We start from the raw sequence: 72,089 nt of genomic DNA on the forward strand, positions 1-72,089 counted from the left end.
CCAAAATGCCCTCACATCACATCTCTTCTACCCTCTCCCTGCCCTCAGCAACTACTGGGGCCACTTTTTCCACCTCGATGCTAAAATTTCTTCTATTACTTGTCACAATAGTTTTATAGCAGAATATCAGTAAGTCCACTCTAGTTCATATTTTATTTTTCCATTCTGTGGACCCTGGGATGGTGATGTCCTCTCCAACTCTAGATCAAGAGGCAACCTTCATTTTATGCCATTACTTTTTGAACTCTGACTCATTTTGAGGCATTTTCATCAACTTTCTTCCTCATGGTTTCCTTCACAAGATTTGCCTGTGCCTGAAATAGGTCCACATATTTTTAAATGCAGGGGCATCTTTTGGTCTTAGATGAACATGAATAATAACTAGCATGGTGCATAATTATTACAGGGCACACCATCACCAATCTGGAATAGTGATTGCTTAATTATTTCAGAACCAATGTTTTTATTTATGTGTAGGTATGTATAGATATATATTGTGTGTATACATGTATAATGTAAATATGTATTATAAAAAACCCCAAACTACTAAATCTTTTCCCTGAGTCCTGACGTCCAGCTTCTGAGAAGATCAATTAAACTTCTGCAAAGGCAAAGAGTTCTTTCAAAATTGACCCTTGATCTAGCGGTGTAGTGAAGACAGCGAAAAAATTAGGGTAAATTAAATGAAGAGGCTCTCACAGGAGAGCAGAGGCATGCCCTCAAGCTGCTTATAGGATTGGACCCCAAGTGCTGTTCGGATACCAAGCATTTCCTCTTTTTTATTTCATCCAACAAGTAACTACTTTGGGGCCTCTCTCCCTTCTCCTTCCAAGCAGCATAACAGGTGGATATACACACACAAATTGGAGGGCCTTTGCCTTACCATTAAAATTATAGACTCCTAGATTCGCTCCATCAGAGATTTAGATTCAATAGACCTGAGGTTGGTGTAGGAATCTGAATTTGTATCAAGGACTCCGGGCAGTTCTGATTTAGGTGGCTTGTGGACTAAATTGCCCTGCTGGAATCCCAGGTTCCAGATAAAGAATTTCAGGTGCAGGACTCTTTTGTGAAAGCAACTGACCTCCACCATAAAGAGGAAGTTGGAGATCTCCCCTTCACTCCCCCTCTAGGGAGTCGCATGAGTTACTCCATTTCATAAATAAAGCCCCGGTTGTAAGTCAAATATTTATTTCCTATGCAGAATAGTAAAGAGCCTCTTTTCTATCAAGCTTCATGATCACACACGTTGGAATGGTGCCGATGAAAAGTGATTGTGCTCTGGGAGATGTTTATGATGTCATTTTGACTAAACAAAGGAAAGAGAGAAATCCAATTAAATTCCAGGAAGGAATGACAGAGGGTGATTGCAATGGAGCCATATTGTTCCAAGCAGGTTCCCCTGCCAGAACAGGGACCTGGGCAGTGCTAGCTCATCACTAGGCAGCAGGGGCTGGGGCAACGTGGCCCGGAGCCTGGCTGGCAGGAATGGTGGCTGCTCATGGAGGGAGTGACTGAGGTGGGGAAGAGACGGGCAGAGGGTCACCATCTTTCAAGGAACACGTGAGATTCAGAAACTTAATTTTTTAACAAAATTTAATTTAATGAGCACTACAGGGATTCTGCACTTTTATCCTGAAAAGATAAAAAGATAAAAAGAATGGCGAGTACCCAACCATTTAAACTCATTGTAGGTAAAAGCAAGGACTTCCTTGCCAAGTCTTGTGATGCTGGAGCTAGGAGATCCCTGCTCGAGGATCGGTGAAGATAATTTGGGGCCATAGAAATAAGTAAATGAATTAAATATTTGTAGAACACCTGCTGTGTGCCAGACCCTGCTTCAAGGAGCTCATTCTTTGGTGAGACAGATGTATAAAATATGTTTGATCAATCAAATTCTGTTCACACTTCAAGTAAAAGCTCTGCTACTGCTATCAGGACCTCATTCAGTAGTAATGAACTTTTGGGGGGTCTCCAAGAAATAGTGAAGATCAGAGAACTTCCTGGTTTGCAGAATCTCAAGAATCCTTATGCTCCCGCCATCACGGGGTTAAATGGTTTGACTCAAGTCTACCTCCAGAGTCAATTGTTATGAAGCTGTTTATTGATGAGACTGTTTTCACGTCACACCATTATTCACCATCTCCCAAACAAAACAACTATATCCCCTGTGGCAGCTCAGAATGGTTGAAACTGCCCTTTACGTGGTTTGGTTTTTTCCTTCTTGTAGAGTCAGTGAAAGTATGGATGAGAGCTCTCCAGTGAATAAGAATCCTTGCCTGCAACCTGAGTGCTAATTCAGCATTTATCTACAAATTTTTTGAACTCCTATTATGTGCTAAATCCTGAGCTGGCTGAAGCAGATACAATAGCGAACAAGACAGTTCTTTTCTCACAGTATCCGTTACCTAGCAGGACATAAAGGGCTGTCTTTTGGTGTTTTGTAAGCATGGAACAGGCAGATTAAGTTAATCCAGGTGGAGTAAGGATGCCCACGTACTTTAATTCCCTGGGAGGGATTTTCACTAAGGGTTGGGGAGAAGTAGAGAAGTAGATAAGTTCGTTCTAAGATGAAATGAGGGGTCAAAGGAAAAATCCCTGTCCTAGATAGCCAACATCGGCACCTGTGAAAATAAAACTTTTCATTGTGTTAAGTAGAATTTTCATGTCAAAGACTGAGTGATGGTAAACACGGGCAAGTTTGTGTTGGCTGGGGTGTTCTCACGGAGACCTGGAATCTCAGAGGGACATGCATGTTTTGGGACAGTAATGGCTCACCATACACTCTTACAGAGCAACGGGCTCATTTATTACCTTCAGCTCAACAAACAGAAACCAAAAGCCTGGAAAAGGAGTTTATAACAACAATAGAAATATTGGGATGGTGAGATTATAGGGGTCTTCTTTTCCTTTACTTTCCATTGTCTGAAATGTCATTATGGTTCTTGCCACTGAATTATACACTTTAAGGGAGTGAATTTTATGGTATGTAAGTGATATCTCAATACAGCTGTTACAAAAATATTCACTTAAAAATAAACTTGCAAACTGTTCTTGGGATTTAGGAAGATGCTTACATTGCAAAGTAAGAGAAATAACAGCAGAATTCAAGGGGAATCTTCTTTGACATTAAAAGTTAGTCTTTGAATTGCAGAAGCAAAAAAGCATAATTCAGTTTTTTGGGTCATAATAGTTATTACTGTGTAAAAATAAAATGGAAGCCAAGTGGTATTAAAAGTATGAAAGAAATGCACCAAAAGTCATAGCAGTTGCCTTTCAGTTTCAGGAATATGAGTGATTTGTATTTTCCTCATTTTAGTTTTCCGTGTTTTCTAAATTTATACTATGCATATGCATCAATTTAGCATCTGGGAATGTAGAAAATCATTTCTGTAAAGTAAGAAAGTAAGTGCCTGCTGAGTACTGACTCAAAGGAATCTCTGGGTAAGAGTGGGACTTGTGACTTATTGAGGAGAATAATTGATAATGAAGATGATGATGGAGATGATGGAGAAGATGAAGGTGACAATGGCAGCAGTCCATACCTTGGGAGGCGCACTTGGCAATGGATGGAGACTTAATCGGAGGCTCTGGACACTTCTAGGAATAAGGAGGCAGTGACTGGGGTGGATGAGCACTGCTGAGGAGGTCTAGCATTCTAGATGCTTCCAAAGAGAAGAGCAGGATCAGGAGCCACAAAGCATGTGGTGGGTAGTGCCTGTGGGACTCTGGAGAACAAAGGACCTGAGCATATTTGCTCAACTCTGGGAGCCACCGTGTTGTCACCGATGGCTCCACAGCCTGATGGGGTGAGGGAAGACTCAGTCTTGGTGGAAGATATACCTGAATGTACAGGCCTGGGGCCAGCCTTACAGTTCACGTCCTTTATCTCACTTATTTTTGCATTGATAATAAAAAGTACATTAAAAAAAAGATTTCTTTATTTATTTATCCCCCCTTTCCCCTCCTCCCACCCGGCTGTTCTTGCTGTCTGTGTTGTCTTCTCTTCTCATTTTCTCTCCTCTAGGATTCACTGGGATTCAATCCTGGAGACCTCTGACGGGGAGAGAGGTTCCCTGTCAATTGTACCACCTCAGTTCCTGGTTTCTACTGCGCTTCACCTTGACCCTTCCCTTGTCTCTCTTTTGGTGTGTCATCATCTTGCTGTGTGACTCACTTGTGTGGGCACTGGCACACCACACAGGCACTCGCTCAGGCACTGGCTTGCTGAGCGGCATGCTTTCTCTTCTTCTTTTTCACCAGGAGGTCCCAGGGGTCGAACCCAGTTCCTTCCATGTGGTAGGTGAAAGCTCTATCCCTTCAGCCACATCTACTTCCTTAAAAAGCACATTGCATATTGCAAACCAACCTGATGACGCAGAGGATTTCTAATGAAAGGCCATGACTCTTCCCCATTGCTTCTGAATCTTTATTCCCAGAACCAACCATTCCTTTGTGACTGTTTCTCTTGTGACTGCAGCAGTATTTGAAGTTCATAAATACCAGTTGCAGGGCCATTTTTTGTCTGGAGACCTTGGGCCCAACAGGGCATCTATCATAACTTGGATATTCTCCCTGGTAGAGGCAGAGAGAATGGACCTTGGCAAAGCAAGAGCTCTACACTGAAGATGAATTTTTGGTTTCTGAGTGTAACATGATTTTCCTTGACTGTAATGTAATGACATACTCAATAATAATACAAATAACAATAATAGAAGAACAATGAACATTGAATGAGCACTTAGCAAGGACCGGGAGAACCTGGCTATGTGGAGCCACTGAGCACTGCTGGAAGCTATTGTTACCATGGGCTTTAGATGAGGGAGTGGATGTGTGGAGGAATTCAATATATTCCCCTGACCAGTCTGGAAGGTTATAGAATCAAGATTGGAGCTCCACAGTTCTAACTTCTGAACCCATGCTCAGACAGATGGAAAAACAAAAAATCAACGAGGCATGAATTTGGCAGTGTGTGTGCTCTAGAACCATGGCCACCAAATCCTGGGTCCTTTCCAACATGCTATCCCGCCGCCCCCCCCTCCCCCGCCAACCATCCCAATCTCTGAACCACTTCCTTGGGCCCAGATGAACTTTTGGAGAATCCAAGGAAATTAAAGAATGAAGCCTAGGCTTCTAGCCCCTCCCCAGCACTCTTAAGTAAGCTGCAGAGAAGGCCAGGCCATTTATTTTCAGGAACTGCCTAATGATCACCCGGCAAGTCTAGTTATGGATGCGGTCCATCAGGCCACCTGGATATACTGGTGCAGAAAACTCACCGTCCGTCTCTGGCTGATGGATTGCCCAAGTTATTAATACGGAAAAGGAGGGAGATTTACTTTCGGTAGTGGAATTAAGGTGCTTCAGTGCACCCTGGACTAGTTGTTTTAAAATAACAGGGGACCGAGTTTCTCTTGGAAAAGGACTTAATTTTTATTGAAAACCTACCACCTTCAAATGGCCAGGAAGTTGAAGAACTATAAAACTGTCAAACAGCCCCATTATTAAAAGCTTTATTTGACAAATCTTCCACTGCTGGGATAACTTGTGCGTTTTCCCTCCTCTCTCACAAGAAATAAAACCACTCACTTATGCAAACTGCTGACAAGGAATGGAAACAAATGGACTCCTAAACACGCACGGAGACACCCCAGCCCCTTCCTGCATCTTAATGGAAGTCGGAACCATTCATAAATCTCGAGTCGTTCAGACAGAATGGTGGTGCCACAACTTCTGACCTCACCAGCTTCAGAGCCGGGGAGATGGCCTTGCTCCTGGAAGGCTCTGGGTTAGTGGGAGGAATGTAAGAGCACGAAGAAGCACTTTACCCTGTCCTCCTGTATTGGTTATCTCTTGCTGCATAACAAATGACCCCTAATCTAGGGGCTTCAAATGACACCCTGCTTATCTTGTAGTTTCTGTGGGTCAGGAGTCCAGCAGGATTTAGCTGGGTTACTTGCTCAGGATTTCATAAGGCTGTAGTCAAGATGTTGACCAGGGCTGGGTTCGCCTCTGGAGGTTCGCCTGGGAGAGGATCTGCCTCTGATTGCAAGGTCGCTGGCAGCATTCTGTTACTAGTGGTTGTAGCTTAAGTTGGTTTTCTTTCCCTGACTGTTGACTGGAGACGGCTTCCAGCTCCTAAGCCTCCAGTTCCTTGCCACGTGAACTTCTCCAACACGGCCTCTTACTTCATCAAGCCAGCATGGAGAGTTTGCAGAGGGCACCTGGTGGAAGGCGGAGGCTTCTGTGATGCAGTGCACTCACAGAAGGGCCACCGTCACCTTTGCTGTATTTTATTGGTTAGAAGCGCATTGTGGGTCTTGTGCACCTTGACAAAGGTGTGACTAGCAGAGGTGGGAGTCATTGGGGACCCTTTAGAGTCTGTCCACCACATTCCCTAATCTACCTCCATTGCCTGATTAGGCTGAACCTGAGCTGCCGAAAGAGAAAGAGAGAAGGAAGGCAGGAAGAAAAAACAGACCTATTTATGGGTGCTTGGGACAAATAAGAGAGCAGTGGTCCTGTTTTAGAATAATGTTAAAAGCAGAAATGGGGCCCTTTTCTTGGCCAGTTCTACTTTTGATTCTATATAATAATCAACGAGATGGAAGTTTTAGATCTCTAAGCCTGATAAGATTCATTGCATTCAGGGACACTAATGCACACCTTTGAAATAGAGTAATTTTCATTATGATGTCCAACCTGGTTTACAGGTTTTGGAAAAGTCTACCAAACCATGTTTTTTTTTTTTTTTTAAAATTGATTTCCCATTAAACATGCACTTACTTATCAACAATCATTTCCCACATGCCTCTACATATGTTTGATCAAAAAATCTGAAGAGCATGTAGAACATTTTAACTCCTAAATGAATGAGCATGGGCGGATGTTTTTGTTTTTGGATGAAAGGCTGTACAGATGGATTAGAAAGGAGACAAGGAGGGAAGGTGGAGGCAAAGATGGAGGAAGAGCCACCATCCTCACACACAGCTAATAGAATTTAGGGTTTCCCAACCTCAATAATATTGATATTTTGGGCCAGATAATTCTTCGTTTGGGAGGAGGGGCCTGTCCTGTGCCTTGTAGGATGGTTAGCAACATCCCTGGTCTCTACTCACTAGATGCCAGTAGCATCCCCACCCCTCATGCCCAGTCGTGGCAAACAGAAATGGCTCCAGACATTGCAGGGATTTCTCCATTGTCCCCTGGACGGGGGACAAAATTGCACCCAGTTGAGAACTGCTGATATAATTCTAGCACAGAGTAAACAACACCAATCTTTTCAGGTGCCTTGAGTAGATTTATCCAGACCAATACACAATTGCCTGGGCTAGGACACAGGCTGGAATCTTCTCATGGAATGCCCTCATCGGTGGGGAGTCAGTAGAGCCGGGTCCCTGGGGACATGGGCCTTGAGGTCCCCAAGGTGGACAGTCCAGCATTTCAGTCCTGGCTCCGCCGCTGTGCGAACGAGGGCAAATTGAAAATAGAATGCCTCCACTCTGGTTTCGTCACCTGCCAAATGGAGATGAGAACTTGTAGCACTGTTGTGAGTACACACACACTACACTTAAGATGCTTAGCGCAGGGGCCTTGTGCAAACAAGTCCACAATGAGTTAGTTGCTCTACTACATTTAGAGTTTGGGGACATTGCTTTCTTCCCCCCTCTCACTTCTTTGTCTTGTAGGGATGGAGCAATAGGGATGGAATCTTACTTGTGGGCTCACCTGCTTTGCTCCCACAGGCCAAGTTGTTTGGGAGCAAGAGGGGTGTTGGGGCCCAGAACAGGTCAGGTTTGGTGAGGAGGAGGCATGGCTGGGTGAGGGGGTCACCCTCGTTCCAGATGCACCCGATCATTGGGGGTATTTCTCTGTGATTACATTTCTTTTTTTTTTTATTTGAAGATTTATTTTATTTATTTCTCTCCCCTTCCCCTCTACTGTCCATTTGCTATGTGTTCTTCTGTGTCCACTTGCATTATTCAGGAATCTATTTCTCTTTTTGTTGTGTTATGTTGCTGCGTCAGCTCTCCGTGTGTGTGGCACCACTCCTGGGCAGGCTGCGCTTTTTTCACATGGGGCGGCTCTCCTTACAGGGCACATATAGTGGTGCCCCTGCGTGGTACGGTACTCCTTGTGTGCAGCAGTGCTGCACATGAGCCAGCTTACCACATGGGTCAGGATGCCCTGGGGATCGAACCCTGAACCCTCAATATGGTAGATGGACGCTCTATCAGTTGAGCCACTTCCGCTTCCCTGTGATTACATTTCTAAGATCTTGCATTCAACTGGATGAAAACTAATCTTCATGCTCCCATTGATAGGGGATATTTTCAGGCATTACCCTGTAATTGCAGTACTTATATTTTAATAAGGCATTTTGGGAGACCCCGAAGCCTTCCTGGCAAAGGGAATATGTTTGACAGTGGGATTCCAGGCAGTTATAAGAAAGAGACAATTTTAAGAAGTGGGATTTCCCCAGTTTAAAATACTGCCAGTATCCAGAAATGGCCGACCATTCCCGTTTCCTGCCTGCGTCGGATCATTCCCTGTGCTTCAGGACCTGGAAACTCCCTGGGATACTTTCGGCTCATTCATCTTGGTTCTCAAATGATATCCCGCCTACAAAGTCTGGTGAGGAAAGCACGGCCAGCTGCCGTCTCTTTAATATTTAGAAATCTGCCTTAATCAATCCTAGCTCTTCCTGCACGTTGCTGTCTGTACTTGTGGTCTCCAGTTTTCTGGGAATTCAGTGGGATGGTTTCTTATCTGTTAGCTTGTCAGAAACAGGCACGAGGACAATCAAATGTTCATCTATTCACATCTGGTGTTCTGCGGGGAGCAGCGTTTAGACCCCTGCCGTGTTTAACTGTATAAATGGCTTCTATCTGTCATCTAAATCAGAACTGCTTACGTGCAGAGCAAGCTGTATCAGATCGAGACCCGCACAGGGCCGGTGGGGTGATGGGGTGGGGGGAGCAGAACATGCCACCCCCTTTGAACACTAGGGGCTTGTAGAATTCTCATCATGGTTCTTTCTTACTTTTTCTGTTCAGATTCCTAGTTGAAGTGTAGCATTTCGTCACTGCACCGTGTGTGCTTGTGCGTGTGTGCGTGCATGTGTGTGTGCATGTCTTCGAGTCTCTGCATGTCTCCATCTTGTCTCTTTCACCGTGCCTGTCTGTCTTTGTGTCTGCATGTGTTTGTGGCATGCATCATCTCCTGCGTGTGTCTCTGTGTTTCTCTGTGGACATAGTTTTGCATTGTGTTTTGCTGTCTGCATGCCTACCTGTGTTTATTTGCAATGCCGTGTATGTCTTTGTGTCTCTCTGAGCCAGCACAGCTCTGCAAATCTGTTAGCATGGCCCATGATTTCCTATAACAGAGTGTCAATCTTGGTATATGGGTTTAGTGTGTGCATATGTCACGTTACTTGTTACCCTTTCCCAGCTACCCCTTTTTCCTCTGTGGATGGAAACAGATCATCCATTTTCAGCCTTGGGGAGAATCATTGGCCTGGGTTGTTTATGGCCTGGCAAAGGCAGCCTCCTAAGCTTGCAGGGCCTCTTGGGCCTGCTCCTACACTCAGTTCTGTGCAGCCTGTGCTGCACACACTCCAATGGGACACAGTTATCTGTGCTGAAATCACTGCCATCTTTCTTTCTGCTGCTATCAGGGCCTTTACATGGGCGCCTCCCATAGCCGTGTACACTCTTTCCCAAAAAGCAAGGCACTGAGAGGTTGTGGGACTAAAGCAGTCCACTCTTCTGCCAGCTCCAGTGGCACCTTGTCCTGAAATTTCCTTGTTTCTAGGACAAGCAACATGATTGGTTCTGTTGACCAAGTTCCTGTAGCTTCTTGAACTGTATCCTGAGCTCCTAAGTACAGCATAATCATCCCATCTTATGTTCTCAAAAGTTAAGAGCACTGTGGCAGCATTAGTCATCGTCTATATCATCACCATCCTTAGCACTACCATCACCACCATCTTCCTATTCCTCCTCCACATTATCATCACCATCATCATCATCACCACCACCACCACCACTATCATCATCACCACCACCATCGTCATCATCATCACCACCACCACCATCATCATCACCACCAACATCATCATCATCACCACCACCACCGTTACCATCATCATCACCACCATCACCACCATCTTCCTACTCCTCCTCCACATTATCATCACCATCACCATCATCACCATCATCATCATCATCACCACCACCACTATCACCACCACCACCATCGTCATCATCATCATCACCACCACCACCACCATCATCATCATCACCACCACCACCATCATCATCACCACCAACATCATCATCATCACCACCACCATTATCACCACCACCACCGTTACCATCATCATCACCACCATCACCACCATCTTCCTACTCCTCCTCCACATTATCATCACCATCACCATCATCACCATCATCATCATCATCACCACCACCACTATCACCACCACCACCATCGTCATCATCATCATCATCACCACCATCACCACCATCTTCCTACTCCTCCTCCACATTATTATCACCATCACCATCATCATCACCACCACCACTATCATCATCACCACCACCATTGTCATCATCACCACCACCACCATCATCATCATCACCACCACCACCATCATCATCACCACCACCATCACCATCACCACCACCACCACCATCATCATCACCATCATCATCATCGATCCACCATTTTTATTTGAATGGCACTTTATAAAGTCTGAGGTGCTTTTTACATATTACCTCCTTCAATCCAAAAATTAAACCCACTACCCAAGTAAATTAATTTCCATTTTACAGCAGCAGCTGATACTGACTCAGAAATCACAATGAGGCAGGCATGGTGATAAGCCCTTCACAGGAGTTAAGCTACTTAATACTCACCACGGGACTATGAAATAGATATTATTATTATCTGCATTTAACATATGGTGAGATGGGTACCAGGAGAGGTTAAGTAATTGTCTGAGGTCACACAACAGTTAAACGGTAGAGCTGGGAAAAAGCACAGACGTTTTGGATGCAGAGCCATGTTCTCAATGACCGTAGAGTAGGGAAATTGAGATCTGACCATGCCCCTGAGTTCCATGTCTTCTCTTTAACCTCCGTCAGGTTAGTAACCCTGAGGAACGTCTGGTAGCTTTGGACGGAAGGCCAAATGGAGTGTGGTCTGCCGTCCCGCAAGCTGCTGTCCTCCTGGGTGCTTTCTCTTAGTTTTCTAGGGCTGCTGAAAGAAAGCATCACAACCTAGGGGGCTTCAAACAACAGAAGTTTATGACCTCACAGTTCTGGAGGCAAGAAATCCAAAGTCAAGGTGTCTGCAGGGCCACGCCCCCTCTGAAACTCTTACGGGAGACTCTTTCTGGCCTCTTCTGGTGGTTGCCCCAGCCTTGTATTCCTTGGCCTGCAGCTGCGGGAATCCAATCTCTGTCTCTGTTGCCACAGGGCCTTCTCCCCCATGTCTGCCTCGGTTGTTCTCATCTCAACTAAGATCATCTTCAGAGACCCAAATTCCAAATAAGTCACACTCACAGGATTGCGGTCAGAACTTGAATGTGACTTTACAGGGGACATAGTTCACCCCATGGGTATAGGGATTGTTGTCTGTTGGTTATTGCTACATACTCAACACTCAGTAGTCATTTCTTTTATATCTGTTATATGACATATATGTGAAAACACCTGCATACAATATAAAATTGAAAGTGTACAAGAGGAAAAATTTTTTGTCCCATGAGGTAACTGATATTGCCCACTACCTTTTATCCTTGCAGAGATATTCTATACAAGCAAATCTCTCTCTCCCTCCCTCCCTCTCTGTCTCTCTTTTTCTATCTCTCTACCTCTATCTATCTCTATCTCCAGCATCATGTAAAAATTATTTTCAAACTTTCTTTCCTTATTTAATAAGCTACCATGGTAATCCTTTCACATCCGGACATGAAGAATAACTTCAATCTTTTGAATGCCTGCAAATTACATCATTTTATGAGCATGCATAAATTGTTTAACCAGTGCCCTATCAATGGACATTTAGCCAGTTCCCAATCTTTTGCTCTTGCAGACATGACTGCAATGAATAATGCAGAACTTGCATCATTTCTCACAAATGCAAGTATATCTGCAGGATGGATTCCTAGAAGTAGAATCGTGTTGGCTTACATTACAGAAAAAAAATCAATGCTTGGCAACTTCAGCTTCCTTGAGAGGGGTGTTTCATAGCAATGTGATCTGTGCATCATTATGCCAAAATTAAGAATTGACTCATGAGGTAGCTAATGTGGACTGGCAAATTCAGAACTAATCCAGAAGCTCCACCCTCTCTACCTCCCTGCCCCACAATGGATGGGGCCACGGCCAAGGCAATCAGTGGCAGAAAGTTGCATGGGATGATTTTCTGTGAACAGTAGTAAAAGACCTAATTTTCTTTAAAAGAGGCCCTGAGGTCAGGGCTTATCTACTGCACTGTAAACAATTCCAACTTTGACTTTGCCTACTTTTGCCAGAGTTTATTTTTCCTCTTTTGATGTTGTTGGATTTGGGGAGGGTGCAGTTAGTAGGGTTGATTTCTGCAGCAAGAGTCACAAGATAAAGGGGGGAACTCAGCACATAAACCATGCTTGAGCATTGTGTGAAGTTCTGGGCATCATAGTTTCCTCTGCCGTAAAATTGGGACATAATACCTACTCCTCTTGGGGCTATTTTGGGGATTTAATTTATTTATTTAAAAGTATTACTAAACATTGTTCACGTGTGAGCTACTCTAGACACAGGGAATGCAGCCCTGAACAGAATTCACAAAGCACTTGACCTTCTGGAACTATTTGTATATGAAGTTCTTTGCAGAAACAGAGTGACTCAACTGATAGAGCATCTGCCTACCATGTAGGAGGCCCTGGGTTTGACCCAGGGCCTCCTGACCCATGTGGTGAGCTGGCCCTTGCACAGTGCTGCTGCGTCAAGGAGTGCCGTGCCTCGCAGGGGTGTCCCCCGTGTAGGGGTACCCCACGTGCAAGAAGTGCACCCCCTGCAAGGAAAGCCACCCCACATGGAAAGTGCAGCCCACCCAGGAGTGGCACCGCACACACGGAGAGCTGATGCAGCAAGATGACACAACAAAAAGAGACACAGATTCCCGTGCCACCTGATGAGAATGCAAGTGGACACAGAAGAACACACAACAAATGGACACAAGAGAGCAGACAACTGGGGGGGGGGAGGGGAGAGAAATAAAGAAAATAAATCTTAAAAAAAAAAAGTTCTTTGCATTGTACCCAGCACATAGTAGGGACTCTATAAATGGGGAGATTTTGGCATTTATCTTTGTCAGGGTTTGGGAGAGTTGGAGCAAAGGGGAGGTATTTGAGCTGGTCGTGAGTGACGAGGACACGGGTCGGAAGGAAGGAAGGGGGTTGAGTGGGAAGACGGTCCCAGCAGAGGGAACAGTGGAAGTAAAGACATGGGGGTAGAGGGCCATCAGGGTAACAACCACCAACCAGAGAGAAGGAACGGAGACATGCTTGAACTTCCATATCAAGAGTGCATACCATGTACCAAGCTTTGTGCATTTGTTGTAGTTTGCTTCCCTCAAGAATGTAAGCTCTCTGAAGTCGTGGACCTCGCAAAACTGAAGAACCTTGTCCGAATGATTCCCTAACGGGCGAGTCACAGGCTCCATGGCTCTCAGCCTGATTTCTTGTTTCCCAGTGCTCAGTTCTTTCCTTGATCTGAGCTCAGCTGGAGCAGTTCTGTCCCACTGCTCCCCACATCCTGCTGAGGTTTTTTCCACATAACATCACTTGCTTTTCCTCTACCCTTTCACACTCTGTGATCAGGGTATTTCGGCAAAATAACCCACGGTAGGTCAACTTTTGCTCATGTGTGTTCTTTGTCTGTTTCCTTATGGTTTTTAATCATTCTCTTCTGATTTGATAAATGAGTCTTGGCTTCTTGTAACTTTCCTGAAGACCCAGGGTAGAAAACATCCTTTCCGGTAGCTATTGCAGTTGTAAGGGAAAAATGAGCCTCCTCTCTAGTCAATAAATCACTTTGTCACCTTAATCTTTTATTGATCTCAATAAAAGTTGTATTTTGTTTCTTAACAAAAATCCACCAGGGAAGATATCCTGTACAGGTGGGGGCACGATGGAAGTCGTGGTCAAGCTATCATTTCACATCGTTATTTATGGGAGAGCAATAGATTTGAGGGAGCTGGGGGGGGCAGGTGGTCAAGAGACTAAGAAGCCGTTCTTGCAAGTGATGCATCATATTTTAAAAGACACACTTGACGCCAGGTAGCCCACTCACAGATAAGACTCTGAAGCTATATTTTATGCAGACTTTTGTAAACAGGTCATAAACATCCAGCTTCTCCAAGCTAAGAAGGCAAAGGCCCTTTCCTGCTTGCCAGTGATGCATCTACGTGGTCTGTTGAATTTAGGATACGGCAATCACTGAGCTCCACAACGGCTTCCTCTCTAGGGGGGGATTATTAGAGCAGGTTACTCATGGAGGAATGAGTCACATTTCATCAAGGCTTGGAGTCAAGTGTTAGTTAAGGTTTGGAAAAAAGAGATTTCCCCCTCTCTGAAGAGGTAAAGAAATACTAATATTTCCTTAAAGTTAATGTTTTTATCTTGTTCATATCTCCCTACCCCCACCCCCCAGGGTGTGAGTAAAGGGAGGGTTTGGTGTTTGGGGCTCAAAAAGTAAAAAAGAAGCAAATAGAGCCACACACATGTACAATACTTTTCTCTCTTGCCTACTTTTTCTTTAAGCCTCAACTCTGACTATCTCTACCAGGCTGCCTCATTGAGTCTTCCACTTTGATCCTCACCGGGCAGCCTGGGATTCCCTCTGCTCTAGTGCTATTGCATTCTGTGGTATGAATAAGGAAAGGTCACTGAGTTCACGGACCTTACATTCTTGGGCAGAACAAGGCACAACTAAAGCATGAGGCTGGGCACATAGTAGGTGCTCTTAAAATCCAAAGTTCACGTTTGTGTCCGTTTTCTCCAGCAGGTTGATGGTTGCCATGGCACCTGCGGGCTGAAGCTTCTTGTTGTTGTTTTGATATGAACCAGATGACCTCCAAAGAACACCTTAATTCTTGGAATTATAAGAGCTCACAGTAAGTGCTTTCACTGTGCCCAGAACCATGGGATAATAAAAATCATAACAGATGGCATTCATTATGTGCTTACTGTGTTCCAAGCCCTTTGCTCTGTTCTCTTCGTAAGTTCATCTCTGAACCTGCATAACTATTTTAGGATGTAAGTACTATCATTACCCCCATTTTATCAAAGAGGAAATCCTGGCCCAGAGAGGCTAAGAAATACGCTGGGCTGTCCCTGCTGGTGATGGCAGAGCCAGCTTTGGAGCTCAGGTTCAGTAGTCCATGCTCCCCTCCATTTCATGTATCTCCATCCCACTAAGATTCTATGATCCTAATTCTCTTAAAGGTGAAATCCTCACTAGTATTAGTCAAGCACTCACCCATCATCTTAAACACCCAAACCCGGGATGGGATACGCTCTGGCACCAGTGCAGCTAGTCTGGGGCATTAGAGGGGCATGCTACAGACTAAGGTTTGGCTGAATGAACTCGATTCCGTGCACACTGGACACATCCCTTCGACTGGGTTTCAATGTGGATGTCACTGAAGCATATCTGACTATGAAGAGGAAAGATTCTCCAGTAGGATCTGCCCCAACACCTACTAAAGGGAAGAGTCAGCAGCCCCCAAACACATTTCTCTCACTGGAGGGCAGTATCTGCTCTTATCTCCTCACAGCTCTACAGGAAATAGGATGGGAGGGGATGTGTAAATTAGCACATTTAATCTGGGATTGGCCAGAGAATAGAGAAATTAGCCTAAAAGATTTTGGCTGCCTTTTCCCCCCTATCCATATGCAGCAATTTACCCATTTGCAGCTTGCAGAAAGCCCAGGCCGGTGCACATTCAGAGAAATATAAAGCACTATGTAAAACAAAAGGGGCTGTTAGTAAAACAGATGCAGTGTTAATTGCACTTGTGAGAGCAGCATAAATAAAACAATACATGTACTAGAAAATCCTTTTATGACGCTCAGATTTTACAAAGCTGGCTTGTCTGCAAAGGTAAAGGAAAAAAAACAGCAGAATGACTAGAATTAGATTGTTTTCTATTATTCAGATTGATGCTAATAGAGCTGATGGTTTTGAACATCTCATTCGTTCTCTTAATTCAACGAACACTTGCTGAAGAAGGTCTGCTATGCCAGCCCAGGGGTTCGGTGCTTGTCCAAGGGGCTCTAAGTTTAAATGACCAAGCCACTATTTAGGACAGGGAGAAGGGGGCAATTTTGTCACCCAGGTGACTTTAGGCAATGTTTGGAGACATTTTTGGTTGTCAAAACTCGAGAGGCGAGGCTCTTGGTACGTAGAATGCAAGGATGCTGCTGCGCAGCCCATAGTGCACCAGACAGCGCGCCTCCCCTCAAAAAAATTTGACCCGCCATAGTGCCAAAGTTAAGGAACTCAAATTAGAGCACCAGGTAATTAACTCTGTAATAAGAGCACATGGCAGCTCTAAAGCAAACAGGGAGGAACTGAGTCAGCTTCCGGCATTGGGAAAGCTTTTGTGAAGGCTGTGACGTTCGAGCTCAGCCTCGATAGGTGAACCAAAGCTTGCTTGGTGTGGAAGAGGAGGAACGGCCTTCGTGGCGGACGGGCCAGCATGTGCAAAGACCCAGAGGTATGTAAGAGCAAGGTGGGTTCAGGGAGTGACGACAGCCGCAAGAAGCCTGGAGCTTGCCGTGTGTGTGTGTGTGTGTGTGTGTGTGTGTGTGTGTGGTAGGGAGCAGAAGAAGGCCACTGAGATGGCAGCACAAAGGGCCTTTGATGTCATGTCCAGGGCCTGGAGCCTTTGGTTAGATTAGGGGTCAGCGACCCATAGCCCGAGGGCCAGATTGGGTCCCCCATCTGTTTTCCCATGGTTGGTGCAACAAGAACAGTTTTTACACTTTTTAAATGGTTGGAAAAAATCCGAAGAAAAATACTATTTAGTGACCTGGGGACATTATCTGCAATGCAAATTTCAGTGTCCACCAATAAAGTGTCTTGGAACTCAGCCACTCTGATTTATTTATTTGTCTATGGCTGCTTTCAAGCTACGACAGCAGAGTTGAGTAGTGGTGGAGACTGTGTGGCCCCCAGAGCCTAAAATGTTTACTATCTGGCTCTTTTCAGAAAAAGGTTGATGACCTCCGAGTTAGAGAATACAGAATGATGTAGAGAAGTCCCTATCCCTCAACAGTGGCCACCCCAGGAAGCAGCAGAAGAAACAGCAGAAAGAGAAAGATGGCACTGGCCAGATGGGTGGGAAAGAGGAGAAAGAGGGCAGGTCTAGGTGGCACGCTCTTTTCTGCCTTTGGTGGGTGATGGTGACAAACCCAAGAGGAGTGGCTGGGAAATAGGGCAGCAAATTCATTAGGGACGAGTCGGGCTTGGGAGACATTGGAGCTCGGCCTTGATAGGTGAACTAAAGCTTGCTTGGTGTAGAAGAGGAGGAAGGGCACGGAGGCGAGGGTGCCTAGGTAGGCAATGCGGCAGGTAGGTCTGACTCTCAGACAGGGGAGAACCTGGAGATTACCACCAATATAATTCCCTTTCATGGTTTTAGAAAATGATTCTCTTTCTAAATTAGGGGATGAGCTAAGGGAAGCCCTTAGTGCAGGACTTGGCACAGAGGAGGAATCAGGAAAGGTGTTAGGCACTTCTGTTGCCCTTAGCAACCTAGTGGCCTCTTGCAAACAGTAGGAAAAGCCCCTCAACAACTTACCTTGACTAACTTTGGCCATGAGGTCATCTCAGCAAAACTGCTCGGCAGTCACACGTTTTACTTGTGTCCTCCTGATGCGGAGGTGGAGTGTTGAGCACACAGTTTACTAACCTACGTATCCATGCTCAATCCACTATATGTTTGGGTGGGACTGTGATGTTATTAACCTAGAGATGCTTGTGGATAATTTGAATGGTTAGGATTTATATCTTTCCAACAGAGTTAACTGTGAGTCAACCATTTTGTAAGAACTCCGAAGCTTAGGAGATCTGCCAGTGTTCTGCAACCAGGTTGCAGAGACCATTTAGACCTTGAATTGCCCATCAAATTAGGGAGAGAATGCACAGCAGCCCAAACTCTAACACTGCTTGTTTGCCCTAAGAAGGACTGGGCTTCACCTCTGATGGAAATAGCAGTCTTAGTGGAATCTAAATTAAACTGAGCAAAGTTAAAATGGAAGATTTACACACATACACTTCAATATTGGTTGTAACTTTCTAAAACTAGTCAGTTTGGGGGAATGACACCGTCCCTCTCTCCCTCTGTCCTCCCTCCCCCTCCCTCCCTTCCTCTTTCTCCCTCTCTCCCTCCTTCACTTCTTTACTTCAACAAATATTTGAGTTCCCACTGTATTCCAGACACTGTTTTAGGATTTGGGGAAAGAGTGATAAGAGAGACAAACTTTCTGTCCTTACTTTATGGAGTGGGAGATAGTCACCAATAGATACACAAATAAATATGTATGGCAGGAAGCGGATTTGGCTCAATGGATAGAGTGTTCGCCTACCACATGGGAGGTCTGCGGTTCAAACCCAGGACCTCCTGACCTGTGTGGAGCTGTCCCATGCACAGTGTTGATGCTCACAAGGAGTGCCGTGCCACGCAGGGGTGTCCCCCACATAGGGGAGCCCCACGCACAAGGAGTGTGCCCCATAAGGAGAGCCGCGCAGCACGAAAAAAGTGCAGCCTGCCCAGGGTGGCCCCGCACACAGGGAGAGCTGACGCAGCAAGATGATGCAACAAAAATAGACACAGATTCCGGGTGCTGCTGACAAGAATACAATCAGACACAGAAGAACACACAGCGAGTGACACAGAGAGCAGACAACTGGGGTGGAGGGTGGGGAAGGGGAGAGAAATAAAAAGAAAATTGAAACAAAGTCTTAAAACAAAAATATGTACTGCAACGTTAGAGTATGATAAATTCAATGAGGAAAAGAAGCAAAGCAGGACAAAGTGGTCACTGTGACATGGAAAGCGACATGTGTATGTGGGCATTGCCCCATATTGGGAGTTGCTTTAACAGTAACGCTCTCCCTGAGGAGGTATCTCAGGCAGAAGGCTGAAAGGAGAATTTGAGCCATGCTGATATTTGGGGGGGCACGTGCTCCAGTCCAAGGGAAGAAAATGACATTAAAGGCCCTGGGACAGGAAGATACTTGGCAAGTTCAAAGAGTAGTAGGGAGAAGGGTGGAGTCGGAACAGACTGAGCCATAGAATGTGCTGGAACTGAGCTCAGGAAGGATGCCAGGGATCTGCATTTTAGGTGGGCCATTGGGAAGTGATTGTAACATTGAAAGCAGCGAGTGACATAATCTGACTGTCATTTCAAAAGCCTTGCCCGTCTTGGAGGGTATGTTATGGGATGGTAAGGGTGGGAAGAGGGAGGTCAGGTTTGTGGCTGCTGTAGTTGTTCAGGAGAAAGACAAGGGTCACTGTGGAGGAGGTGAGAATTGTACTATTTGAGGATATCTTCTGATGTTAGAGTAAAGAGAATTTGCTGAGTGATTCAGCAAATCTGTCATAGGCGATTCAGCAAGTCTGCTAAGGGGGAGAAGGAGGGGAGACAAATGACACTGTGATTTTTTGACAGAGCACCTGGGTGCTGTCATCTGCTGAAATGAGGGATGCTGGGTGAAGAGCAGGCTTTGCTGGGTTAAGAGCTCTGTAGTCGTCTAGATAAGTGGGGCCAAGGATGCAGGGATGACATATCCCTATGCCACTTGACATTTCGCAAAAGCAATTTCACGTCAGCCTTACGGGCTAGCCAGGACTGATGCTACTTAGTTCCATCTTGCAAATGAAAATAACCAAGGCTCAGAAAGAGTAAACCGAAGGCAGGGTAATAGAAACACAAGACAGAAACCAACTCCAACTAACGTAAGCACAAAAGAAAATGCACTGGCTCCTGTCAAGCCTTGGCTGGGATTGGTGGGGAGAAGTGGCCATCTATCTATCTGCACTGATGCCTCCCAAGCCAAATGCAAGTTCTGAACCCCTAGAAGGTGAACCCAGAAGACGCTGTGCATCTCTTCTTCCAAAATGTTCTCCCTTTCATATAACATCGCGGCTGGGCCCATAAAGATGGAAGATTGAGTGATCAATCGGTTGGCTGACAGGCTTTGGTTTAATTCTGTTCTGGGAGCGGGGAATCCATCGGAACCTTGTCACTTCACTGCCAGAAGAGATCGCCTCCTTCCTGCCCAGGAAAGATAAAGAACTCCCTGCATCCCAGAGAAGCATCCCCCCTGAAGTCAGTCCCTGCCAGACCTTCTGGGACAGAAATTCCCAGGACTTAGCCCCAGCTGGAGCAAGGCTTATCAGGAGGCAACTGCTTGTGTTGGGACTGGAAGGATTTTCAGCCAGATGCCTCAGTCCTTGGAACTCCACCAGTTAAAAGTTCTGCTTTTGGTCTTTAACTGTCACTGTGTCCTCTGCCTGCTCCTTTTGGAACACAGAAATGCCCTAAGCTCATCTTGTCATAATATGTTATATCATTGGGTGGAGACCAATACAATGAGTGGGAAGGTGTACCCCCATCCTGGGGAGGCCTGATCTTCTCAAACAGAGGGAAGGGTGTCTCTCAAGAGAATTGGTGGCTCCCAATGGGGGAGGACAGTCTAGTGTGTCAAGCCCTCAGCATTGTTGAAAGTATCTGTGAATCTGGCCTTTCAAACAGTGAAGCTTGGTTGTCACTGTGGGCCCTGAGGAGAGGGGGAGAGAGGAATAGAATAGATGGAAGCAAGGGTAACTAGGGGGCAATGGAAGTGTTCTACAAGTTCGTGTAATGATGGATATATGCTATGTTATATTTCACCAAAAATTTATGGAAGTGTATAGTCTAAAATGTAAACCATAATGTAACAAAAAATTTGGAAAAGTGTGCAGTCTAAAGAATAAACCATGATGTAAACTAAAGTGGAACCATGTTTGGTAGCTATGTTTCAATATCTGTACATCAGCTGCTACAAATATAACATGAACGTGTAAAAGGATCATTGTTGGGGAAGACAGAAAAGGGTTTGATGTTGGATATATGGAAGTTCCCTATATTGTATATGTGACTTTACTGTGATCTAAAACTTTTTTGAAGACAAAATTAAAAATTAAAAAAAAGAAAGGATGTAGACACTGAGGAAGGAATGAAAGAAATTGCCTTGCCACTGTACACACAGGGCAACACCTATTACAGTGATGAAAGGCAAAATGTCAAAAACAAAGTTTTATGATATTTTTCATTTTTTAATACCCCAATTTATTTTTTACTTTTAGTTTTTCTAAATCAGTATATATTCTATTTCTAATCTCTAAATCTATCATTACTATTTCATTTTCCTACTAATTGAATTTGGCAATATATTAGGCTTAATTTTTGAAGGAACACTGGTGTGGGGTGTTATTGATGGGGGACACATGGTTGGGAGGGATTTCTCCAGGGCATGTATATAGGGTATATAAAAATGTTCAGATATTCATTGGGTATTTTCATAGTAGAGTTACAAATGACAACTGAGGGAGTGCTGAGTTCCTAGCCAGGGGAGCTCTGTCACATTCTGCAATGGAACAGCAACAATCCCCAAGTGCAAGGGCAAAGACCAGTGAAGAAGGATGGCCCAAATGATGAGCCCTTGATACTGATGACTATGCTTATGAATCTGTATGCTTGAAATTTCAACTATGCCTCGAGCTGCAGGGTACCTAAGAGTTACCTCCTGAGAGCCTCCACGTTGTTCAAATATGGCCACTCTCTAAGCCAAACTCAGCATATAAATGCATTACCTTCTCCCCAGCATGGGACATGACTCCTGGGGTGAGCCTCCCTGGTGCTGAGGGATTACTATCAATCACCAGCTGGTGATGCAACTAGAAAAAGACCTTGAATAAAAGGGGGAAATGGTAAAGACAAATGAGTTTATACGGCTAAGAGACTTCAAAATGAGTTGGAGTTCATCAAAGAAGTCACACTTATGCTTGTCTCAGCAGGATTCCAGAGACAGCCAAAGTAGATACAATCCCAGGTACTGGTGCTTCTGAGGGCTATGGAGACACACAGATTCTATGGTCATAGCAGATGGCTCTGGAGTTCAGTGCCTTGTCAGTGGGCCCTACTTTGGAATTTGTGTTCCTGAGTGTGATGGAGTTGGACTCAGATGTGACCTTTCTACATAGGCTTATTCTGTCACTTTTACTGAACTTGCGATTAGTGCTGTATACTCAGGAGACTTGAATTTCTGGACTGGCCATGTGCTGGCTGGGCCCTGAGCTTCAGCAGAGTTGCAGCTCCTACTCTCCAGTTCATTGGACTTACCCAGATCTGCTAATAGGGAGGTGAAGATGGCCAATACCACACCAGGGAAATGTGAGTGCTTACAACTGCAAGCAAGAGAATTGCATTCATCTGCCATGTGGAGTCTAAGCCCCCTCTCAATTTAGAGGTGAAATGGACATCACCATACCAGGGTCCACAGGATTGAGGAATAAAATATGGATTGGAGTGGACATACTGGTATTCTACTATAGAACTATTGTGACTGTAGCAATGGAAGAAATTGTATTACCGATGTGGAGAGAGTGGCCATGGTAGTTGTAAGGGCAGGGAGAGGGAAGAAGAGATGTGATATGGGGGCATTTTCTGCACTTGGAGTTGTCCTTAATGATATTGCAGGGTCAGATGCTGGACATTATATACTCTGCCATTACCCACTGAGTGGACTGGGGGAGAGTGTAAACTACAATGTAAACTATAATCCATGCAGTGCAGAAGTGCTCCAAAATGTATTCATCAAATGCAATGAATGTGCCACAATGATGAAAGAGGTTGTTGATGTGGGAGGAGTGGGGGTGTGGGTGTGGGGTATATGGGAACCTTTATATTTTTTAATGTAACATTTTTTTCATCTATGTATCTTAAAAAAAAAAAGAATTAAAAAACAACAGCAAAGAAACAAACAACAAAAATAAAGCTTCTTGTGCTTTCTTATGTGAAATGTTCTCATATTCCTTCTTAAAATGTGCTCCTCTTTGGGACTCCGTGACACCCTGCTGGTGTCCCTGACCTCACTCACAGCTCCCTCTCAGGCTTCTTGGTTGGACGGAATGTTGAAATTTCTCAGGCATCAGTCAAGTGTCTTTCCACCCTGACTCTTCCCTGGGGCGAGGCTGCTGACTACCTACCTGGTAGTCATCTGCCCTTCTCCTTTGCTAACAAAATCCCTGGTGGTTTACGCTGGGGCAGACATGTGTTCAGGAAAAGTGGGCACGCCCTCCAACCCCAGCAGATGATTTCATGATGGGATCTAAGCCAATTGCCGCAACCTCATACTCTCTGCCAACCACTGGTTTGGGGTGAACAAAGGACCCAGTTTTTCCAAACGGCACCTTAAAGGAAGCTGGGAATTCTGGGGGAGATGTTCTACTCCAGCAGATGGGAGAGTCACCCATGCCCACACTTTTGCAAATTCAGCCATCCTGAACCATTTCGTGTCTCTGGACATTTGAACACATTCTTTCCTATGCCTTGGATGGGTTTCCCATGTACTCTCATGGAGAGAACTTGGACTAAAGATTTGAGAGCCCATGCAAAGTCACCTCTTCTCAGTAGCCCTTTTCATATTGATGCCTGGTTTCCCCCCTCTCCTCCTGCAGTGTTCTCCACCTACCTCTCCGTTGCCTTGTGATTGTGTACCTCTCCTCCTCAACTGTGAGCTCCAGGCCGAAGATGCTGGCTTACTTAGAATTGAAACCATCTCGGTGGATGGCACGCTACCTGATATGCACAAATTGTCCAATTCAAGTGTGATGAATGAAAGGGTGACCTGTTGCAGCAAAAAAGGATTGGTGGCTTTGACAAATCAAGGAAGAGAACTAAGTCAGGGGATTTAGGGGTCATACACAGCCTTCCTTTCCTGTTGTCTGTGGAATGTCCAAATTCCTTACCATAGCATCCAGGGCTTTTCACGCTCTTGTCCCTGATTACCTGCAATTTCTTGCCACAAGCCCATGCTCAGGCTAAAAACATATGTGCTATCTGTTCTTTAGACAGCTGTGCCTTTTCCCTCAGTATCACCTTGCCTGCAACTGCTCCCTATTTTATTCACCTTGCCAAACTCCTATTCATCTTTCAAAATGCTTTTCCAGGTGGTGGACTTGGTCCAGTGGTTAGGGCATCCGTCTACCACATGGGAGGTCTGCAGTTCAAACCCCAGGCCTCTCTGACCCGTGTGCAGCTGGCCCATGTGCAGTGCTGATGCGTGCAAGGAGTGCCCTGCCACGCAGGGGTGTCCCTGCATAGGGGAGCACCATGCGCAAGGAGTGCACACTGTAAGGAGAGCCGCCTAGCGTGAAAGAAAGTGCAGCCTGCCCAGGAATGGCGCTGCACACACGGAGAGCTGACACAACAAGATGATGCAACAGAAAGAAACACAGATTCCCATGCCTCTGACAACAGAAGTGGACAAAGAAGAACACACAGCAGCAAATAGACACAGAGAACAGACAACTCGGGTGGGGGGGAAGGGGAGAGAAATAAATCTTTAAAAAACCAACCAACCAACCAAACAAACAAAAAACACTTTTCCAATACCTCCCTTCTAGGAAAACTCTGTAGACCACTCCTGGGCAGGTTTAGTTACGCCCTTTTCCACGCTACCACTGTACTTTGAACAAGATTTCAAGTTGGCAGTTGGGTTGCAGCATGCAGCTCTTTGAGTGTCTGTGTTTTAGTTTGCCAAAGGGCTGCCAAAGCAAAGTAGCAGAAATGGTTGGCTTTTATAAAGGGGATTTATTTGGGGGTCAAACCTCACAGTTCCAAGGTTGTGAAAAGTCCAACTCAAGGGACCACAAGCGGTGCTTTCTTACCGAAGTCAGCTGCCACATGTGGAAGCAAGTTGGCTGCCACTTTCTGCCAAGGACTCTGCCTTCCCCTCTGGAATCTACAGTCGTCTTTCAGAGCTCAGCTGTGGGCAACCAGGAAGAGGGTGTGTCTCTTACCAGGCTTTCTCTCTCAGTCTCAGCTGCTCCACTTGCTTCCCGAGTTCAGCTGCCAGCTATCCAGCACATGCCTCATCTCTCCCTGGGCCTCAGCTCTTTGAGCCTCTTCTCTCTCTCATATGGTAGGATTAAATATGCAGGGTCCCGTTTTCTGTGTGTGTCTCTCTCTGTCTCCATTTTATCAGACCCGGCAAGAGGGTGGAGATTCAGCCTGAGTCATGCCTCACTGACCTAGTCCAGCTGAAAGGGCCTCACACCTGCAGGAAAGCATTAGCTCACAATTACCTTTCTCTTTTCAGGATCCATAAAATAATTTCATGCCACAGGACCGTAGTCTTTGAATGCAGGAATCGTGCATTCTTCATTTGTGTGTCACCCATACTTAGCACATGGCAGGGCTCAGTAAACCTTTGCCTGGGTGAACTGAACTCCTTGCTTCCTAATTTCATTGGGGCGACTTCTGATATATCAGTTCAGACTCTGTCACTGGATGTTCTGGGTTCAAACCAGATTTAGTTGGCTTTCCAGTGAGCAAATAAAATAAGAGTAGTACTCTAACATTCTGGGTCCTTATTATGTGCCAGCATCATTTTGAAGTTTTGCACCTATTATCTCATTTTACCTGCACATCTACCCCGTGAGACAGAACCTTCACAGGTCAGGAACCAGAGGTGTAAAAAGGTTAAGTTACTTGCCCAGGGTCATTGAGCCAGAGGGGACAGAGCCAGGAGTCAAACTCAAATGGTCTGACTCTGGGCTGGGTTACTTTAGGGAACTGATAGCTCATGTCAACCTGTTGTCAGTACTTCCTGCCACATTTCCAGCAGTCCTGTCCCAAATATTTGCAGCACAGTGTTTAAATTCAGAGACCTCCTAGAACTACTCCTCCCCCTCCAGCGGCCGAGAAGACGGCAATGTACATCACTGAAAGCCTGTGGCACCATCTTCAATCTTTTCCACACTCAGTCACTTCCAACCTTGACCTCAGAGCTGTGAAGATGATCCTTAAGGGGCTGTTATGCAGAGGAAAATTGAAATGGTCCCTGTGGGGAGACTGCAGGATTTTAGTTCCAGCCTTCTAATTTCAGATCTGCCTAGAGAAAAGAACGGTGCTAGCAGCCCGATTCACAAAATTAGGTGAGCTCCGTCCTTTGCCTCTCTTAAGAAATATGGGCACTGCTCTGAAAATCTTTTTTTAATCTCCTCTCTGGTCCATGTAACAGGAAATTGGTCTCTGCCATAGGCCAATAAATCTCCAACTTTTTATTGAATATTAAAGAAAGACTTCCAGTCAAGTTCAAATCTCTTTGCTTAGAGCTTCTTATATAACGCTGCAGCTCTGATACCCCAGGTCACGAAAGCTTTAAAAAGGAGAAAAATGAAGAATCTCTCCAGGTCAGTGGCCCCAAGGGATCATTTCTTCTCCTTGGAAATAATAGCCTATTATTCAAAACAAAACAACCACAAAAAACCCCACAAAACTTAAACAAGGCACTCCCTCTCTGGCTTGCACATTATAATTGAGACAGGAAAATTAATCAACTGGTAATCCTCAGATGGATCCAAAATGAGCATGCGGCAGCTGCTGCTGGAAGCCCAGGTGTTCTGTCCTTGGTCCTGAGAGGCCCAGAGCCTGTGCTGGAGGCTGGGTGGCACTGGCCACCTCCACCTTTTGGGACGGAGGCACTTAATCCGCTACTGCTGAGGGTGTGGGGGGCTGACACCTGTCAACCGAGTTGCTATCCCAGATATGTCTTTGGCCAAAGAAAACTGCATCCCCTGAGGGCACGCCCGTTTCCCAAGAGCAGCCCAAATGTAAAACTGGACCAAGATCCTGGCCCTCTTGCCTCAATTTGTGGCAAATTCGTAGGGCCGCCTCATCTTCCAAGCCCCCCAGGGGGCCGGCTGAGGCCTTAGCTGTGATTGCCTCCAGGTCAGCCCTCCTGCTTCCTTCTTGGACCTGCTTCCTTCTCTCTGCTCCCGGGGTGGATTCTGCCTGCACTCTGTGCACGCATCGTGGAGCTGCGGTCTGTTTCCCAGGGAACCTGCCCAAACGTAGGCTTTTATGCACCAGTGTCTTTGGGAAACTTAGCAACTTTGGTTGGAAAGACCTTTGGAAGAAAATATTTAAAAAACCCAGTTGTGTGTAGATAAATGCATGGGAATAATAAATGCCAGAAGAGTGTTAATCTATTGGGTGGAGCAGTTGAGAGAAGTGAAATGGGGTCTGGCACGGGCACACAGGAGCGTCAGCTTATTGGTAAAGTTTATATATATATGAAAGAAGCTTTAGATTGCATTATTGGTAAAGTTTTATTTTATAGTTGGGTTGTAGGTGCATGGCTAGTTATTTCATTATTATTATTATTATTTAAAGATTTATTTATTTATTTCTCTCCCTCCCCCCACTCTCCACCCCGGTTGTCTGTTTTCTGTGTCTATTTGCTGCGTCTTCTTCTTTATCCGCTTCTGTTGTTGTCAGCGGCACGGGAATCTGTGTTTCTTTTTGTGGCGTCATCTTGTTGTGTCAGCTCTCTGTGTGTGCGATGCCATTCTTGGGCAGGCTGCACTTTCTTTCACACTGGGCGGCTCTCCTTACAGGGCGCACTCCTTGCGTATGGTGCTCCCCTACGCAGGGACACCCCTGCGTGGCAGGGCACTCCTTGCACGCATCAGCACTGCACTCGGGCCAGCTCCACACGGGTCAAGGAGGCCCGGGGTTTGAACCTCAGACCTCCCATGTGGTAGATGGACACCCTAACTACTGGGCCAAGTCCGCTGCCTATTTCATTATTTGTTATGGTTTTCCCAAAGGTCAAAAATGTTTCATAATAAAAAACAAGGCATTTTCAGAGATGTAGATTAGAAATCTGGCTCTGCCACCTATGAGCTGTGTGACTGTAAACAAGTGGCTTCACCTCTCTGAGGCCTTGGCGATGGTTGTCAGGAACAGAAATCCCCTTAAATGACTAACTCTGTAAGAATGCAAAGATCAATTTTTTTTTCTCTCCACATGCCCATCTTTTTCTCCTGGTCCAGCAGACAGTCCTCCTTGGTTTTCTCATTAGCTGGCATATCTGACTCCTCCCTCTCCCCTGACTCTGCATCATGACCCTTCTGCACCAAGTTCCAGGTTGATGCTCTCATCCAAATTCCTAGGAGATGAATCTCTTTGGCCCCACTCTTTAGTGGTAGTCCAATTGGCAATGGGCGGCCATTCTCAAGTGGAGTTCGGCTGTAGGTCGTATTATTGTAAAAATGATCAATGCTCATCCCTACCAGTTCCTTCTCACTGTGTGTGCATGCTCTTCTTTCCACAGCATTGACATCCGCTTAGCTGTGTACCTTGCTTCAGCCAATGACACGTCAGTGAAGTGACACGAGTGACCTCTGAGAAGTTCTAAGAACCATCACCTGGCTCAGCCATCACTCTTTTGCCTCTGCCATGAGATGGCAGTGTTCACACGGGGCTGCTCCCGTAGCTGAGGAAGTGAAACAACCACAGCTGACTCTCAGCCAATGTGTAAAGCGATGGACAAATAAACCTTTGTTATTGTAAGTCACTGAGATTTAAGGATATTTTGTTACCACAGCACAACCTAGCTAGAACTGACTAATACATGTCACAGGAATTTGACAGGCTGTGGATGGGGCCAGATTCTTGGGTCAGAGCGTGAGGGTGGACAGGTACCCTCAACACGGCTCAATACAGATGCATTTCCTTGTAGGGTCTTTGTGCAGTTGAAATCAGATAGTGAGTATCAATCATTTAAAATAAGACTTGGTACTCTGAATATACTCATTCCCTTCCTCACTTCCTCCCTGTCTACTTCACATCTGCGTTACAGAGGTTAACAGTTGCAGCAAAAGCTTGAGAGCCAAACTTCTAGAACTCGATTTTTGGCTCCACCCCTTACTCTCTGGTCAAGTAGCTTACTCTCTTGGTGCTACACGTTCCTCATTTTGTAAAGCCAAGATGATAGTAGCATCTTCCCAGTATGGTTGCTGGGAGAGTGGGATGGTTTGTATAACACACTTTGCCAGTGCTTGGAATAATTAGAGCATTCCTCTGCTGAGCCATAATTTTTACTCTCATCAAAAACTTGTTAATCAGAAGGAACATTTTGGGGTAAAAATTCACATATTGGTGAACTTTGGCTGCTGCAGCCATAGTCCACCAAATCAACCAGGGACACACTTCCTGGAAATGTCTCGCGTGAGCTTCCAACCCTCTAACTCAGTCCAGCGCTCATTTAATGGGTGCCCATGCCAGATAGTGGAGGGCACTCAAGTGGAGGAATACTCTTTCCTATTGTCCAATTCAGAGGCTTACTAGAAAGGCTCAGTGAAAGCAAACTCTCCACTCCTGGCTTGTCTCTAGGCTAGACTCCCCTTTGATTTCCCCCCAGTTTATAAAAACAAGCCTTAAAGCCTGGTTGGGGAAGATTGAATTTACAGTACATAAAGCTCTTAGAACAGTGCCTGGCACATCAAAACTGCTATATGGGTCAGTCTCTAGAGTTATTTTTACTATCCTTACTATTATTATTATCATCTCTTGAGATTTTAAGATCTGTTTTTCCCCCTCTCTTTTTCCCCCTTACTGCTAAAAAAAAGTACCTCCCTGGTGCTTGACCCTGGTTGTTCTCTCGATCCCCTGGATTTCGGCTCACTCTGTCTCGCTAGCATTTCAGCATCAGCTCCTGCTGCCATGCCGCATCGTGGGGTCCTTGCTACCCATTTCTCCCTTTTCCTGTCCCCAGCCCGGGCAGAACCAGCCCCTGCCCTGGCCTTCCAGTCCCTTGAATCAAGCTGTGGCCTCTCCTAGAGAAGGGGGGCGGGAGGAGTGGGAATTTGGACCCTCACAGATGGAAAGTTCAGTTACTTAAAACCTCTCCTTTGTTTCACGGAAGGTTTGCTTCCAAACTATTTCCCCATGGCAGGAGCTCAAAGAGAAGGTTAATTTCCAGGGCTGCTTTCTGAAGACACAGCTTCACCGTCTTCTCTCCACAGTGTAATCTGGAGGAGACATCCCTGCAATTTTAGAGCGACCTATATTTCTGGCAAATTTTCCTACCCCCGTGGGAGCGGGCTTCCGAGCTATGAGACGCTCCCCAACAGATGGTTTTGTTTGATGCTGCCCACTCCCAAAATATAAAGGAACCCCAACCAAGCAGTGCCTTGCCTGATACCACCCGAACTCCAAAGTAATATTTAGTTTACAATCCCTTCCCCTCCCCCCAAAGCGAGCTATTTGCGGGATCCCAAATGGTCTGCAGTTGATGGATGGTGGGTGATTTCTACATCAGCACACGTTGGAGCCCCAGAGCTAACCCTCTGACAGCGTTAGCATAAAAGATTTACATTTATGTTACGAGGGCCACACAAGAATAATAATTTTAAAATACATTGCCTCGGCTGCTGGTGCACCCTGGGAAATCTAGTAGTGGCAGGCGCTCAGCCGCGCTGTAATTACAAAATGGCTGGGCAGGAGATTTTTTTTTTTGGAGACAAGAAGCTTGAGACCAAAGCCATCTGCATGCCTTGGCAGATTGAAATTACAGTAATATATGAAGACATTACCTGAAAAACCCGGCCCTATTTCAATGATTTACTCTTCAGCCCCAGCAAGCTTTAATTTAAGGATAGAGTCATTCAGAAAGCTAATCTGATAGGGGAGGCATTATTTCACACAGTTAAGTTAATTTACAGTAGCTGATTGTTGTGGTTCCTTTTGGTGTTATTATCTTCCTACAAACAGCTGATCTGCCAGACAGAAGCAATATACTGCTTAACACAGTGTCTTAATTCAGCAGGCAAGCCCTCTGTGATAAAGGTTTGTTTATAAGCAATAATAGGGAAGTCATTGTGAGGCCATGCTGATAACACTGATGAGAAATATTTTTTTAAGGGAAAAAATGCACAATTAAATAAATAAATGCCCTGTGCCCATGTGTCTGCCTGTCTAAAATTTCTATCCTGAATGGCCATTTTGCACTGGCGTGACCTCCTTCTCTCCTTCATGAATTTCCTGTCCGTACATGTTGACTCCCGATTTTCCTCATGCATGGCAATAACTTCTTCCCGGTTGCCAAGCTGACTTGCCTGCCAAGCCTTTGAGAAACCACGTTTTGGGAGCCCTGTGTATTCACTACCCAGTCGGTTGCCTACTTTCCAAGGAAAGAACGAGTTTGGAGATTGGTCTTTAGAGATTGGTCTCATCTTTGAGAGACCCAGGGTTTGTTCCCTTATGGATGTCGATGAAGAAAACACCAGGAAATAGGGGGCATTGAAAAGGGAGCTCACAGGTTCAGTGGTGGACAGAAACCAACTTGCTCTTTCTTTCGCAAAGCTGGGAAGGTGTCATGGTGTTTGCTGGTAACTCAGGGTGCTGAGCTGATTCAAGAGCATGCTCAGCCTGAGTGGGAAACATTTTCCTGATGCGTTTGCTGTCATCTGCTAAGGAAAGTTTTCTTTAAAGATGAACACTCTCTAGTCACCTCAAGAGTTTATCTCAATATGGGAGGCATTATTTTTTGCAAACAGGCTGAGGAGATGCTCCCTAAAGGATCAGGAAATCACTTCCCAAAGGTGCAGGGAAGGAGCATCTATCAGAAAGGACCAGAAATTCATGGACCCAGAAAGCCAGAAGGGGCTTGCTCTAGCCTGCTCATAGGTGGCTGTGACTGTGTGAGTTCTTAGAATGGACCCAGTGTTGTGCTAGATGGATATCATTCCATTTCACTCCCAGTTTATAGAGGAATAACCCAGACTCAACAGCACACATAAATTTTATCAGAACAGAGGACAGAAGTCACTTCCTGTGTGTAGTAGGCAGCTTCCAAAGATGGCCCCAACAATCCCAACTCCTGGTGAGCACACCCTTGCTGAGTGTGCTCTGGACCTGGCCACTTGCTTTTAATTAATAGAATACAGAAAACATGAAGGGACGTCGTCTCCATGATGAGGATACAAAACACAGTGAAGTCCTTCTTGCTGGTGTTCTCTTCCTATTGCCTTCTCAGTTTGCAAAATTGGATGAAGCAAGTGGCCCACATGGCAAGGAACTGAGATGGGCTCTGGCCAGCAGTCAGCCAGGAGCTGAGCCCCTCAGTCCAACAACTACAAAGATCTGATTCCTGCCAGCAACTGTGTGAGCTGGGAAGAGGTGCTTTCCCCAGCTGAGCCTTCAGATGAGACCACAACCTTGATTGCAACCTGTGGGAAACTCTGAAGCAGAGGCCTCAGCAAAGTTTCATCAGGAGTCCTGACCTGTAGAAACTGTGAGATGACAAATGTTGTTTGAGGTAATTGCACAGAAATTGATAACCAACACAATGTGTATTTGCAAATATTCAGTGTAGTATGACATGGGATATTAGAAAGACCTGTATTAAAATCCTATTTTCTTAGGCAAAATGCTTTACTTCTCTTGACAAGAGAAGTCTTGTCTGTAAAACAGGATGGTAAAACCTTCATTGCTCGGTTGCTGGAAGAATGAAATTATTCTGTCTATTTCTGCCTCTTAAAGCCTGGCTCATTCAGAATAGCCTCTCAATATGATAACTGTTATTGTTCTGACTCTATATATGACCTGTAACCCTCAACCCCAGTCTCAACTCCCCAGGCCTTTATTATAATCAATCTAGGTTTGTTGCTTGAATCCTAGATGTTTGGCTTCTTCTGGGTCCTTCCTTCTGTCTAGAATTTCTCACCCACCTTTCAGAACTCTACCAATCCTTCAAGGTCTAGCTGAAACCCCACCTCTTCTGGGAAGACCTCTTCTACTGTTATCGTGTTTTGTGAGCTCTCTCTCCTTGGTCAGCATCAGCTAGTGGAATAGTTGGTGGTTTTTGCTTCCTGCATTATGGTTATATGTGTACAGGGGAAGGTGCTGTTTCACCTGTCCCAACTTGAGGAACTGGCCTGGTTAAAAAATAGTTGTTCCATATTATAAACCATGTTGAATTTAAATTGCCCTTTAAAGTCAGGTGGATCATCAGGAGACAGTTCTCCTTCAGCCCCTCCCTATGGAATGACCAGTTCTGCTCCCCACTTTCCACTTGCTCCTGAAATATTAAATCCCTCGCTCTCAGACAGAGTATCTCCTCTCTGCCTTATGAGACCTGGTGCCAGGATGTTGGTACTTGTTTCTAATCTATAGCAGATTTACCAGGCAATGTCAATGAAAACAATGTGAATCTCAGTTCAGAATCTTTGTAGAAATGTTTGACTTCTCTAAATTTGACAAATGTGACCATGTTAGGATCCCAAACATCTCCTTGACTTCTCATGTTTCTTGGATAAATTCCACAATCTTTCCTAAGTACAAGACTTTGCATGATCTGTGCCCCCTTGTTGTTGGTTTTCTCTAGGTTCTTGGCTAAGCTACAAGAAATGAATTTCAAGAGCAAGTCAGGTTAGTTAGGCCAGTAATTTATTAAGGAACAGAAGGAAGAGAAATGGGAGAAAATAACAGATGATGGGTCCCAAGTAGAGAGGAAGGGGCTGAAGAGTGATAAAGTGGACTGATATACAGACTACAAACCCTCATTACAGATTACAAATGCCCAGGTTTTACTTGTGTGTTGATCCATGAAGACCAGGGGCTGGTTCATCCTTTGTGCTTGCCTTTTGAACCATTAATTATTCTGCCCCTCGAGATTGTCAGGTATGTGGTTGAAATTGTGGTGTAGAGAAAACTCATTAGAGAATGTAATATGGAAGGTTGCCTGTCGGGGATACTTAAGGGGGCGGGCATCTGACACAGGGCAAGCTTCTAGGGAGTGTGTGAGTGCTCATTTTGTCATAGTGGATTATATCATTGGGTGGAGACCAATACAATGAGAGTGAAGGTATAGCCACATCCTGGGGAGGGCTGATGTTCTCAAACAGAGGGAATTGTATCTCTTGAGAGAATCGGTGGCTCCCAATGGGTTAGGGCAGTCAAGTATGTCAAGCCCTCAACATTTTTGCAAGTATCTCTGAATATGGTGCCTCAAGTAAAAGAGGATTGATTGTCATGGTAGGCCCTGAGGAAAGGGAGAAAGAGGTGTTGAATACATGGAGTCAGGGTAACTCTGGGGTAATGGAAGTGTTCCACAAGATCATGCCATGATGGATATAGGTCATGTTAAATTACACCAAAAATATATAAAAGTCTATAGGCTAAAATGTAAACCATAATGTAAAACATAAGATAACTAAAAATTTAGAAAATTGTAGTCTAAAATATAGATCATAATGTAAACCCAAATGGAACCATGTTCGAAAACTATTTTTCAATATCTGTATATCAACTGTAGTAAATATAATATGAACATGTAAAAAGATCACTTTTGGGGAAGGGACAAAGGGTTTGATGTTGGATATGTGGGAGTACCATATATTGTATGTGTGAATTACTGTGACCTAAAATGTATGTCAAGAGAAAGTTAATAATCAGGGGAAAGAAAAAGGAGGTAGACACTGAGGAAGAAATGGAAGAAATTGCCTTGCCACTGTACATACAATGCAACACCTGTAGCAATGATGAAAGGAAAAATGTCAAAAACAAAGCTTTTTTGTTTCTTTGATACCCCAATTTATTTTTCCTTTAATTTTTCTAAATTTCTATATATTCTATATCTAACCTTGTAACTCATCATTATATTCCATTTTTCTATCAATGGAAACTGGCAATATATTTGGCTTCCTTTTTGAAGAAGTTTTGGACTATAGAGAGGTTCAACTAAAGCAGGGGAGGAGCACTTGTGTGGAGTGTCATTAGTGGGGAGTACATGGTTGGGAGGGAGTTCTCCAGGGCATGTATACAGGGTACATAGAAAGGTTTGGATGTTTTTATCGTGGTTTCAGTTGGAAACAACCGATGAGAGAGTGCTGAATTCCTGACCAGGGGAGTTCCATCACATTCCCCAATGGAACAACAACAATCCTCTAAGTGCAATGGTAAAGACCAATAAAGATGGATGGTCCAACGATGAGCCTTGATACTGATGGCTCTGATTATGAGCCTGTGTGCCTGAAATATGAACTAGGTCTATAGCTGTGGGGTGCCTAAGAGTTACCTTCTGAGAGCCTCCCTATTGCTCAAATGTGGCCACTCTCTAAGCCAAACTCAGCATGTAGATGCATTGCCTTCCCCCAGCATGGGACATGACTCCTGGGGATGAGCCTTCCTGGCACTGAGGGATTACTACCAAGCACCAGCTGATGATGTAACTACAAGAAGACCATGAACAAAGAGGTCAACTCAAACCAGCAGACTATCTCAGCCTACATGTAATATCAGGTGTTAAAAAACTGCTTTTTTACTTTGGATAAAAAGGGGGAAATGGAAAGGACAAGTATGTTTATATGGCTAAGAGTCTCCAAAAAAGAGTCGGGAGGTCATTAGGCGGTGATACTTATACGTGCCTCGGCAGGGTACTAGAGACAGCCAAGGTAGATGGAAACCCAGGTGCTTGTTCTCCTGAGGGCTGCAGTGATCCACAGGTTCTATGGTCAAGGCAGATGGCTCTGGAGTTCAGGGCCATGTCAGTTGGCCTGACTTTGGAGTTTGTGTTCCTGAGTGTGATGGAGTTGGACTCAGATATAACCTTTCTATACATGCCTCTTCTGTTACTTTTACCAGACCTGTGGTTGGCGTTTGGGTTGGTGTGTACTCAGGAGACCCGGGTCTCTGAACTGTCCATGTGACGGCCAGGCCCTGGGCCTCAGCAGACTTGCAGCTCCTACCATCTGGTTTCTTGGATTTAACCTGGCCAGCTGACAGGGAAGTGAAGAGGGTCAATCACCACACCAGGGAGCCAAGAGTGTCTACAGCTGCAAGCAGGAGAATTGCATCCATTATCCATGTGGAATCTAAACCCCCTCTTGATGTAGAGGGGGACTGGACATAGCTGTCCCAGGTCCACAAGATGGAGGAATAAAGTATGGATTAGAGAGGACTTACTGGTATTCTGCTGGGGAACTATTGTAATTAGTAAGGGAAGAAATTGTAGTAGTGATGTGGAGAGGGTGGCCACGGTGGCTCCTGATGGTCGGGAGAGGGAAGAAGAGATATGGTGTGGGGACATTTTCATATATATATATATATATTTCATATAACCATAATGGAGTTGTCCTAGGTGGTGCTGCACAGATGGATGCTGGATGTTGTGTGTCCTGCCGTGGCCCACTGGGTGGACTGGGGGAGAGTGTGGACTACAACGTGGACCACTGTCCATGTGTGCAGCAATGCTCCAGAATGTATTTGCCAGGTGCAGTGGATGTGCTGCAATGATGGAAGAGGTTGTTGATGTGGAAGGGGTGGGGTAGGGGGGTGGGGAGTATATGGGAACCTCATATTTTTTGAATGTAACATTTAAAAGAAAATAAAGAAGAAAAAAAAAAGTCATGTCTGTGAGATCATGTAATATTTGTCCTTCAGTGATTGACTGACTTCACTCAGTATAAGCTCTTCAAGATTCATCTGTTGTTCCATGTGTTAATACTGCATTCTTTCTTACAGCTGAGTAATATTCCATTGTATGTATATATCAGAATTAGCTTATCCATTCAAATGATACCTTAAAATACTGAATCTTTCAATCTATGAACATGATATATTATCTCCATGTATTTATATTCCTTGTTTTATTTCTCTCTGCAATATTTTATGGTTTCATTGTAGAGGTCTTGCACATCTTATGTTAACTTTATTCTTACATACGTGATTTTTTGATGTTTTTGCAAAATTGTTTTGTTTTATACTTTGCTTCCATTTTTTTATAGTTATATACTCATAAGGCTTTTTTTCATATATGAACCTTGTATTCTTTAATCTTGATAAATTCATAGTAGTTTTAGTGACTTTTTTTTAGGTTTCCAAGATATGCAGCATAAACAATCTTAATATCTTAAAATAAAGAAAATTGTAATTTATTCCTTTTAAAAAAAAAATTATTCTGCCCCTTGCTGTTTTGATTGGTTACCCCACCCATCAATCCCCTCAGAGAGCCCAATGATAAGGCCCTTGGAGAATATCCAGGGCTTCTCCTTGATTCTGGAGGAAATCTCAGTCTGAATGGAAGTTTCTTGCAAGTTCTTCCAGCAGCCATCTTGGGGGTACTGATGTCCATGTGGGCTTCTTGCCGGGTGCCAAATCCATCCATTGATTCCCTATTTTACTAACTTGCCTCACCCTTATCACCTTATCTTGCATCATTCTCCTCTCACACATCACATCAGCTCAACTGAATTTTCTTTTTTAAAAAAATTTATTTATTTATTTAATTCATTTTTCAAAATATTACATTAAAAAATATGAGGTCCCCATGTACCCCCCACCCCCCTCACCCCATACACCCCCCATAGCAACATTCTCCTCCATCATCACGACACATTCATTGCATTTGGTGAATACATCTCTGAGCATCACTGCACCTCATGGTCAATGGTCCACATCATAGCCCACACTCTCCCATGTTCCATCCAGCGGGCCATGGGAGGACCTACAATGCCTGGTAATTGTCCCTGCAGCACCACCCAGGACAACTCCAAGTCCCAAAAACGCCTCCACATCTCATCTCTTCCTCCCATTCCACACCCAGCAGCCACCATGGCCACTTTTTCCACACCAATGCCACATTTTCTTCGATTACTAATCACAATAGTTCATGAACAGAATATCAGTAAGTCCACTTTAATCCATATTCTATTCCTCCATCCTGTGGACCTTCGGTTGATTGTGTCCATTCCACATCTATGTCAAGAGGGGGCTTAGATTCCACATGGATGCTGGATGCAATCCTCCTGCTTTCAGTTTTAGGCTCTCTTGGCTCCATGGTGTGGTGGTTGACATTCTTCACCTCCATGTTAGCTGAGTGGGGTAAGTCCAATAAACCAGAGTGTAGGAGCTGAAGTCTGTTGAGGCTCAGGACCTGGCTATCACATGGTCAGTCCAGAGATTCAGATCCCCTGGGTATATCTTAAACCCCAGCACCAACTACAATTCTGGTAAAGTAACAGGAAAGACTTGTGAAAAGAGATCACACCTGAGTCCAGCTCCATCAGACAGAAACATCAACTCCAAAGAAGGGCCAACTGACATGGCACTGACCTCCATCTGCCATGACCATAGAACCTGTGGGTCTCTGTAGCCCTCAGAAGAACCAATACCTGGGGTTGTATCTACTTTATTTTCAGTTCACTGAACTTGCCCAGATTCTTCCAGTCCTGCCTCAGGGACTTTGCATATGCTGCTTCTCTGCTAGGCACACACTCTCTCTTCTCTTAAACTCACTGACTCACACTCATTATTCCGGTCTCAGGGTAACTACCACTTCTTCAAAGAAACCTTTCATGACTCCTGCAGACTTGTCTAGACAAGTACAGCATCACACCCTGAGCTTTCCCTTCTTAGAGCTTATTACAACTATAGTGAATTAATTGAAATCAATTAATCATTAATAGGCAAGATTATTTGATTTATATTTATCCCCCTCACTGGACTTTAAGTCAATGAGGGTAGGAAAAAAATGCCTGGGTTGCATATCAGTGTATTCCCAGCACCCAGCACATTGCCTAATATGTAATAGACATCAATAAATATTTCTTGCATAAATGATTGAAGGAATAAATAAATGAGTGTGCCTTCTTCACTGCAAGATGGAAATAAGATATCTAACTTGTGGGATTGTTGGAAGGAATCAGTGAATAATTGTATGCTAATGTAACAGAGATGTCAGCGGAAGCTTTTCTGCTCTCCTTCTGTATCCTTGTAAGCAGGACAGACTCCCTCAATTTCCCATTGTGTCTCCCCCAATGAATCTACTTTATAATGTTTAATTAATTAATTAATTAATTAAAGATTTATTTATTTATCCCCCCTCCCTGCCCCGGTTGTCTGTTCTCTGTGTCTATTTGCTGCGTCTTCTTTGTCCGCTTCTGTTGTTGTCACCGGCACGGGAATCTGTGTTTCTTTTTGTTGCGCCATCTTGCTGCATCAGCTCTCCGTGTGTGTGGCACCATTCCTGGGCAGGCTGCACTTTCTTTTGTGCTGGGAGACTCTCCTTATGGGGTACATTCCTTGTGCATGGAGCTCCCCTATGTGGGGGACACTCCTGCGTGGCAGGGCACTCCTTGGGTGCATCAGCACTGTGCATGGGCCAGCTCCACAAGGGTCAAGGAGGCCCGGGGTTTGAACCTTGGACCTCCCATGTGGTAGACGGGCGACCTAACCACTGGGCCAAGTCTGCTTCCCCTTTATGATGTTTTAGAGGAATGATGCTTCTTCTAAATATTTTATATGGGAGCCAGAGGGATGTTGACATTGCACATATCTTAGCACACAGTTTAGCCCCCATTGGATATTTCTCTTCCTCCCAAAGTCCCTCTTCAGTGAGGACACCGGGAGAGAGCCTCCTCTACAACCCCTACCTAGGGAGTGATTACTTCTGCTTCCGGCTTGCCACCTGCCCTGGAATAGTATGCCTCTCTAACAAAGAGAACACCTTCTCTCTGCCTTAGTGGACTTGGCACCAGGACATGGACTGGCTGCTAACCTGACCCAGTTTTATCAAATAATGTCAATGAGAGCAATTCTCCACCTAAAATGAATCCCCATTGCCTCTGCTAAAAAAGACAATGTCTTCATATAATTACCCAAATCACCTAACCCAGGGCCTGGCCCATATTAAATATGCCTGAGCAGCCATTCCCTTCATCCGTACAGGAAAGCATATGCGAAAACAAAGAAAAGCATTCAACAGTAGAGACAAGGGGACACAGTTATTAGAGAAAGGGTCAGAATGTAGAGGGGAACTCCAACCCTCACCCCGGGATGGAGAATGAGATTGTACCAGGAAAACGTGCTCTCTAAGTTGCCTGTCTCCATGCTGGAATGCAAGCTCTGTGAGGGCAGGCTCTCTGCTATGTAGACTCTTGTTTCTCCAGGTCCAGCACCATCCTGCCATATAATGACCACTCCGTCCACTCTACTCCTGGAGTGGCAGCTCAGGAATTCTTGAAAGGAGACACATTTGAATTCTCCTGATTCCCCCTTTCACCCCTGCTGTCCCATGACGCACCTCCAAAAGTCCTGAAAGCCACACCCCCTAGCACACTGGCAGTCCCCTTAGTTGGAAAAAGGCTGTGATGGTCCCATCAGACCAATTCTATTAAATATGAGACCCCAATACATTCAGAAGCACCAACTCCTCTTCCACACCCTGTGCCCGTCTGACAAGAGTGAAGTGGATTAATTAATGTGGTGGGTCTATCTTCCGCCCAGCTGTCTTGTGCTGCAATGGAGACCATGAAAAATCCATTAGATTATACTGAGAGATAGCTGAAAGAAAGTGTAGATTAAGTTTATCTCTCGAGGCAATTTTATTAGATAGATTAAGTTTCTGTTCATCTCTCCAAAGACCGCAGTAATAACTGGTGTCATGACTTTCGAATCCCTTGGACTGCTGAGGGTAATCAAACACGGTTGTCTTTTTATCCCCCTCTTTTACTTCTTAGTATTCTACAATCCTGCCTCGTTCATCTGTCAAAGGCCTGGCATTAAGGGGATCAGTGTTGACAAGTGATAGTACAAATGATGTAATGGTGATGACATGTCACTGATCCTTTTGATCTGCAATTCTCACTCTCAATCACTCCTTATTCTATAAAAAGTATTGAAAGAGAAAGGGGGGCTGTGGAAGCCATCGCTTCCGGTCGTCGAACCCCAGGGGTAAAGCGGGGTGAATTTGAAGTGTACACGAAGCTTCTGAATTAGACATGGGGCCTGGGAAGATGGCCTGACTGACAGGAGGGGAAATTGAGGTCATTTTCCTACAACGGGCCTTTGGCAGCTGCCACTCGGGACTGCCATGCAGCCTTCGGATGGGCCGTCATTGCATGAAATATTTGACATGTCAGGCCCGTGATAGCAATGGGATTTTGCGCCCAAGAAAATACCCTTTGACTTCTCCTCCGTGGAGGATTCCATCCATCCTGCTGGGGAATTGGGTGGAAGATAATGTAAAAGAACTGAGTTGCTTTCATATGAGGAGGAGAAGACTAGGATAAGTACAGACACATGAAGGGGCTTCTCTTCCTGGTGGCATGGGTAGTAAGCTTTTGTCCAAGGCCACAAGGGACCAGATAAGAGGAAACATGTTCAGAGTAAAGCAGAAGAGTCCTTTTTGGGGGAAGGGGATCATAGTTTCATTACTCATAATGTTTCCTTTCACGTAGAGAGTCTCTGCTTTCTTCTCTCTCTCTCTCTCTTTCTCCCCCTCCCTCCCTTACTCCCTCCCTCCATCTCTCCAAACAGACCTAAAGAATAATGTCTATTCACAAACACTGGCCTCTTTCTAGCTGTGAACTCTGCTAATTACTTAACCTCTACGAATCATAGTTTTCTCATTTGCAAAGTAGGGAAAAGAGCACCGATCTTGCAGGGATGTTATAACTTATGTAAAGGGTAGAGTCCAGGGCCTTTTACCTTACTAGGTATGTGAGAGCTAGGAGAGGTCACAGATCTTTAGGAAGGCCTCTCCTGTGGAGTCCGACTTGGTCTGAGGCTTGATTTCTATGTTATGATGTATGTCATGTAATCAATGAAATCTTTTATGATTCTTTCAGCTTTGATTGGCTTTGCCATAATTTGCAGTTCTAAGGGGCCAGTAGATTCATTCATTCCACGAGTACTTATTAATCACCTATTGTGTACTGGCTACCTTCCTAGGCATTAAGGGCAAAATGATGAACAACATGTAGTAAGTTTCAATTACTGCCAATTTTTCAGTTCATTGATGGAAGTAGCTCCGCTTCTTTCAGTTTGGTATTTCCTTGACCTGCCCATAGTATGTGGTATGCAGCAGTTGCTCAAATAGTGTTTTCTGAATAAACGAGCAGATTAATGCATACCAGCCACTTGTATCCTGTCTAAACCACCAACACCGAGTCACTGAGAATTGGAGCCATTCATTATGATGCAAAATTTCTCAAGTTATGAGAAAATGCTATCACTCAAGACTGACAGTCAAGACTAGGAGAAAGAAATAGGATTCAAGGACACATTTCACCATGAGGTATTCTTTAGAAGGTAAAATAAAAACAAACACAATTTTATTAATCTATTTTTGCCTGCAGCCTGGAAAAGCTCTTATGTCAAAATCCCCACCTCTAAATTATGCTTTGTCTTCCCATTATAAATTTTATTAACCACTCTTTTATTAGCAGTCTTTTTACAGTTGATCTGCACATGAACAGAAACAATTTACAAATGATCAGGGTTGGGTTAGGGGAACCATAAACTCAATGCAAATAGTTACAAATTATTTACCGGCTACCACAAATCTGCATATAGATTGAGGGAGTCAATCAGAAAGATACCTTCAGGTATTCTTCACAAGACATGGCTGTGAAGATAGTGTAGGCATCGTGAAAACTTGTAGGCATTGTGCAGAATAGAAATGAAAATCAACAGATTCATTTGTCAAATACCCTAAACTGAGGGTCTTCTCATCGAATCTGAACTTTGGAGCACTGGATATCTGGGAGACTTGAAAAAGGGTAAGGAAGAGGGTTTTTTGTTTTTTTTTAAGGTGATCTTACTCTAAAGAAAAGATAGGGAACCAGAGAGATATAAAGGATTTTGGAAAAACGAGAAGTGGAAGCATTGACCTAGCTTATTAAGAGAAATAAATAAAAATCTTTAAAAAAAAATTTCCAGAGTATTTCTCATGTTTCATCTCATTACTCTTACAGTGACTCTAAGAAATTGGGAGAGGTCTTGCTGTTTCTCATTTGAGGGACATGAGGTTACATAACTCGGCCACGATCACACAGAATCAGGTCCTGGACCCATAGCGTCCACCTCTGCATCTAGGCTCCTTCAACAGAAGCGTTGTCTATGTACTTAGAGCTGCTTTTTGGTGGCTGGGGGTCCTTGGGAATAGCTCTGACATCCTGGTTCTCTGCCAGCTCTGTAAGCCTTGGATTGCTCTAGTTTGTCTATATACTTATTCTTTGCCTGAGGAAGTGGTGGCGATTTAATGCAAAAGCCCAGGATTGAGAATTTAGAGGGGTGAATTGTTCTACTCAGCTTGTTATGTGACCTCAGACTATTCTTTCTCCCTCTCTGGGGTTTGATTTATTCAGGGGACTGGATTAGGTTTCTTTAAACTCTCTGCAAGTTTAGTGATTTTAAACCCAGGGCCAAAAGCCAGGAATACAAGTATGTATCTTCTATAGTCCCATATCGCCCTTTGACAAAGAGGAATTTGGGTAAAGATGGAGTTTCCCACTTCTTAGCTCCCCCTTTGTGGTGCATTGTTTACCTCTCTATTTTTTCACAGTTCTCCTCATCTACGGATACCTCTTCTTGGGTCTTTTATTCGTTCCTGGTAGCTCGACTCTTACTTCTCCAATGGATATCGGGCTTTTAATGGAGATCAATGTCTTCCGCTGAATGGTGACATTGCAGATACTTCCATCAAATGGAAAAGCTTTTTGAAGACTCAGGGACTTTTCAGAGTCCTGAAAATAGGCTGCATAGAAAACCATCTATTTCCACTGCATTCCATAGCTGGCCTTGTGAAGTTGCAGGGGTGGGGCTGGAGATGGAGGCATACCACTTCACATCTTCCATGGAGAAGTGTCACATGCACAATGTCAATGCAAAGAGGAAGAAAAGCTGAAGAAGGGGATGAGCTTTTCTTTCTACTTCCTTAACAGGTGTGGGGCTCATATCACTTCATATGAGAAATGAGCACAATCATAACAATGATAACAAGAGTCACATTTATTAGCTGCTTACTGTGGGCTGGTCACAAGCTAAGTGCTCTCCGTGCTTTGTTTTATTGGATGCTCACAATGGCCTAATGAGGGTTCTATTATCATTCCCATTTTACAGACAAGGAAGTGGGGATGCAGAGGAGGGGGCAATGATTTGCTTAATTTCAGACAGCTAGGAATTAGAAGAGATGGGACTCTACTAAGTTCTGTCCAACTCCAACTTGACATCTTGAACCAACAAACTATATTAATCTTATCATTTGAAAAATATAGTTTTGAAATATATGGGGCTGGGCTAGATTACCTTTCCAGATCTTTTCCATTTCAAAGATTTAATTGATAAATTCCTAGATTTGGCTTTATCCTTAGAGAGCATCTGCTTTAACACCCCATGTTATAGATAAAGAAACTGGGGCAATAAGGTGATTTTTATCATGAACAAATATGAGGACTAGGGTATTGGAAATACTGTGGTGAGCAATAGAAGAATGGGCAGGCAAAAACCCCCACTTTGACTTCTTCCCTATCCAGGCCCTGTACACACTTTGTCATGTTGTGCACTGCACAATCATAGGGAGGCACCATATGCATTGACTACCTGGTGGTGGACTGTCCCTCTCGTCCTTCAGGGCCCTTGCTCTATCAAATATAGCTAGGACATTTTCTTCTCTTCCTACAATTTTTTTTTTTCATAACCATTTCAAAGACAAGAGGAGAGGCAGCATTCCCTTTTCTTTTCTTTTCTCTTTTTCCTAAAAGAGAAACTGAAAGCTAGCAGAGACTTGGATTGCTGGCATCGGTGACTTTGGAGGCTGCTAGTTAATCAATCAGAAGCTGTATTGTGAATGCTTGGCATGGATTTTCTTTTCATTCTTTTCATTCTTTGGGTGGGTTGTGTGCACATGCAACTTTGGTGCTTTTCTTTCAATGTCCCATATTCAGGCTTGATTTGTGCACTGATCTTCTCTCTTCCTCCATTATCAAATGCCCCACGAGCTCCTGCTTTGCATTCCTTAAACATCCCTGCACCTGGAGTGCTTCGGAGCCTATTGACATGGTCTCCCACAGACAAGCACTCAGAATCTGGGGCTCATGAGGGAATTCCATGTAGCTGTTAGCAATCTTCTAGGCGGCTCTGAGGTTTTGCAGAATGAACTTAGCAAAGTCAATGGAAGCTCTGCAGGGACTTCTGGCGGTGATACTAGTGGCTCAGGCTTTGTTCCTCTTGGAATCCTCAGCCAAGGTCCTCTGGAGCTGAATTCCGATAAAACTGAAAGGTAAACCAATTACAGTGGGGCTATTTGTGCTTTTGTGGTTCGGCTTATGTCAGCATTTCCAGACTGAACTGAATTCTTTGGGGATTTCAAAATCTGCATTAAATGTCTTTTTCTACCCTTATTATTATTCTCCCTGATTCTGAACCTAGTTCTATTATAGGATCTGATATTTAGGCAAATAGACTGTATCAACACTCTTGTCAAGTGTGCTTCAGGTACACATTTGTTTCACACACACATAAACACACGTGCACACTCTCATAAAAAAACAAACCTACATGGATATAAGCCAAATTAAACTGGCCAAAAGGAAATTTATAGATTTGTGCAAAGTCGCCAGTCCACTTTGCTCTTAGGACTCTGTCTCTCTGGCTTTCCAGCTTGTCTCAGTTCAGCACCCTTCTTCACAACTAAAATGGCTCTCCAGGGCACAAGAGGGTCCCCAAGAGCCCTGGGATACAACATGTCCATGGAATTCAGGGGAGTAGAATGGGCCTTCTTAGGGCCATGTGCCTGTTCTGGAACCAGTCACAATAGCTTCGGGAGGGATTAGCAGTTGGCCAGCCTGGGCCACACCCCCAGAGAGTGGGTGTGACAGATAGGATCATGTGCCCAAGCATGAACCAATCACAATAGCTGTAGGTGGGATTAGGGCTGGACTAGCTGTGTCACATCCCTAGGGAGTGTGATTGACAGCTCTGGCACGGCCTCCTGGAGGGAAGGAATCAGTTCTCTGCTGTTCCTTAGGTGTGTGAATTTAGGCAATTTCTGTAATCTCTCTGCTTTTCAGTTTCTCCAACTGTGAAATGGGTGGCATACTAGTGATCTCACAGCGACTGTTAAGGATTGAATGAAATAACGATAAAAAATAGACATTTATTGGGGAGCTACTGGTGATAGACTCTTAATAGGCACTTTATTGTCATGCTAATCTTCCAAGTCAGTCACATCCCATGGGGCGTGAATAAAAGGTCCACAGCTCATACGTGTGTGCACAATGGTGCATTGTATCAAAACAAGCAGATTCCTTAGCTAGGGGACTGCTCAGCCTTTAGAGCAGTATCCCCAAGTGCGGGCATTTGCCAAATGGATTCTAACCTGGACCTTTTTGTTCACGGAGCCTCCTAGGATAATGATGTTCTCCATGTCCCAGTTTTAGAAGCATGCTTTCTATATTCTAAAGTTCAAGTTCTAACAAAAGGCAGACCATGGAGCTTTGTACCTGACCTGTCTTATTTTGGTCTCCCCTGGCTCTTTGTACTGATTTTCTCTTTGTTAGTTTTCAGTTTGACAGCATATGAAACACAGAAATCAAAACCAGCTAAAACGGGGCTATTGAGGCCATCAGTCTGTGGCCCCCCATCAGGAGAAACTGCCCTCAGCCTTCAGTACTTGGAAACTGTGTACTTAGTTTTAAATTTTCTGGAAATACTTTCCTCTTTGCTTTGGCTTACAGGAAGCTCAAAGACAAATGTAAACCCTACGTCTAGCAAGTGCACAGAAATTCTGTCATGTATTGTATATGCATGTATAACTCTATCCTTGACTAAATCTTTGTTTCCTACTCCTTATATTACCTTTAATGTGAATATTAAGAATTTCCTATATTTATCTTGCACTATTTCTAAAAATGATGCCAATCTTTGTGGGACTGCGATGGGTGTTCTTACATAAGTAAATAATATAAATGCAGGTGGGCTCAAGGGCCTCTTTGGGTGAAGATGCTGCTGGCTGTGGCAAGGCCCTTTGTCCTTTACTGCTGATATCTTAGTCTGCTTGGAGCCACCTGCTCCATTTCAGTGCCATGCTCCTGTTTTACAGGCTTCCCCTGAGCACATCTAATCAGGAACAGCTCCTCACTGCACTCTCTTTGTTCACTGACTGGAACTTTGACTGGCTCGCTTTGCCTAATAAATGACCCAGGAGCTCAAATTTGGCCTTAGCCTTTATTTAGAAAATGGAACTGGTGACGCTCTGAAGCACACGCAGACCAAGGCCACAGGAAGGTTGGGTCTTTCTCAGGCATTGAAGGAAGGTTGTATACTGCTCCAGTTCCCCCACATTTACGGGAGAGATTCTTTTTTCACAGTCCTTTGCTTGCTCCTCTCTTTGCACCTGTAAGTGGTTGTTGGAGGAAGCTGCTGTGCGTCAGCGCTGCTCGGTGACTTGTTTCTCCTTCTGGGTGGGGACTGACAAGTTAAAGCTGGCAATGTGCAGGGCCAGGGTAAGTCGAAGGGACCATTTGGAAGCCCGGCTTGCTTTTGTAACCCCCATCCTGTCCATTTTACAATTGGATGACAACTTCCAAAGGGATATGAAAGAATGAAATGCATCTTTCAGGAAGAGGCTATTGTGTGAACCAGCCGCTTGCTGTGTCCAGTCCTGGTTCAAATCCCAGCCTCGCCGTTCTCGGCTGTGTGAACTTGGAACCTTACGTTGTCACACTTCAGTGTCTTTGCCTCTAGAGGGGGAGTGTTCTTAGTGCCTGCCTTCTAGCATGGCCATGAAGACGATGGACACTGTGCCTCTCCCTCCACCTTCCCCTGTGTATCTAGCTCACCCCTTTCTCCTCCCTCTTCAACTCTTGGCTTAGGAGATGCTTCCTCGTGGAAAGCCTTCCCTGATCTTTCTGCCTAGGCATATCCCCGTATTCTAAGTTCCCCTTGTACCATGTGCCCTTCCTCCTGACACCTGTCATGTTGCAGATTCACTTTTTCTTATGTGATTATTCAGTGTCTGTCCCTCCCATCCAACTGTAAGCTCTGTGAGGCCAGGCACTGGTTCCACTCTTGTATACCACTATATATCCACAGTGCTTTCTTCCAGCATGGGCACATATGAGGGGCTCAATAAAGAGTGAAAAAATGAATGAATGAATGAATGCAGTGGGCTGACTGGTGTCAGCTGGGATCTGCATAGGGAAGAGAGGAGGGCGTCAGCTTGCTCTTCCTAGGCCAACACATTTGAAATTCAGTGTGGCTCCATGAGGCAGTGTCTGTGTCCTGTTCATCTCAAATCCCCAGGACCATGTTGAGTGCAAACGAAGCCCCCATGAATATTGTTACAATTTAAAAAAAAAATGAACAGGCACATCTTCACTACATGCATGGAACTAAAATGTCATCTACGGAAGAATCTCAACATTGCTTGTGTGGATGTTTGAGTCCTTATTCCTCATTTCCTGGAGGTACCAGCCTGAGAATCGACAGCTTCTAATTAGAAACGCTGCGACCGCCACCCTGTGCCTAACCCCAGCTCATGCGAGATGGCTCTTTATTTATTATACATGTGTGCATATTGAGATAATTGGGTTGTGTAATATTGCATGCAGACTAATCTGAGAATGATTTCTGCTGAATAGAAATTACTTATTTTGATTCCTCGGGGGTTTGTTTTGTCAAAACTCATGTAGTATTTAGCAAAGTAATCATTGTTCAATTGCCGAGCACAGGAAGTGTAAAATTATCCTAATAAGAATGAAAAGAATGAAGAGAACGGGTGTCGCTGACCTCGTCAACCTGACTAGTGATGGCGTTTCATCACGTTCTCTAGGCTTGACCTCAGTCGCTGCCAGTGAAGATTCCCCTGCACCTCTTTATCTCAGTGGACCTAATTAGATATGCAATGTGTCATATGGTTGTTCAACCAGAATAGAAGCAAAACACAAAAGAAGAAGGCTATTTCTGCCATTCTTCAGAAGACCACTCTGTAGCAAATCAACACCTAACCTGGAAGAGGATTTTTGAAAGCAGGGAACGGGGGTATTCTGGGTACATGTTAAGTGATTTTAACTTCACTTACTCTGTCTGAGTCCACATTCCTCACCTGTCAGATGAAGTCAGCAATCCTATCTACCTTATGTTAGCGCTTTATCGGCAGGTACCATGGCTTGTTCATTTGCACCATTCCAAGGGGTTATTGGCCATTTGGCCCTTTTGTTGGCTTTGTGGGCAACTTTAAAGTAAACCATATCCTTGTAGAAATCTTGAGATGCCACAGACAAGAAGAACCCAAGGGAAAATAATGAAGTTTTCCTTTGGCATCTTCATGTGCAAATAAAAATAGAATCGAAGCTAATAAAAGTGCTGTATATGAATGATCTCATTTCACACAAATGATTGCACTGTGAGGTGATTGAGGGGACCTGCCCAGAGTCACATAATGAGAAAGTGGAATTCAAACCCAGGTTTCAAACTTTCTTCTCTTTTTTTTTTCTGTTCCCCTGACTGGAACCGATAATATAGGTCTAGGAGAAGCTAATCTCTGTCATTCTAAAAGAAATAAAGCCAGGAGCTCTGAATGGTGTGGCACTGTAACAGAAGAATCTACCTACATGGCAGGTGAGGGGATGGTTAAAAGAGGTCACGCTCTGGAATCACAGAGCCTGCATTTGAGCTTTGGCTCTGACGCTCCTTAGGTTGTATGACTCTAGGAAAGAAAGAACTCAAACCTGTTGGTGGAGGTTTAGAATAACAACTGTAAATTCATTGACACTCTTTCAATTGAGACATGGGTTCTATGTGCCCTTGAACTTGGTGGGCTTTAAAGAGTAGAGGACAGCAGAAATGACGCTGTGTGACTTTGAAGGTGCAGTCACAAAGGACCATGCAGCTGTCACTGGCCTACCTGGAGGCCGCCATGTTGTGAGGAAGCTCAGGCCACTTGGAGAGGCCTCATGGAAATGTTCCAGTTGACAGCCCCAGCTGAGCTCTGACATTATGAAGCACTGACAAGCCATCCCTGCTGTGTCTTATTAGAATTCCTGACCCCATGCAATTTATGAGGACAGCAAAATTAACGTTTGGGGTTGTTATGTAGCAACAGAAACTGGAACCCACTCTGAACCTTCATATCTTCATCTGCATAACTGAGATAATAATAATATCTACCTCATAGGGAAGTTGAGAATGGGAAATTAAAGACAAAGGCTGGACTCCATATCTTACCCATAGTAATTGCTTAATAAATATTAGCTGCTATTATTAATATTATTGTTGTCACTTTCAGGCTATTGAGGATGGGAGTTAAGAAACCTGGGACTCCACTAGGCTGGCACATTGTGACTGAGACATGGGCTGCAGCCAGTGGACAACAGAGGCAATACCAGCTGCCTCTACCTCCTGGGAAATAATGTGGCCTCTATAAATGCCCAAGGCAAGCAAAACCAGGGTATTTGCTCTGACTTCAAAAAATGTCCCGAGGAAGCAACATGATTCATTTGTAAACCACACTGTCCTGAATTGTTGCTAGCATGTCACTGGGTGAAGAAATTCCAGGTCTCTGGTCTCAACCCAACCTCCCTGTTAACAAACTCCAGCAGGATGTCAGCTGGGGACACTGATCACACCACGTATTCTCTCTCCTCCCTTCCCAGGCTCCCCTGGCCCCCTGATAGCGTCTCCTGACACGTCTCAGCCTCAGCAGTAGAATTTGGGAGTTTTTGGCCCATCCAGGCCAGCTGTCTGCTAGGATGTCCAGCTGTGCCTTAAAGTCTCATTATAGGACCTGACACCTTCCAAGCTCTTATCTGTCTGTGTTGCTTGGTACCCCTTGGCAGTAGAGGTTTTGGCCATTCCTGCAACTCTCAGTCCATCACTCAGTTACGTTATGGGATTTGCCTTAGCACACTGATGCTTTGATTACTGCCAGGCTGTGGCCGGCCCAGTATTTCTCCCTAAAGCTGAATGCAGCCTTGAGAATGGGACTGAGCATGAAATCCTTTGAGCTGGGACCTGGATACCTTCCTTATTACCAGCCTTCCACCCTGTGAGCCACTCACTGTTTCCCATGCCTTTTTGTTTGGGGAACTTGGAATTATCATTTTCAGTTTTCTTCCTGAGACAACAGTCTCTAAGATGAGATAAAGGTTGGTCAGAAAAAAAGTCTGCCATCCTGTTTACCTGTTACAAGGGTATCAAGGCATCGTTCTTTCAAAAGATAGGACCACATTGCTTAAAGGTACTTTTTCAAGCTGACATTTCTTAAGTGCTTACTGTGTTTTTTATGTGTGTTCTATGGATTATGTCATGTCATCCTTGCAATGGTCCCTTCTTTTCACCCCATTTTAAAGATGAGGAAGCTGAGGCTTAGTGAGGTAGAACCACTTGCCAAGCTGGGAAGTTGTGGAGTTAGGAATTGAATGCAGGTAATCTAGCTCCAGGGATGGAAATTATTTTCTTCTTCCTGATTCAAGACATTTAAACCTGCCCTCACCCCACATCCCCCAGGAGGGATACTTCTGGTCACATAATGCATATGACTCATCTGACATTCTTTTTTTTAGTTTATTTCATCATTATTTATTTATTTTTAATTTTATTATTTTATTACATTCAGAAATATGAGGTCCCCATATACCCCCCACCCCCCTCACCCCACTCCTCCCCCCATAGCAGCAATCTCCTCCATCATCATGAGACATTCATTGCATTGCATTGGTGAATACATCTCATCTGACATTCTTGAGCCCAGTCAGGGCAAGCCAGGACAATGTGTTGGGGAAATGTTTGCTGGATGAATGTATGACAGTGGAGGTCCACCATGGTGGTGTGACTGGATCAAGGCTTCTGGTTGAGTTCACGAGCTACTCTAAAGTCCATCCCAGTGGAATCGGAGGATTAAAAACTGGGAGGATTACTGAAGAGTATCCGGGCATCTCACGGAGACCCAGAGAGCCACTCCTCAGGAACAGTCAATGATCTAGAACTGGAAAGCGAGCACAACTCTCTGGCCTCTCATTTCTGATTCTCTGTGCACAGCTGGTCAATTTTTCTCCTTCTGCAGACTATTGATACTGCTTTGCCCATTCATTTGCCAAAGGATGACCCCCAGAGTTTTGCTGTCTTTAGCTCAAGTCTCAATTTCAAACTCCCAGGAGAGAAAATCCAGTTTTGCACAATGGATGAGATGATCCTCATGAGTCCCATCACCTCTTGCCTGGGGGTGGGGGCCCTGGCATCTAGTACACGCCTGGCAGCCGAAGCCCACTCCTGAGGCTGAGGGGACACTCGAGAGGGCAAGACAGGCTGCACCCATTTTCAAGTGGATCTGACCTACGAATATCTAAGTTAGAGGGGGGTTTCCTCAAATTACCCTCTTTTTGATTAGAAATGTGCTATCCTGCCTTGGGAAATGTGGTACCCGAGAGAGAGGAGGCCCTTCAGAATGAGCTGTGATCAGCTGAGAAATTGGGAGGTTTGGGGGCCATATTTAGAATTAGTTTCTTACTCTAGGGATACACGGTGATTTGTGAGCCATTTCCAAGAGCTACTCTCAGGGGATGCTCTGGAGATAAAGTTTTTGACGGCAGGAACAGAGCCCCCACTGTAATCTCAGTCTTCCCCTGTGCTGAAGGCCGGCAGGCGTGTGTACTTGACAAATACAAATGTATTTATGATGCCCTACTGCAGTCCAGGCTCTAAGGTGACGTATATTTATAATTTCTTCTACACGAAAGGGCTTTATGAGTCCTGGTTATGATTTTCTTTCAGAGAAGTTAAACAACTTAGCCAAGACCAGCGTTTGGAAGGACCTAGGTTGCTGTGGGCTGCTGAGATAACGTACTGCAATCTGGGGGGCTTCAAACCACAAAAAGCCCTACTCTCCCTGTTCTGGAGGCTGGAAGTCCAAAGTCAGTGGGTCCGCAAAGTGACGTCCCTCCAAAACCTGTAGGGGAGGTGCCTCCCCTGCCTCTGTGGCTTCTGGTGGCTGCTCATGCCCATCACTCCCTGGCTGGTGGGCATCTGCCTCGCCTTCACAAGGCTCCTTTCCTGTCCGTGTCCACTTCTCCCTTCTTAAGAGGACACAAGTCCTTGTGGATTAGGACCTTCCTCATCAGGGTTGGCTCTTCTCAACTAAACACATCCTTGAAGATCTTATTTCCAAATGGGGTCACATTCCTTGGATCTTTTTGGGGGAGACACAGAAAGTCACGGGAATTAAATCTTGATTGATCTGACGGCATACCCTGGTGCCTTTCATGACACCACAGAAATCTCAGTGATCCAAAATGAGTGTCTTTCAGGGAAGAAAAAAAGAAAGTAATTTATCTTCCAGGAGAGGAGCTGGAGGAGGTGAGGGGCCTCCAGGTGCCTGAGCATGTGGGAGGAAAAGTTGATACAGATCTGGTCCTCATTAAGCTTTGTTCTCATTGGTGGGACTTGGTGTTTTGTTCTGTGAGCGAAAGGTCACGAATTCCCAAGAACTCAGGGTGACCAGGGCACCGGGGCTGGCTGCTGTGTCGGCAAGAAGTCCAAAAGGACGTGTTTAACGAAGGCAACCCACCCAGATGCAAAGAGGGCTGTTCTGAAACAGCCAGAACTATATCAGAGGAAGGATGGATGGGAAGAAAGGACACCAGAATGCAATGATGGGAAGACAACAAGCTAACATTCAGCTCCTAGGGTCCAGGGAAAGTTAACCTCAGGAGATAAGATGAGAATGAAAATCACAGAACTGTGTCTTTGAAAGCACTTTGAAGGCACTGGCTTTGCCCATTCCTCCAACTATTCCCTTTTTTTTCAGAGCTTTTCTCATCCTAAGAGACGAAAGAGCAGATTTGCCTTGGGCCAGTTGTTTGAGAAAGACCCAGTTTCTTAATGGGCCTCAGAATGACTCTTTTAGAAGTTATTACCAAACCCATTCCTCATAAAAGGCAACATCTTTATATAGTTTTTCTGCTTGGGTGAGTAATTGCTAAAGTTACGCAGGGCAGGAATAATTGTTCCTTTATAAAACTTGTGATTTGCATAAAGTCCTGTTTGGTATGGTGGGGATTCGATTGCTTGAAAAAGGCAGGGTATGTATCCTTAGCCCTGGATGCTGTAAAATCTTAAGTCTTAGCTTAGAGGGCTGCTGTGAGGATTAGGTGAGGGAATAGATGCTATCATCCACCCCACAAATGGCCCATGATGCTTCTCAAACTTTCTAGGCTCCCCTCTATATGCATTTATTTTATATATTACAGATATTAATCTATTCAATATCCAAAGCAAGTTTTGAAGTATGATGTTGTAATTGACTTTGTTTGATGGATGAGGAAACTGAGGGACAAAAATGCTGAAAAAGATATGCACACTTAGTGAGTAGCAGAACGGGGATTTGAATCTAGAGACTGGTCCAAGAAACGCTGCTCTCAACTACTCTGCTAGGTCACTTATGATGTTGCCTATAAAGCCAACAGTCTTTTGAAGAGTGCCTGGTACAGGGTGGAAGAGGCTTTAAGAAGGGAATTCTCAAAGGGCAATTGGATGAGATGGTCTGGGGCCAGCTGCACAGAAGTTCCAGTCCCAAGCAGGGTTCTGATAGTGTTAGGGTGACATCATGGCCTAAGACCCAGAAATTCTCCATAGCAGATACTGCTTGTTTCTCTTGTGTCTTTCCTTGCCAATGTGACTGTTGGTGTTTTCTGGAAAGCCATACTGCTCCTGTGCACAGCAGGCTGTGTGTGCCAGAGAAGTAACCTGCCCAGGATCCACAATCATCCAATGTCTAATGGGACCCAGTGTGTTTCTATCCTAGCTTCTCCATTCTGACACATGGTTTTACACCTTTCCTCCAAATTTCTCTGTGGCGTGAAGCTTCAGTCACCCATGTGGAAACTGGCTTGTTAAAGTGCCTTTTATAGGCTGCCTTCCTCCCACCCCTCTGTATTATTTCTCCACTTCCCTTTCAGTGCTCCATGAACTTTCAGAGAAACAACTGCACTCAGATTCTTGTCTCAGGAGTCTGCTTCCAGGGGAACCCAAACAAAGACATGCTCTAATTCTGTCCTGCCACTCAGTCTTTCTCTCCCAAGGATTCCTGAGTGAGGAGAGTGCAGTATGTGTCCAAAGCAGCAGCTAAATGGGAAACAAAACATTGCTTTTTAAATACTGGGTAAGTACCCAATGCTCCCCAATGCTCTCTAATAATGCTAGGTGGGAATGCAGTTTAAGCCTGGAGGAGGGTTTATTGTAGTCCTCTGCTTGTCAGTCATGCTGACAATATGGAAGGAGAATGCCAGAGAGAGAAGAGAATACCTCCCAAGGCTGTGGAGTAGAGAATACCATTCAAAGATGTGGAGTAGAGAGTACTGCTCAAGGATGTAGGGAAGCGAGTACTGTCCCAGGATGTGGAGTAGAGAGTACCACCCAAGGATGTGGAGTAGAGGGTACCACCCAAGGACTGGAGTAAAGAGTACCACTCAAGGATGTGGAGAAGAGGATAAAGAGTACTGCACAAGGATGTAGAGAAGAGAGTACTGTCCCAGGATGTGGAGCAGAGAGAACCACTCAAGGATGTGGAGTAGAGAGTACCACTAAAGGATGCAGGCTACTGAGGCTTAGTGGTCACAGTAACCATGAACATGGATCAGACTAGCAGCTCCTCCTTCCTTAGGGGAGCCAACTAGGAGGGTGAGCAGAGAGTGGGAGACAAGAGGAGAAAGAGAAACGTTCCCAATCCCTAGAGAGGCTAAAGGCTTGGGATGGGTGCTCAAAGTTGCCTTGGTTTGATGTCTCTTTCTTTAGTTGCTCCTTGGACAGTGTCTTGGTGGTCACTGATTTGCTGCCAAGGGAGATATTAGTTCATTTCCCCCAATAGTATTTCTCAGTCTTTCCTTGGGTGTGATTGGGAAGGAGTTACATAGCATTCTCAGGATTTTTGCAGTTTGATCTCTGATGCACATTGGTGATACCTTGGTGGTGAGATGGCGGAGAATGTGTGGAGTTTTCTCATGCCAGTGGGTTGGTTCTGTACATTGCAAATTGTGAAGAAGCCACACAGAGAGAAAAGATGATGACTATGATAGTGATGGTGATCTAGAAACATCAAAGGGACGTGCGTTTGTTGTTTGCTTGCTTGGTCCCAGGCAGCATGTGGCATGCTCTGCCTGTAACATCTCATGAAGGCTCACAGTGAGTCCAAGAAGGAGGTCATATTGTTACCGTGCAGACAAGGAAGCTGAGATTGGGAGAGGCTGGAGAAGTGGCTTCAGTCACTTGGCTCATCAGACGAGGCCCCTGAAGTGGGACCAACAGTAATATTTTTACTTTTTTCCTGATAACTTTATTGCTTGTGGAGTATTCAGGTGTTGGAAAACCAGAAGCGCCTGGAAAAGGTTCTGCAGTTTGAGGGGCCAGGGAAGAGCCATATAAACTTCTGTGAAAATTTACCTCTCCAATATGGCTGGAGATATTTCTTCACACTCTGCCTTGTAGAGACAACTTTTTAAAAGAAACGTCATTTCTCTCTGTTCTCTTCTCTGCCACGAACCCCACGAATACCAGGGCAGTCATCCAAAGCATAGGGGAGGGTGTCACTTAAAGAATGTGTGAGTCAATGAAATAACATCTCCATGAATATGTCTGTGGAGTTGCTTGCACAACTGGCCCTTCTTCAAAGGTGAAAGGGGCACTGGGCTGAAGAGTGTCCCCTCCTGAAATTCACATCCTCCTGGAACCTCAGAATGTGACCTTGTTTGGAAAGAGGGACTTTGCAGATAGAACCTGGTTAGATGCAGCCATGCTGGATTAGGATGGACCCTACATGCAGTGGCTGGCATCCTTATAAGAAGAGGAGGGGACACAGATACAACCAGAGAACTCCACAGAATGATGGAGGCAGAGACGGGGGTGATACTTCCACAAGCCAAGGAGCACCAAGGACGTGTTGGCCACTGCAAGAAGCTGGAAGAGGCCAGGAAAGAGCCTCCCTGGAACCTTCAGAGGGGGGTCAGCCCTGCTGACACCTTGACTTCCAGCCTTCAGAACTGGGAGAAAATACATTTCTGTTGTAAGCCACTCATTTGGGATAGTTTGTTATGGTGGCCCTGGGAAGCCTAAAGAGTGGGGCGTGTTGAATGTGTTTGTGTGTGGGGGCACAGCCAGTCTTCTTGGGTTCCTCACCCCACTTTGCAGGCTGAGACCTGGCATATTGGAATGTGAGGGAGAGCCAGGGGCAGGTAACGATTAAATCCAGCACAGCAGCTGTGGGAGGGAGAGCTGGGGCTAGAGCTGAATTCTCCCATTTATCAACGTCTTCACCAAGAAGCCCCGTGTCTCTCCCCCGTCACCCAGACGTCTCTGTGAGCCATTTCAGTCCCCACCACAGCGACGTGCTGAGCCCTGGATGCTGATTAAAAACCTGGTGAATAATGGGGACCCACGCATGCCTCTATTCCTTGGGTAGATCTAAGCAAGTTAATAACCTCTAAAGCGAAAGCAAATCAAGTCCTATTTAAAACAGTTTATTGACAAGCACAGAAAGGGCTGCCGTCTGTGGCCTAGGTAAATTTATCACTTGGTTTTCTTACTCGTTTCTGACTCATGCAATGGCCAAGAGCATTTAAATCATCCAAAGCCTCCCATTGTTACAGGACAAGGACCATGGGGCAAAAGGGAGAGAACCTCTATTTCTTGAGTTTCTACGGAATGAACAGGACTTCTCTGGCGATTCTTCTTAGATGAACTCACATGATGCTCAAATAGTCCTTATGGGGTTTTGCCCTATTCCCATATGATAGCCGAGGACCCTGAGATTTAGAGGAGCCAATTGCCCTGCCCCAAACCCTGTAAGAGTGGTAGAGCCTGCATTCGCAGTCCATCCAACATTTTGCAGTCACCCTGTTTGTATGGGTTGGGGCAGAAGACCAAATACATGACATGTCGAGTTAGAAGCATTCAAGGAAATTTCTTTAAGAGTCCACTCACACAACTTAGTGAACTTTAGTGGACTGCAGGAACTGGCACAGTGGCTAGGGCGAGCAATGGAAGAGCCAGGGCCAATGAGGGAGGACACCCCATTGGCTGAGTCACCTAGAAGCCAGGGATCCCAGCAAGGTGGTCCAAACAGCTCAACCTCCCTAAGCAGAGGGCAGAGCAGACACGGTGCATCTGCAGGAGCACACACAAGATGGCCAGCACACTTTCTGTTCCAGTTTCTGTTCCACTTTCAAGAGATCTTCCAGAATAATTTTTTTCTTCCCCAGAAGGCAATAGCCATCAAGCTGTATGAAAACACCTCTCTAAAGAAAGCTGGTAGATATCGAGGTATTTCTCCTTAGAGGTAATTGAAATAATCTTAACCCTCATTACATAGATTTTGGCCATGACCTAGAACCTATAAATGTTCCATCTTAAGAAACATGTTCTATCCATAACGTTATGTACCCAGGGGAGGGGAGGAAATGCACACGGTGGCAGCTACGTGGGCCATTAAAACTCACCTCCTCTGTTATTTAATATAACTTTAAAACATCCTGGGGCAGGTAAGGAGAGGATTGCCATAAACGGTATCTACTTTTCAAGTAGGTTTTCAGAGGAGAAAATAAACATCATTCTTCTCCTTCAAAAGAGAACATTTCATTCTGTCGGGTCAGCTGTGTCGCGGATCACATGGCTTTGAGAAATTCCTTGCCTCTAGCACAGAGGATTTTTTTTTTGGGAAAAATACCAACAGAATTTCTGGCATCCCTTAGCACATTTCCCCTCTTCAGTCTGCCCTCCTTGTCGTGACAAACCACCCGGGATGGGCGACTTGCCTTCTCTGTTACAAGCTGAGAGTTCACAGCGCCACGAAGGTTAAGTTTTGTATCAAAAATTCGACCAGCATTTTGAGTACCACCCGTGTGCCAGGCCTTGCGCCAACCTCTGAACATGCAACGATGGATGAGACAGTCTGTACACCTGAGGAGATCCTGGGCTGATGAAGGAGCTAGACTTGTATGAACGCAAATGAGCATGAGGAGGAGGCTGGGAAGGAGCGAGGCCCCAGGGCTCTGGGTTTGTCGGTGAGGGAGCAGTTGCATTTGTCCTGGAGGTCAGAGCAGCCACACAGCTCAGGGGCTACTGAGCTTTAGGGGGGGGAATTTCCCAGGCGGAGATGGAGAAGGGGAACTGCTCCTGGGCAAAGGCGGAGGGATGAAGGTAAGCACCTGCTAAGGTGCAGCAAGATGAAGGATGTATCTGGAACAAAGGGAGTGTGGAGCAGGCCTCTAAACAGGAGAAGTGACCGAAAAGCACACTAAGGTTGGAGTTTGAATGGTGTAGATATTTTGCCGGTGCTTATATCCCCTGGGTGTTTCTAAGCAGTGAAGGGCTGGCCTTAGCTCTGTGTTTCCGAGAGATCACTCTGGTATCGGCGTTAAGGGCAGGTTGGACAGGAAATGTCTGAATGTGGGAAGCCAATTAGGAGAACTTTGCCCCCAAAATGAAGTCAGCTTGAATGCCAGCGTAGAGGTGTTGGGTCCTATTTCCACACAGGAGGGGCTCGATACTGGGGTTCCCCCGACTGACTTTCAGGGAGTCTGTGACTGTGGCCAGTGTGTTGGTGATCCGTTTAGATTCAGATCAGCTGCAGGTGCACCCACCCTCAGGCACTGTGAGGTTTAGGTAGGACTTGCAGCCAGTGATGTGCTGGTCACTTTCACAACCAGCTTTCTGAAAAAAAAAAAAAAAAAAATCCTTGCTTTGCTGCATTGGCCAATATCTGGGGTGAAAAACTCCCGCCACAACTGATTTCGAACTACTAACAGGGTTCTGCAAATAATAGAGATGCTGGCGAGAGCCGGCCTGCCGCACGCTGCTGGAGTCATCTTTCTCCGGAGAATTGCCCTTGGACAACGATAGCTGCCTGCCCTCGTGCTGTGCAGACTCCGGGGCTCCATGTGGGGTCAGGCTGAGGCTAGACTTCAGCTGGACTTTTTCCCGGTCCCATCTCACCTCCCTCGTTTTCTTTCAGGTTCTTCTGGAGAGCGGCGCACTAGTCTTCACTTCCTCACCTCAGAGCCTGTTTTTAGTTAGTCCTGGCCCAGGAAGCAGAGTCTTGCGTGCATTCTCGTATGGGTGCATATTTCTGGGAGAAAGGTGAACATTTTCATCAGCGTCTCGAGGGCCTAATACCCAAATACCCAGAAGAGGTTGGAAAGCTCTGCAGTAGGTTATGACATGCATTCTGCTTCTAGCCTCAGTGAGCTCAACTTTTGAAGGGACTGAATTAAGAGGGCTCTCATTTACCAAGAACTGCCATGCAGAGGGCAGGCTTATTTCCTTGCAGCTCCAGCCCAAATCCCCAGAATGGTGGAGAATGCCAGGAGGGATGCCGCATGAATTTACAGAGACTCATTTGGAAACTAGAGGGAAATCACAGTTCCAGGCAAGACAGAAAGTATTAAGCTGCACTTTTAAGTCCTAATCAAATGCAAGCAAAAGCATTTTCAAAAGCAGGAGTAATTGGTGGTCGAACAAAGCCTTCTTTTAAGCTGCAAATGTTTTCCCACACCCGGGAACTGATAACAGGTTTTCCTTGCTCTGTTCTCCTCTGCAATAGCTACTTAAAGTGACCGCGTCAAGCCTTCGAGGGCCCCAGTTGAAGGGTGAAGCTTATTGTGAACTTGGCACAGGGATCTGTGGTGTCACGAGGAGTCGAGGAGGGTGGGAGTCTGATTCATTCACACAGGTCTCCACACACATGCACACACACATACACACGCACACACACGTACACCATACACCTGCATGCCCTACCTACGTCCACATCCTCACCCCATCTCCATGGTTGGCACCACTTGCTGCTATCAGCTAGATACTCACCAACCTCCACCCACAATTCTGCACACCCACTCGATACACACCCACCACGAACTGAACATGACTTTGGTTATGTGGGTGCCACTACTCCCACCTGAACACAGCTTGGTCATTCACTTACTATGTGCCCCGCACCCACAGACCCACGCTGAGTGATCACTGCTCCCCGAGTCTTCTCACTGATCCTTTCTCTTCTCCCACACACCTACAACCCCCTCACACACTTGCCCAGACCCTTACCATCCCCTGACACACACAAACATTCCTCACCCAGAAGGAGCAGTGCATAAAACCTTAGCTTAAATAGGCATCTCATGCAGCCAGAATCACTCTCCTAGTTCCTCCCAAATTCTTTTTCTCTCTCCTCTGGACAGCAGAGGAGAGTTACTGGACATCAAGTAACTCAGAGGTGTACTTGATGGCCATCTTGGGTACCCCTGCATGGCCTTTGTTGGGTGTCGTGAGCCTACGATATCGCATAGTGGTGAAGCAGGCTAATACGATAGGAAATTAATAGATGGATCTGGAACCTGACAGGGAGTCCATGGGGACATCAGAAACCCCCAAGATGGCTGCTGGAGGAACCCCACCCCTGGAATTCTGCTACCTAGAGCAAAAACTCCTTCCTGAGAACAAGGAAAAGCCCCGATGTTCTCTAGAAACTTTATCATGGGAGCCCCACTAAGGGATCGATGGGTGGGGTAATCAATCAAAACAGCAAACAGCTGGCACCCCCCCTCCCCTGCCATTAGCAAAGGGGTGGAATAATTAACAGTTTAAAAGCCAGGCACAAACCTGAGCGCAGGCTTTTCTGCCCTGCTCTTCTGCCTCTGGACCTGTTCCCTGCCCTCTTTGTGCGCTGTCGCCATTTTTCCTCTGCCATGTGGCCACGCAAGTAACCCTGGGGATTCATAATGGGGAATTGTAGCTTGTAAATCAGCCCTCTTCATTCCTTTTCATCCCCTTCCTCACTACCTGGGACCCCTGCTCTGTTATTTTTCTGTTATTTTCTCCCATTTCTCTTCCCTCCCTACCTGAATAAATTACTGTCCTAACTCACCCAGCGTGCTTTTGAAATTCATTTCTGCAGCACAGTCAAGAACCTAGATAGAATCTGGTAACAGTGGTGGGGTCACCACCCCTTGTGAGTTGCCTCACCTTGGCTCAGTTTACACCTCTCCAAACCTCAGGTTGCCAATGTGTAAAATGGAGAGACCAAGAGTACCTGCATATTAGGATTGGAGATCAAATGAGGATAACGTAAAACCCTTAGCTCCGTTCATGGTGCACAATTAAAGGTAAATAAATGTGTGTCCATGGTTGTATTAAGGAGTTTCTAACTCTTTAATCAGGCTTGCATGAAGATTCCAAGCCTTGCAACAGGCTCACGTTCATGGATCCAACCAAGGGAAGGCCGTTTGTTTCCCATTCAAGACCGTCTCTGTAGTGAAGGCCCTTGTAGGCTGAATGCAAAGGTGTCCCAGTGGGTAGGTTGAAGAATCTCAGGTTGTAACAACAAATTATGGCTTGGGGGGATTTGTGAAACTCTCATTCCTACAGCGCAGGGGACTAAACAGCACAGCATGTGCTGCCTGAGTATTTGAACATGAAGGGCAGCTCTCCAGGGAGTTTTCAGCAAATGCTGGCCTTGAGTGAAGTTGGGTTTGGGATTCTGGGGAGAGGTGAGGACTCACTGATCCTGTGGGAAGCTGAGCTCAGTGTGTCCCTTCCCTCTGGGACAGGGAAAGCTCTCGTCTTCCCATTGCCAAGCAGCCTGCGTCTTTGGTGTCTCCCATGATGAAACCTACTTGTTTCTCTCCACCGAAAATGGTAAGAACTACCTCCACTGTGCTAAACGAGGTGAATCCAGTGAATCCACCATCATCTCTGTGTGTGGACTTGGTCATATTCCTATGGTGTAGACAAGGATTCTGAGGCTCAGACTGGGGGTAGAGAACCTCTCTTTGGTCAGACAGAGCATCAGTGACAAGATTGGGTTATCTGAAACCTTGAGTGCTGGTGGCATCTGAGCTAAAGGGACTGACGGTCAAGGACAGACACACTCAATGGTGACTTTCCTGGGCTTGTGAAGACATCTTTCCTCACCCTGCTTGCTTCTCACATTGCTGAGCTAATTTCCCCATTCACCCATAGGTGGGTTGCTGGGCAATTTGATCTCTTAGAAATCTTGTTACTTCTCTGCTATTCTGCCTCTTTCAGAATGACACAAAACAGTTCTACACATCACCTCTTCTGTCAGACCTAGTTCTCTTATTGATCCCATTTTACTTTCAGAACACAAGGGGAAGACACCACAGGCAGCATCTCTCAAAGATGTCAAGTAGAAGACATGGGGTCAGCACCGAGAGGACCTGCAATGAGTGCCTTCAAATCCCAGCCTTTCGAACACTCATCACTGCCTTCCTGAGTTTTCAGACTCAGCTTCCAGTTGCCTCCATGTCTTTCTACCAGGAACATGGTTTAGCAGACAAGAACAGAGCTTCCAAAATCTTGGAAGACCTCGGTTTGCATCTTGGCCTTTGCACTGACTAGTTGGTGACCTGGGACAAATTCCCTCAACTCCCTTGAGTCTTATTTTTCAGTCTGTAAAATGGAATGATACCAATGCCTACTTGCCATCGAGTTCAAATGCAAATGGAAATGTTAGTATAATTTCACTTGACTTCATAGTGGAAATACCAACATGAAGGATTATCAGGGTCTTGCTCTGAGGACCGACTGCCCCGGGACATCTGCCACATAGAATGAACCTCCCACTGGGCAGAGGCTTATGAATTTAAGGGGCTTGCTGAAGATCTCCCAGAAAATTGGTGGAAAAGCTGGGGCCTGATCCACCACACCTGCTACATCACCATTGCTGGAGGATTCCAGTAGCTTCAGGCAACTGGGCTGTGATAATAAGAATAAATAATAATATTATGAACAACTGCACACTTGTCTTTATGGGACATTTTCCTCATGTCAAGCACCGCGCTGACATTTGCATACATTAGCTCATTTAATTGTCACTGCCCTAGAGAGGAGGAGCTGTGATTACCTCCATTTTGTGGATGAGGCTCAGAGCAGCTAAGAAGTCACTCAAGATAGCACCTACAGGGCTGGGCTGAGTGGGGCCAAGTCATCTCAGTCCTAAGTCCATCTTATAGGAAAGACTTTGAGTGACTTAGCTTCAGGGTATGTGTGGACTTAATTTAATTGAGGGAGAAAGCTCCGTGGATGCCAGAGGCTTTTCTTTAATCTCTGTCCCAATACGCTGGTTTTCGATCAGTGGCTTTGCCTGGACTCACTCTAGCCAGAGCCCAGCAGGGCCCCTGCCCTGGCCCAGCCTGCAGCCATCCCGCTCTCGTTCTCGTCTTAAACAGAGCAAGAGGCAGACTCCCAAGCCCCTGGGTGCGCTCTGCACTCTTCTGAAATTGCTTTGAGAAGTAGTTTTTCCCTTCAAGGTGCAAGTGTCCACTTTTTACGTTATTTTCTTTTTTTTTTTTGTGGAGAGATCTAATTTGTCCTATTCTCTGGGCCCCCCACACCTCTTCCCCTAACCCCTTTGCTTCACATTGTTCTTGGACTTCATGTGCACACAATTCACTGGATCTTGCTTCTAAATCTATGACCGAGTCTTACAAGCAAATTGCGCATGGAACCTATTTGCTTTCTTAAAATGTATTTTATTATTTTGCTCTTTATCTACCATCTCCACCCTCCCACCCCTCCCCTGGTTCATAGATACTCTCGGTCCTGACTTCATAAATGAATTTCTACTCTGCTGTCCATATGTTTGTTTCAACATATGTGTGTCATTGGGTGCTGTTTTGGGTAGGGCTATTTCAAATTTTGCAAAAATGGTATGTGCTATAATTTGTCTCTTATTGTTTTCACTCACTGCTATAATCTGGGAACTCTTCTTGTTGCTATCCAAACAAGGCTGTAGAAGGATATTCCTCAGTTATGTTTCTTTATGGAACTTGGCAAGATTTTTCTCTAGAACGTATTTGCAAAAGCTGGCTTATTGGGTCATGGATTTTAAGGCCTGCACAGTTACTCGAATATTCCCCATTTGGAGAACTGTGAAAGTTTCCATTTTCATCAGTGATACAGTGAGAGTTCTATGTTTCCCATACCCTCTTCAACTAGAATTTTTGCCCATATGAAGGGTATAAAATGGCTTCTCATTGCTGTTTTAACTTTCATTTCTCTAACTACTGGAAGCTGGAGCCTCCAGTCATATACTTTCTAGCCGATTTGTTTTCTCCTTCTGTGGTATTGCAAATACGCCTTCCGGTCTGCCACCTGTCACAACATCCTTCATTGAAAAGACTACTTAAATTTGTCATAAAGTAAACAAATCCATAAATTTCCCCCTACCCCCAATAGTTTGTGTTTTTGAGATCCTATTGAAGAAATTGCTATATTCTGAGGTCACAAAGCTATTTTAAATTTTCTTTTTTTTTTTAAATATGAAAGGCTTTTTTTCATACTTGGTTTCTTAATCTATTTGGAACCTATTTTTGTATATAGTGAGGGACACATTTAGCATTATCTTCAAGTAAATTTATTATAAATGTAATATATGTCAAATATCCTAAAACATTGACCAAATAATCCATTTATAATTCTGCTTCTATTATACCTCAAATTTCTCCCCCAATCCCTATTCTGTGTTATCTAGTCTATTCCACTGGCCTGTTTGGTTTTGCACCAGTACCACATTGTTGTTGTTGTTTTTTTTAAATCTCTTTTGTATGCATATATACATTTTCTTTATTTTTTCCTGTTTTTTTTTTCTAGAATATTTTGAGAGCTAATTGCAGCTATCATGATACTTTACTACAGCTTGTAAAGCATAACAACATTCTCCCATATAAACACAATACAATTATACCCAGGAAATTTTACATTACTACAATGCTATAATATAAAATCTGTATTCAAGTCCCCACTTGTCACAATGTCCTTCATAGCTTTATATATATATATATATATATATAATTAAATATATTTTTATTACAGAAGTTAAGAACTTACAAAACAATCATGCACATGTGTAGAATTCCCATATAACACCCCTTCACTAATACACCATACTGTTGTGGAACATTTGTTACAGATTATGAGATAACATCATCAATTATTACCACTAAGTATTGTGTACATTTGGCATATTTTTTCCATATGCCCCTATTGTTAACAGAATACATTTTTGACATTAATATAAGAATATTACAGTAGTGCTATTAACTATAGTCCATAGGTTACATTAATAGTATTTTTCCCATGCTTCTCCACATTCCCACCACCCTGCAATAGTGACATACATCCATTCTAGCTCATAGAAGGACTTTCTTGCATTTGTACTTTTAACCAAAATTCTCATCCACCTCTGGGTTCTCTGTGCTATTCAGGTCCCAAATTATTCTCCAGCTTTCTTTCAATCAACAACATTGCTTTCATTACTATGGGTTTATAAATGTCATACTATCTGATTGGGTGAGTCACTCACTGTGATGGTTAAGTTCACCTGTCAACTTGGCTAGGCTATGGTGCCCAGTTGTTTGGTGAAACAAACACTGGCCTGATTGTTATTGTGATGGTATTTCATAGATGGATTTAAATCATTAGTCTGTTGATTGCATCTATGGCTGATTTCGACAGTAAGAGAGACAGAGAAAAAGGAAGGATTTCTATCTCTGCTCTGGACAGCTAGCTTCTAGGGATTTCAACATAACCTGCATTGGCGTTCCCAACTTAGAACTTCCCCTGGGGAATTTGTCACCTTCACTGAGTTTCCAGCTTCCAGCCTGCCCTATGGACTTTGGACTTACCAATACCCATGGTTCCATGATGTTTAAATATGTATTTATATATTTATATATCTGCTCATTTCTGTTTTTCCGGATAGCTCTAATAAACTCTCTCTATTCTCCATTCTGCTTTTTATAACCTCCAAAATCGCCTTACATGTTTTTAAAATTTTGTTCAAAAATACATACAGAGTTTTTGGCCTGTTTGTCAAATGTCTTATCAAGTCCTGCTGTGACTTTGATAAGAAGTGCATTGATTTTAAGGGTTATTTTGGGCAGAAAATATCTTTGCTACATTAAGTTGTGCCCGTGAACGTGGTCTATCTGTCTATTCAGACGTTCTTTAATGTCCTGTCATAACGTTGAATATATTTTTATCCAAGAAGGTCTTATGAATTCTTTGTCAAGTTAATTCTTTGACATTTTATGGGCATTCCTTTTGTAACAACTGTCTTGCTTTCGGTTACACTTTTATATTGCTTCTACTATGGTAAAGGAACCCGGAGACTTCAACATGTAGCTCTTGATCCAGCAACCCTGCTGTCCTCACTATTCCTTCTTTTTCTAATATGAATTCTACATTATTTCCCCATCCTCTCCACCCCCATCGACTCAAAGCCTGCCTCTTCCACCACCACAGAATGAAAGCATTTTCCCCATGCCTCGAGTCCTTGGAGGGTTTCTATTATATTTACTGGTGGCCTGTCATTCACCTTTATCAAAAAGAACTGGGGTGATTGTAAAAGTGTAAAAGCTTGGAGCCCATATCATAGAATGATGCATTGTTATTATCCCTTGGGAATTCTGCATTTTGAGATACTCCCCAGGTGAGTCTGATTCCCAGGAAAGTTTAAAAACACTGCATCGGCGTCACACCTTGTTTTCATCTGTCTATTCAGACCAGAGCACGTGCACGCATTTTATTCATCTCCAAACATACTTCTGTCCCGTGGATTAGCCCCGTCCTCTGCTTATGGGCTGCGGTGGAATAAAGCTGCCCCCTGCCAAGATGTCCATATCCTACTTCCCAGCACCTGTAAATACGCTGCCTTACGTTGCAGCAGGGAGTCTGCAGATGGGATTAAGGTAAGCATCTTGGGATCAGAAGATTAGTCTGAATTCTCTGGCTTCCCTGGTGATCACAAAAGTCCTTGTGAGAGGGAGGAAGGAGGGTCAGCAAGACAGAGGAGATGCGATGACAGCAATGGAGGTTGGGGTGTAGATGGAGGAAGGAGCCATGAGCCAAGGTATGGGGGCAGCCTCGAGAACCGGGAAAAAAGCCGGGAAATGGGTTCTCCTCTGAAGCCTCCGGAAGGCACGCAGCTCTGCCAACACCTTGATGTTAGCCTGCATATCTGTTTCAGACTTCTTATCTCCAGAACTTTAAGATATTAAACTTGTGTTGTTTTCAGCCACTAAGCTTGTGGTGGTTTATTATAGCAGTGAAAGGAAACCAATACACTGGGCCAGTCACTTAGAACAAGGGTCAGGGGTGTGCTGTGTAAGATGATAATTATAGACCAGAATAACCCTCCTCCATTATCCAGAGCCCTTATTAAACTATCGGGCCACAGTCAAGGAAATGGCAGGTCTTAGATTATGACCCAAACACAATGACTGATTTTAATGACTTCAGGTGGGGAAAAATAATTACTTGTCTAAAAAAAGTGTTAGGTAGGGAAAGGCCAGTTTGCCTGCATTGTTATTGGGGATCTCATTTAGCCTTCACACCATCTTTGCAAGCTAGGGATCTTGTCTTCATTTTACATTTGGAGAAATCAGGGTTCATGATGTGATTGATAATCTTTCCCAAGTCTTCTAGGTGAAAAGTGATGCAGCTGTATTCAACCCACTCCCTTGCTTTCACACGTACCCCTTCCCAAGCATGGCCCTCTTGGGGTTCCAGTGGGCTCCCTGAATTTCTACTCCATTCTCCACACTGGGGAGAACCCCTTTGTGAATCACACCCTGACTTGGGGGTCAGCCAAATTGTTATTTTCTGAGCGAACGCACATTATCGTTTGAACCACAGTGATTAGCCATGGCTTAGAAGCTGGGTTCAAGCCCTGCTTTTGGCCTTACAGCTCATCAACTAGCAGAAAATCACTTTGTACAACAGCAGTTCTAGGTCTCAGAAACTTCTGGGATTAAAATAAAATACAAATGACTGTGTCTCAGCCCAGACCCACCAAATCACAATCTTTGCGGATGGGGTCTGAACACTGTCTATTTATTTTTAAAAAATTTTATGGGAAGCAGATACTCAACCTCTCTGCTACTCCTGCTTCCTGAACACTATTTTGAACAGCTCTCCAGGTGACTCCCTTGAGCTGTGAGGTCTGAGCACCCTCACTTAAATCTCCTAGACTCAGTTTCTAACATCTGTAAAATGGGCATGAGACAGTTTATCCCACAGGGTTGATTGGGTGGTTGAATGAGATAAGAGTTTAAAAGGGCTTTTCCGACTGTCAACAAAGTCTGGAAATGTTAGTACAGAACTGTTATAAGAGCAAGGCTTTGAGGTCGTTTAGACCTGAGTTCAAGGCCCTTGGAACTTGGATAAACCAACGACTTCCTCCAGACTTAGTTTCTTTATCTTTGTGAAGGTGGTGATATTTTCCAGCTCCCAGGCTTGTGTGGATGTGTACGCAGTGACTGTGTGTGGGACGGTGCATTGGAAGGCTGGGGGCTGGGGCTGGGGTCGAAGGCTGGGGACGCTGAGCTGGACCTCACACGGGCGTCAGGATTGCTGCGGACGCGGTACAGGCTGCCCACTCGGTGAGCGCAGCCATCAGCACTCGGCTCAGGGCCGTGGTGGATCTCTCTGGATCCCTGTTTGACTCTTCTGGGGGAAGGAATGTTGGTGGTGACCTCTGGGCACAGGGAGGTGTATCAGGCTCCTGGAATGGTGGTGGGGAGAGGACTTCCCTTTCTTTCAAACTCTTTTCTGCTCAGCAATGAGTTAAGCTCAGCAATGCCTGGTGGGACCTGCAGGTCTATGACTCAGCTGCCCTAGAGTCGACCAGCAGCAGGAGAAGAGTCTGCTAGTAAATGCTCCGACAGTCCTGGGAGGCACAAGGGTATGGTAGCAAGGGTGCCGGGCCTGGGATGAGCACAACTGGGTGTGGGCTTGAGCTCTACCACTTAGCAGCTACGCAAACTTGGGTGAGTCATTTCATCTGGTATTTATGCTTCCTGGGTGGGACGGCTGTAAGGGTCATGCGATATAATGGATGACAAAGGGATATTTTAAGAGGTGGCATGTTGTAGAGACATAAGGCATTGCAACCACTCTAAAAACGCTCATGTGCTGCCTTTTCAGGCGACAGTTTCCCTGCAATTTTAACTTCAGCCCTGCTGCTAACTGGCTGCTCTAATGCATACCTGGGAAGTATTGTGGATGTTAACAGATTGGCTTGGACCACGTGGTAGAAATAGATCTATAAGCTGGCATGTCTATGTGTGTGTAGTGGGTGGGCGGGTCTTGTAAGACGAGAGGTTATTAGGACTAAGAAATAGTAGAACAACACCCAAGGGTTTGTGGGATAATCACATTACTTAGTGCAGCTAGTGATTGTGGGTCTAGAATAACCTTGGGGCTAATGATAATGGTGGATGTTGAACAGTAATGACAACAACAACAGCAACAACAGCTCAGTGTGTGCCAAATGTGTCAGGCATCTTTACAATCGTCAGACGAGTCCCAGGCCTACAGATGAAGAAGCTGAGGCTTCCAAAGTTTTTAGGTGACACAGCTGGTAAGTTGGGAGCCAGGATTCAAACCCAGGCTTGCCTGACCCTGCTAGCCAACTCTCTAATAACTTGGAAAGGCCTGTCAGCTACCTGGGGAGATTCATTTGGGTTTTTTTTTCTCTGTCAAGGGCACAATGCTCCAACAATGTCACTTCTGAAAACAGCAGTTTCTGGCACTGAAACTTTGATTTTTCAGATTGGGAGGCCGACACCTGAACTGAGATATCACTCTAAGGCGTGTTATCCCCTTTCACAATTGTGAGGAGCCTACTGCAAAGAAAGCAGGGAGTGAGGCAGCCAGCTAGAAAATCAGAAAAGAAGAGGGTGGTGTCACTCTTCAGGGCCGGGATCCTTTTCTGGCCACTTCCCTCTTAGCTCCCTTTGGAACAAAGCCTTCTGGGGTTGCTGTAGCCTTGGGAAAACTCACACAGGCTTTGGCCCAAGAATAGGGCAGATTTCAGGCACTTAGGAGCTTCTGATTGCTACTGTTAAAAGTAGCCTCTTCACTATACAAGTCACACAACCATTAAACACTTAACTTTGAATAAAAGAAAGGGGTTAAAAGTTATTTTTAAACCTTAACTACCAAAAGGCCTCTTGACTTAGTAGAGGTCATCTTCTGAACCAAGCAATAGTCAAACCCATGCTCTGCTACTCAGCAGCTGAGTAACCTCGGGGAAATGTCTTTGACCCTCTGAGAAGGCCTAATGCCGTGCACAACACTGAATCCCTGAAGGTGCTTTCCCATACAGTGTCCTATTCAGGGCTCCTGCTGGAGCCGAAGTAGCAGCGTGGCCCAGTCTCTGACCTTCATAGTCTTCATTTATAAAACGAGAGGCATAAAAATAATTCCTACTTCATAAGGGTTGTTTCCAGAATTAGGTAAGATCATGAATGCAAAGTGCATAGTGAGTGCACAACTGTGTTCAGCAAGTGGGGGGAAATGGAGCTAAATAAGCTACAGCAAATCCAGTTTGGGAAACCAAGCATAAAGGTAAACGATGATATCAAAGTTTGTAAAACAATATAACACAGGAGACTACAAGGTGATAATTGTCAATTAGATGATTAGATAAGTGACTTGGTAGATAAATATTAGAAACTTCCCAGGAGGGAGGTTGTCTTAGGTAGGTTTTCCCAGAAGCAGACTCTTAGATGAGGATGTGCAAATGACTAAGGATAGACTCCAGTAGAGACTGGTAAATGAGTGGGTTGTGAGGGCAAGGTCAGGCAGCAGAAGAGGCCAACAAAGATGAGGTTCCAGGAACTCCCAGCTCTGGCCTAATCCAGTTTAAAAGCTCTGCTGTGTCAATTATGTCTCCAAGTTCACCTCTTTCATATTCTCGTCTGCAGTCAATTATTGCCTGGGGCCATCCCAGGGGGCTACACTTCTGGGCACTTCTGGGCCTCTTTGTAGTTGTCCAAAGAGAGTCACAGGTGCCAGTCATTTGGGGGGGGGGCGGGTGGGGGAGAGAAAGCAGACAGGAGCTGGTAAGAGGATGTGAGTTTCAAAATGGAATGTTCCCAAAGTGGAACAGTATTTCTCGTCCCATGGGCTCAGGAAGGACTTTGCCACGCCCCATCAACAGGTGTAAATCTGTTTTCCTTGATTCTGGGCCTTGGGGACTGCCTTGATGATTAGATAACATCGGGAGGAGTGCTTTGTAACTTGTGAAGTTAGGCCTTCAACGGTGAGAGGGCTCTATCCCCGGGAACTTGCTCTTGGAGCCCAGACCCAGTACTGCAAAGAAGCCCCGGGGCCACATGGAGAGACCCAT

General features: G+C 44.9%; 1 long non-coding RNA gene across 1 annotated transcript; it reads left to right on the forward strand.

The window, feature by feature from the left end:
- Window positions 1–1,414: 1,414 nt before the first annotated feature.
- Window positions 1,415–28,685, forward strand: LOC131275423 (uncharacterized). The gene is made up of 3 exons (XR_009182864.1): window positions 1,415–1,563; window positions 15,051–15,162; window positions 28,443–28,685. It is a non-coding gene; the product is annotated as an uncharacterized lncRNA (long non-coding RNA).
- Window positions 28,686–72,089: the final 43,404 nt, after the last annotated feature.

This window comes from Dasypus novemcinctus, chromosome 23 (assembly GCF_030445035.2).
Source record: "Dasypus novemcinctus isolate mDasNov1 chromosome 23, mDasNov1.1.hap2, whole genome shotgun sequence".
Taxonomy (NCBI): domain Eukaryota; kingdom Metazoa; phylum Chordata; class Mammalia; order Cingulata; family Dasypodidae; genus Dasypus; species Dasypus novemcinctus.